Source organism: Miscanthus floridulus, chromosome 7, assembly GCF_019320115.1.
Source record: "Miscanthus floridulus cultivar M001 chromosome 7, ASM1932011v1, whole genome shotgun sequence".
Lineage (NCBI taxonomy): Eukaryota > Viridiplantae > Streptophyta > Magnoliopsida > Poales > Poaceae > Miscanthus > Miscanthus floridulus.
In genome coordinates, this window is record NC_089586.1 from 84,232,478 (window position 1) to 84,304,566 (window position 72,089).

The 72,089-nt window shown below is 47.8% G+C and overlaps 3 protein-coding genes and 1 long non-coding RNA gene across 5 annotated transcripts; 2 read left to right on the top strand and 2 right to left on the bottom strand.

The window, feature by feature from the left end:
- Nucleotides 1-1,764: 1,764 nt before the first annotated feature.
- Nucleotides 1,765-7,868, bottom strand: LOC136463634 (uncharacterized). 2 transcript variants are annotated; one of them, XR_010761048.1, is made up of 4 exons: nucleotides 7,212-7,868; nucleotides 6,576-6,680; nucleotides 5,350-5,452; nucleotides 1,765-2,420 (listed from the first exon to the last, which is right to left on the bottom strand). It is a non-coding gene; the product is annotated as an uncharacterized lncRNA (long non-coding RNA). The 2 variants fall into 2 exon arrangements; XR_010761049.1 differs by having other exon boundaries at nucleotides 5,292-5,452.
- Nucleotides 7,869-7,998: 130 nt separating this feature from the next.
- LOC136465772 (putative pentatricopeptide repeat-containing protein At5g52630) lies at nucleotides 7,999-8,667 on the top strand. The gene has a single exon (XM_066464379.1). The coding sequence runs from the start codon at nucleotides 7,999-8,001 to the stop codon at nucleotides 8,665-8,667; it is 669 nt and encodes a 222-aa protein (XP_066320476.1).
- A 19,382-nt stretch (nucleotides 8,668-28,049) lies between these two features.
- On the bottom strand, nucleotides 28,050-28,868 carry LOC136465773 (uncharacterized). The gene has a single exon (XM_066464380.1). It carries the CDS (start codon nucleotides 28,866-28,868, stop codon nucleotides 28,050-28,052), a length of 819 nt encoding a protein of 272 aa, XP_066320477.1.
- Nucleotides 28,869-34,517: 5,649 nt separating this feature from the next.
- On the top strand, nucleotides 34,518-38,056 carry LOC136463635 (F-box/kelch-repeat protein At1g22040-like). Its single transcript, XM_066462609.1, has 2 exons — nucleotides 34,518-34,884; nucleotides 35,614-38,056. Exon 2 carries the CDS (start codon nucleotides 35,679-35,681, stop codon nucleotides 37,059-37,061), a length of 1,383 nt encoding a protein of 460 aa, XP_066318706.1. The 5' UTR covers nucleotides 34,518-34,884; nucleotides 35,614-35,678; the 3' UTR covers nucleotides 37,062-38,056.
- The last annotated feature ends 34,033 nt before the right edge of the window (nucleotides 38,057-72,089 follow it).

Sequence of the window (72,089 nt, forward strand, 5' to 3'; positions counted from 1 at the left end):
AAAAATAACTAATTACACAGTTTGATTGTAAATTACGAGACGAATCTTTTGAGCCTAGTTAGGCCATGATTGGACAATAATTATCAAATACAAACAAAAGTGCTACAGTGCCAAATATTGATTCCTAACCTCAATCTAAACAAGGCCTTGATGGATCACATGATAGCCTGAAATTGTTCTACTCTCTCGGTCCAAATTATAATTTGTTTGACTTTTCTGACTCTAAGTTCGATCATTCGTCTTATTCAAAAAATTGGTGTAAACATAGTCAAATTTAAGTCATTCTTAAAGAACGTTTGTTAATAAAGCAAGCCACAATAAAAGAAGTGATATTTTGCATAAATTTTTGAATAAGACAAGTGGTCAAATTTGGGATAAAAAAATCAAACAAACTATAATTTGAAACGGATTTAGTATTTTCTAATGTGCTGTTTTTTTTAACATGGAAGAAAACTCCATTACTCATAAGACGGCGCCAAATCTTTGACGACCAGGACCTGATTACAAGAGGGCATAATATCCCAAACCGAGGTCGGGCTAGGTCCCATACCAGCCCCTAAACTAGCAAGACCATGTGCTACAGAATTACAAAGTCGAGGATCATGAGAGATCGTACTGGATACAAAATTAGAAAATAAAAGATTTTTTTATAAGGGAGAAAAGTGTTTTTTAATATATTAGGTAGTGTGTTCGTGCGTTGCTACAGGACAATTAAACTTTTATACTAAAACCACACGGATCGCACGATAAGATAATAAAAATTAAATACCAATATTAAAGTGACATTTAATCTAAAAGGCAAAGTTCGTGAAATTAACACGGCCATGGTGAGCACGACGTCGCAGGCTCACCAACTCTATACAGACATTTCCATGCGTTGCAGCGAGAACAAATAATGCCCTCATAATTTAAGCATGAACGTGTTGTATTATTAAAAAACAATAATGAGATAGGTAACATTAAACAACAAAGTAACCATAACTTAATAGGTAATTAACAATAGGTGATGGTGACTCAGATAATTAACAAATAGGCAATGCACTGCCGCATTTTTGTTGACTAAGCACTATGTTTTTTTAAAAAAACATGTGATGGAGAGACATCGTTGGTTTTTAACTTTCTTTTACATCATCACTAATCCAATTGAAGAGAGAGGACCACAATCCAAAAACCAGTACAGTAATGGAGCCATTCAGCAACTGCCCCCCCCCCCCCCCCCCCCCCCCCAATGGAATCGCTGTTCAGAGTGTTGCGCCGACAATGCCTTTCCATCCTTTTCTTATCTCGCTTTGCCTGCGCTTGCTCAGCCATCATATTTGATACCCTTCTACGTTCATTTTTTTTTGCTTCAATCTGCTCCAGAGTTCGGCAATTGTGCATTTTTTTTTGACGTGCACGTTTAGCCTCTTTGCTCAGGTGTCATACATGCATAGCGCTCTCTTTCCCTGGCACACTTAGCTTTACGCTGCTTGTTTGTTAAGTTCATCGTACATGAATTCTTGGATGAGGGTGTTGTGACGGCACAATCACCAACTAATGTGGTATTTGCTGAATCAAGGCTAATTTCGGCTAGCATTTCCTCATATACAAATCAAAGGAGGTTTCTGTAAATATTTATGTATATTTGGTCATATTATATTCACTTGGAGGTGCTAGCTAAATCAAACATGCTTCGGTGTATATCAATAGAGATTACTCCCAATCAATTAAACAGAATTGAAATAGATGTCAATGAAGCTGAATTGAAATACATGACTTGTAGAAATGAAATTCAATAGTATTACAACAAATGTAGCATATCCACTTTATGAAATAGCATATGTATAAAATGATATTCACTGGACAATTGTACGCGGTACCCAACACTTGAAGGGAGGTCTTTGTTGCATGTGGCATGTTGTATGAATCATTTCTGTGCAACCAATCAGCATTCTCATCTGGAACCATATTTTCTACTCTTGAGGTGTCGCACTGCTCAACATTACTGAGGATGCCTGTAGACATAATATGCCTTAAAAAGTCTAGTAACCTTCAGCAAGGAGTGGGATTGTGGATTGTGAATCTTCATTTGTAAGGAGAGCTTGAGCTTTCCTTCGATGATAATCTTCTCGATGTTTTTTTAGTAACCTCTCCTTTCGATCTTGAGGCATGTTCGCATACGCGTCCCTTGCCCTTTGCCTCTTGCGTTCTTTTGGGTCTGTGTCATCTGGTTGCAAATTGGATGTCGTTGGTCCACTTTCATTGTTGGTGTTGGATATATCTATGAATGGGATGCGACACGTCGCGTGCCCTTAAATCCGGCTTGATCCGCTTCTTTTTTCATCCAGAACAGTGTTTTTCTCTCACAAATTCCTCCAGCATTCCTCCAAACCATCCGAATTCCTCCAAACGAACAGGCTCGTGTGTTCTGAAGATGCCATCTGCATGAAAGAATTTGAGTGTCACACAAACTTAATGTTGCAAACTAAAATCACCACATTTGAATCAATATGAAAGGGAATGATTATCAATCAGGGAACGAAAGTGAGATGCGACATAATATCCCTATATGAGATGCGACAGCTGCAACAAACTAACTCAAGAATATACTCTGTTTATCAAAATCTACAGGTTCTATTTGGCTAATCCACACCGGACACTTTTTTCTCGACTTCCAAATCTTTCTCGATGAAAAAAGAATCAAAGAATATATGTGGGGGTATGGCCTCCGGTATCCACAAGACAAGACATGGGCCGCACCATAAGAGGTGGTCCAGCCCACAAGATCAAGGCATGCACAGCGCTGCTCGGCGTGCACCGCAAACTATTGTATAGTACCAAATAAGATACTTTTCTTATAACCCTACCCCTCCAGAGTATATAAGGAGAGGCAGGGGTCCCATAGTGGACAGATTCATACATTTCAATGCAATACATCAGAACACATGATGTAGGTATTACGTCATACCGACGGCCGAACCTGTCTAAATCTTGTGTCTTGATGCATGTATTACTATCTCGCTCCTGATCTCGCTCACCTCTACGACAAATCTACCATCGTGGGATACCCCTCGGTGGACTGCCGAGCATCTTTTGTCGACAGTTGGCGCGCTAGGTAGGGGGTGTGCGCTTAATCCATGGCGAGTCAGATGGACCTCAAATCAACAGCGCGTTCTCGTCATCAATCTCGTGGAGATCCATGCCGGTCCACGACGAAGATTCATCGCTGGCTACACCAGTCCTCGCGACAGCAGATCTGATCTCGGAACCACCTCCGAGGTTGTCTTCACCAACAACTCACCGCCCGCCAGAAGCTCGTCGTCAATGCCGACCAGATAACGACATACGTCACCGACCAGACTTTTTGTCTAAAGCTAAGTCACGCTTTAATATCTTCCTAAATATTCTTCAATCTCCATATATCGCCATGATGTTTCTCCGAGTTGTTTTCTCCATGTTTGCTCTTCAAATGATTTTTCGAACCCCTGAACAGTCATGTTGATGCTCGGACGCCTCCAGAGACGGCCATGTCTCCGGCTTCTCCCTACACGTGCACGAGCGTCTGTCCTCTACGTTATGGGTGGTCGGCAGCGGCTCCTTACCGACATCTGTTCCTCCTACACGTGCACGGGCTCCGCGTTCGACGTCATGGACTATGGGCTAGCTAGGGCTGGAGACTCAGCTACACACTAACTGACCGAGCGGTTTATATTAAATATAAATACATCTTCGCTCCAACTGATCGCCGAGCTACATACGCTATTTTTTTCTCCGAAGTTCATATATTTTTACATCATGTACTACCCGTTCTACATGTTTGTACTACAGGATCATCGTCTAGGTGATCGGACCACCTGGTGCTCGGGCTTCTCCCCCGATCAACTGGTCGGACCGCTTGGTTCATGGACTCCATCGCCGACCAGTTGATCGGACTATTCGCCGGTCGCTTCTACTCAATGCTCAATTCGCCGCCGACCAGTTGACCAGACTGTTTGTCACTCGTGCTTCATCGCCAGCTACGTCGGGGACTCCTCGGCGCTCGGTTTCTTCGTGCTCGAGGACTAAGAGGGCACACTTCATCGCACGGACATCGCCAGCTACGTCGGTGCTCGGACCTCACCAGCTTCGCCGGGAACTCCTAGGTGCTCGGACATCGCCAGCGACGCCGGAGATTCCTCGCTCCTCGGTGCTCGGACATCGCCAGCGACGCCGGGGACTTCTCGCTCCTCGGTGCTCGGACATCGCCAGCGACGCCGGGGACTCCTCGCTCCTCGGTGCTCGGTCATCGCTAGCGACGCCGGGGACTCCTCGCTCCTCGGTGCTCGGTCATCGCCAGCGACGCCGGGGACTCCTCGCTCCTTGGTGCTCGGACATCGCCAGCGACGCCGGGGACTCCTCGCTCCTCGGTGCTCGGTCATCGCCAGCGATGCCGGGGACTCCTCGCTCCTCGGTGCTTGGTCATCGCCAGCGACGCCGGCGACTCCTCGCTCCTCGGTGCCGCCGGGGACTCCTCGCTCCTCGGTGCTTGGACATCGCCAGCGACGCTGGGGACTCCTCGCTCCTCGGTGCTCGGACATCGCCAGCGACGCCGGGGACTCCTCGCTCCTCGGTGCTCGGACATCGCCAGCGACGCCGAGGACTCCTCGGTCTTCGGTGCTCGAACATCACCAACGACACCAGGGACTCCTCAGTGCTCCCTTGGTGGTCGAATCTTGCTACGTCTCATCGGTGTGCTATCAAGCTGCTCTATGCTGTTCGAATCAGAGTGCTGATCTTAGGCATCACGTCTGGGGTCTTGATGCGCGCATGTCGGATGAAGTCGGCAAAGCTTTCAGATTTCTTTTTCTTTGACCCTGCTACAAGATTTATTTTTTATCTTCCAGCAGGTTCGGGGACTAAGTGGGCACACTTCACCTTGCGGTGAATGTGCTTGTTCTCATCTCGAGGCTATGCCCGGGGACTGGCTGCTTGCACAGCTGGTCTTCTACTTTCTGACTCTAGCACCACGTGACTACGTCACCTACTGTCAGGCTTAGGGACTAGCTGTGGGGATATAACCCCCGGTATCCACAAGACAAGACATGAGCCGCACCATCAGAGGTGGCCCAGCCCACAAGATCAAGACGTGCACGGCGCTGCTCGACGTGCACCGCAAACTATTGTATAGTACCAAATATGATACTTTCCTTGTAACCCTACCCCTCCAGAGTATATAAGGAGAGGCAGAGATCCCCTAGTGGACAGATCCATACATCTCAATGCAATACATAAGAACACAGGATGTAGGTATTACGTCATACTGACGGCCGAACCTATCTAAATCTTGTGTCTTGGTGCTTGTATTACCATCTCACTCCTGATCTCGCTCACCTCTACGACAAATCTACATCGTGGGATACCCCGGTGGACTGCCGAGCATCTTTTGTCGATAATATATCATTTCATGAGGATCTACCAAGTAGAAGTCTTCATCCTGACCATTGAAAAAAACACGTAGGTTACAAATTATTTTTTGAGGGAAAAAAGAATTTAAAGCCTTATCTTTTAAATCACTGCCCATATGAAGTGCTGACACCAATCGAAGACAGGGGAATGGCGAAATTATACAGTTAGAGATATAAACTAATAAAAATATTACAGTCTAAGTGGGCTGGGTAAAACAATATATTTGACAATTTATTTACCAACAATATCAGAATTGCAGACTTTCAGACAACAGATATTCAGAGGATGGGAGCTTCTCAAAAATTATATAACCATGTTCTTCTATTTGGGCATACCATTCATATCAAAATCAATTTTAAGATTCAACTCTCAAATCTGATATAAATCCTGCTGGCCTTATCCTCAGTCACTCACTCAATCAGCACAATGCTCATGGCATTGTTGTCAGCACAATACTCATGGGCAGTGAACAGAGTTGTAGAGAATTGTTGCAGGCTCGAGGAACCCAATCAATTGATGAAGGAGATGGAACTGATGATGATGATGAGATTATTCCTGGAGCAGCTAGGGAAGCAGGGGAGGGAGGTGGATGGGAAGCAGGGGACGGTGGGAGGGAGATGAACAATAGGGACAAGTTGGCTAAAATGCAAAATTACTAAATTTCTCTGAACCACTGAAGTACCGATGAATTTCTAGTAATAATCAATGAAACTCTAGTACTAATCCTTAAAGATGGAAAATATTAGTGTTACAACATGCAAAGCAACACATAATGCGACCTATTTTTAGTTAATGATGAATAGGTTTGCCCACAATAATAATTTCTCCCTGCGGTTACCAGAAGCAAGCAAACAGCTAACAGCAAGGAATATTCAGCTATATCTCATCTCAGCTAACCAAATCCAAGGCAAATATTTTAGTACAAGAAAGCATCGTTGAACATTTAGAAGAAGGAAGTTAACATCACACCTCAATTTACCTTCCTGCCTCATTATTGAATTGGATTAGACAAACAAATAAATTTCACAATTTGCAGAGGCAACGAACAAAAAAAAAACACTGTAACACAACCCACAACCAAGGACCCTTACGCAAACACCAAATATTTTATAATTTAGAATGAAGTGTAACATGACACACATACTACATACCTAGCCAAAGTGTGTGCATTGGGCAGCGATGGTGAGCAGCACAATGAGGAAGAGCACGACGACCTTGGTGCCAAGGAAGACTTCCTGCAGGTTGGCGAAGACAGTCTGGAGCAGGGCAATTGTTTGAATGTTAACTCTGAACTTATCTGTTTTTTTAATGTTATGCTAAACGTGATGAAAAGGTATTAACTGACGTGAAGAAAGACTTCAAATTGAGTAGGAGGGATGCTAAGTTAAGTCAGTGTCCTGCTTTCTCTGAACTGGTTGATGTACTTGCATTCAACAACATGCAAATGAAAAGAACCAAAAGAACAAAGACTGTCAGGGCTACGAAGCTGACCTTTTCTGATTCCAAACGTGTTCCTGAACCAGCTAAAAGAATGAAACTACAAAATTCAATATATTTCGCCAATCCATAACAATGAATCTTAATTCTGAAACATACGCAAGGATTATGCACAAGCAGGAAATAAACGCCCAGAAATCTCATGTACCAAACAATTGAACGCATTGCAATCGAGTCATGGCCAAAATCGATATCCCGTTCCTCCCAACGTAGCTAACATCAATTGGAACAAACAACAATATATATAGAACCATTAATTAAGGAGGGTAGGGCAGAGAGAGTTTACGTACATTCAGACGTTGAGGGTCTCGTTGTGGATGGAGAAGGCGGAGAGCAGCACTTGCGGGAGCGGCCACTCGCAGCGGTAGTTTGCAGTGGATGCCCTCGTTGTCCCGCAGGTAGGCCGGCAGCGTTGAACGTGTGGACGCACTGGGGCGGCACACGCGTGGACTCGCCGTCCTCGAACTCCGCCAGGCAGATGGCGCACTATGCGCTGTCGCCGCCTCCGTCAACTCCGCATCCCCTTCACTGCGGCGGGGATCCGGCGGCGACAGGGCCTGATGATGGCGCGGGCGGGCGATGGTCGGGGCCGGCCGTGGAGAGGCTGCAGTATAGCACGACCGTGATGGATCTGGCCGGGGTGGCCGGGCGGGATCGGGTGCTGCGTGATTGGATGCGGGATCGTCGCCCGGGCAAGCGAGCGATCCTGCGACGCCATCTATCACGGGATCGTCGTGCGGGGGAGGGCAGACCGCGTGAGACCGGGCCCACCGCGCGAGCGGGGAAGCGCGCGGAGATGGAAACGCATGGAGGCACAACGACGGCCCCCAAGTTCGATTGTCGCACGAAAATATGTCCACTCTCTAGCGTTTTTAGCTGTGAGACATGAGAGATGAGAAATGAGAGAAGAAGGGAATAAAAAATGTGGACCAGCTGTGATGGCCGACAATTGGAGTCTCTTCTTGTGCCAAAACACTCAGATTGGTCTTCAATTTATCCCGGATCCGGAAGGCCCGGGCAAGACCGCAACGCAAAGCCCAGCATCCCTATCCTCAGTCTTAACGCTGTAGTGCATACATGATCCTGCGAAGGGTAGTGTCTCTCATCCTCCACGGCGCCAGCACCAGCTCACGCGCCCATGCCACCACAGCGGCGCACGCGGCCGCCACCAAAGCCGGCCATGCGGCGGACGTCTTCCTCTCGAACCACCTCATCGTCACGTACGCGAGGTCCGGCCTCCTCGAGGCCGCGCGGAGGGTGTTCGGTGAAATGCCGCGCCGGAACCTCGTCTCCTGGTCAGCGCTCATCTCCGGTTGCGCTCAGGCAGGGAGGCCGGATCTGGCGCTGGAGCTCTTCGCGCGGATGGGAGACGTGCGGCCGAACGAGCACGTATACGCCAGCGTGGCGCGCTCCTGCGCCGCCCTGCAGGCGCTCGCGGCGGGCGCGCAGGTGCACGCGGACGCCGTCAAGAGCGGCTTCCTAGGCGCGTCCTTCGTGGCCAACTCGGTCGTGTCCATGTACATGAAGTGCGGCTGCTCCGAGGCATGGTACGACGTCTTCAGGACGCTCTCGGAGCCCAATCTCGTATCGCACAACGCCCTGATCTCATGTCTGGCGGCGAGCTCCCAACCGGAGATGGGTTGGATGTATAGTTTTCCAAACGGGTGGCACTGGCACTGCACGGCACTAGCACTACACGGCACGGCACTATCAGGCATGGTGTCACTGCCGTGCCATGCCGTGTAGTGCCACCGTGTCCAGACTCTGGCCCAGGCACGGTAGCCCAGCGGACTAGTGTCGTGTCTTGACACTAAAACCACATCACCGGTCATCCCCAGCGACATCGTCCTCGTCATCTTCGGTCATCCCGCAGAGGCGCAGCTCGTCGTTGATGGTCATGGAGAGACCGATGTCCTCCTCGTTCGACATCTCGTCGTCGCCGGCCTCCGGTCCCTCAACGCCAACGCCTACCAAAACCAAGAACAACAAGAACACCTAGGATTAATAGAAGATCATGAAGAAATCAAGAAGAAGAACAAAAACGAACAGATCTCGGGTTATGGCTCACCTCTCTTGACGGAGCACCAGAGACAACGGCGATGACGACGTCGCGGAGACCCGACACCCTGGTACCTTAACGCATCAGAGCGGAGCCCCAATGATGCCGGACTCCGACGAGGTCGATGAGAGCGACGAGACAGAGACGAAGACAAACGGTGGTGGATCTCGACGAGAAAGCTACATCGACGGTCAGGGAGAAGGAAGAGTGGTGTAGAAGGTCGTGCCGTGTGCCCGTGCCAGCAACCGACGCCTTAACCAGCCACCGGACGGCGGGAAGAAGAGAGGAGAGCAACTAGAGTTTCAGTCGATGGGAGAGCTCGATGCGGCCATGCGGCTAGAATGGGGACAGAATGAGCTAGGGTTTGGAAAGGTGGGGAGCCAGGAGCAGCGGCTGGCTTATAAAGTTGTCCCACCCGACCCCTAGATCAACGGTCAACAGGCGGGGGGGCTCCATCCAACGGCTCGAGGCTATGCCGCCCCCGTGCCGGCCGTTGAAGCGGGCCATGCCCGTGCCGTGCTTGGCACGGGCACGGTAACTGCCAGGCCAGGTCGTTTTCATACCAGGCCAATTTGTACCGTGCTCGTCTCGGCCCAGCGGGCTTGGCCCGTTTGGAAAACTTTAGTTGGATGTGCTCAGGCTTATGAAGTTGCGTGGGCTGCATCCTGATAGGTTCTCGTACGCTGCCGCTCTTGTGATCTGCAGCAATTTGGAGAATTCTGGCATTGCAGCAGCCTTGCATTGTGACACTGTCAAGATTGGGCTGGACGTGACAGCTTTTGTGGGCAATGTCATCTTGGGCATGTACTCGAAACATGGTACGATCGCCGAGGCAGAGCAGGTGTTCTTGTCTCTGGAAGAGAAGGATGTTGTTGCTAGTTACATAGGATCGGTTAGGTGTAGATCAACCGGATCTAACTAATATTTAGGATAAATAGTAAATCCTATAACATATACTAGTAATAGAAAAACAGAGAGAGATAGAGAAAGGGGTGCGGAGATATAAACCATCGGCCACCTTTGACGAAGACGAGTTGGTCATCGCAAGTGCGGTGGTGACTCGGTGAAGGCGCGACTGTGACGTGGTGAAGGCGCAGTCGCATGGCGGTGGTGCAGAGGCGGGGTGAAGCCGATGGCGGTGCTTCCCATCGCTGACAGCGCCCCCTCTCTAGATCGGTTAGGGTTTAGGATGTAGGTGGGGTGTCTGGCAGCTCAGGTGAACCTCGTGCCTTGTGCCTCGGCCCCCACCTCTTTTTTTATGGCGCTATGCGACGGGGGCCCACCAACCATAGTTAGGGTTGGGTACCCCCGATCAGGGCACGGATCAAGACCTAATTGGCCGTTAGGTCAAACTGGTGGGATCAATCTAACATTCTACCTCTCGATCTCACCTTATGATTTAAACTTAACTTACTTTATCTTGTTCCCATTCCACCACAGATCAGAGCATAGAGCGTGCCTCATCGTCATGGTCTGTTGCTATTAGATTAAACAGCTACAATGCATCTCTCTGTTTTGAAACAGATTCTCAACTAAGCCCTCATTGTCTAGGAATCATAGGTGTTTCCTTAAATCCATGACGGCTAAGTGTTCTTTGAACACGCTGGGTGGTAAGCCTTTTGTAAGCGGATCCACAGGCATCTTTTCTGTTCTTATATGCTCAAGACCAATTATATGACCTCAGACTTTGTCTTTCACAACATAATATTTTATGTCAATATGTTTGGCAGCACCACTTGACTTATTGTTGTGAGCACAACATACTGCTGAATTATTATCGCAGTATAACTTGAGTGGTTTATGTATGTCGTCTACCACTTTCAACCCGGGCATAAATTTCTTCAGCCAATTCACCTGTACTGTGGCCTATAACAGGCTACAAACTCAGCATACATTGTGAACGATGTAGTGATGGTTTGCTTTGAGCTTTTTTATGATATAGCTTCTCCTGCGAGAGTGAATATGTATCCTGACGTGGACTTTCTATCATCTCCCGCATAATCAGAATCTGTATACCCCTCTATGTGCAGGGAATCAGATCTTCTGTACGTTAGCATGAGACCCTTCGTACCTTGCAGGTAACGCAAAACTTTCTTTACTAATTTCCAATGTTTTATTCCTGGATTACTTTGATATCTGCCAAGTAACTCGGTAACAAATGCTAAGTCAGGGCGAGTACACACTTGAGCATACTGTAAACTTCCGACAGCTGAACTATATGGAACCGTTTTCATATAATCGATCTCATATTGGTTCCTAGGACATTGAAATTCTCCATATCTATCGCCCTTGACTATGGGAGCAAGTAAAGACTTACAATTTTGCATACTGTATTTCTTTAGAACTTTTTGTAAGTATGCCTTTTGTGATAATCATAAAACCCATTTTCTCTATCTCAGTGAATCTCTATTTCTAGGACGAACGAAGCTTCACCGAGATTCTTCGTATCAAACTTCGCAGACAAGAACTTCTTTGTTTCTAGTAGTAGATTAACATCACTACTAGCGAGCAAGATGTCATCCACATACAAGACTAGGAAAATGTATTTTCCATTCTTGAACTTTGCATAAACGCAATTATCGGGTTCATAAACCCGGGGTCCCTCGGGGACCAGCTTCCGCGCCAAGCCTCGGCCCAAGAGTCTAAATACAACAGGCCGGAAGGACGGCCCAGTCGCCGACCAGAAGGTCTAGACCAAAAGGAGCGACGCCCGCTCATCGACCCCTTTGGCCCACCACTCCGATCGAAACACTCGCTTTGGCCTCCAGACGCCTCCGACGCCCTCTCCGATCGTAAGGCCTGGCCTAAAGCGATACTTTCGACTCCAACCCCGCGTCCCTCCGATCGAGGCTCATGGGAACCCTGCACACCGCTCTTCTCTGACCGGTGCACTCAGAGCCGACTAGAGTCATCCGACCGAAGACGCCTGCTCGGTAGGAACCAGGAGATGTGCGGAGAAAAGCAAGGCAAGGCTCACAAGTCAAAACTACTGTACCAGGGACCATACCCTGCACGGAACAGTACTCTGTAGCCACCCTGACACAAACAGTATTGTAGGCGCCAACATCTCCCTCTACAGTATTGTAGGCGCCGCTAGAAACTCCCATACGGTAAGACCCCCCCACGTGCCTCTAAGCATCGATAGCGTTATGGGCACCGGGATTTACCGTACCGGGTGAACGTGGTGAGACTCCTCACATGCCTCTAGGCATCAAATAGTATTTGCAGGTACCAACGTCTACCATCCCTGAAGAAGGCAGCACGACCTCCCCTATGCATCTGACATTCTACAGTAACACCAACAGTGTTGTAGGCGCCTACCATTATCTTGTACCCGCCGGTGTGGGCAACAAGGCTCGGTAGGCGTGAGCAACAAGGCTCGGTAAAATGCGCACTCTTTCCCTCTCACTTGTAAAGCCGTCCCCTTCATCTATAAAAGGGGGTGCGCTTCCTCCAACAAAGGAGACCAATTCCAGTTGGCCAGAGTTCCTTATATCGATAGCTCACAACCACAGAACCGCCAGGTTCGGACCTCATGCACCCGCTTGAACACTTAGCTCATAGCGAAGTTCCTGTCACTCTTGGCCCTTCCGACCGGAGCCGACCGGACCTCTTGTACACCCTATCTTTCTCCTTCTTATTTGTAACCCCACTACAAACTTCGAGCACCTAGGCTCTGGAATAAAGTCACCGACCGACCCCGACTGGACGTAGGGCACGTTGCCTGAACCAATATAAATCCTGTGTCATTGAGTGCTAGGCCACCTCCGATCACAACATACAGCAAAACTATAAATATTCACTAGTTGGTCACTTTCTGCACCGATAGTTGGCGCCGTCCGTGGGGAGGACGCTGTATGTTCAACACTTTTTGGTCATTGGATGGCCCACTTTTCCGCCACCCTCACCGTGGCGGGCTCGGGCGATACGATTCGCTTCGGCTCGCTGGAGTTTCCTACACTCTCACTCGCTGGGATGCGAGTTCCACCCATCTTCAAGCCATCCCAGGCCTTCCTCTTTGGAAGCCTGAACTTTATCGCCGACCGGCTCGGCGTGCTACACCTCCGCGAGGAGGCTCACGTCCCGGCACCCGTTGGAGGGGTGCCCTCCATCGACTCTGGGACGCACAGCTTTGACGACGTAGCATCCGCGCTTCTTTCCGAGCAAACTCTCTGCTCAAACCCCACTGTGAGTAATATACACGCTGTTATTTACTTACTATTTTCTATCTTGCGCCGATTACTCGACGAAACCCCATTGTCCCCAATGCAACCGCCATACAACTAGTTCCCCTACGGCCTCACGTCTTCCGCGGACGCATACGCCCGGGGGCTCCGAACGATGCCTGCGTCGCCCCCTCTCGCATCCAAATTCGTGGGAATGGAGAGCTATGCTCCCACCTGTTTCCTCGACCTCATGGATGATGATGGCGAGAGTGACGGCTCCAGCATCGGCGACATGGCACCCAGCCACCGTCCGTCCTAAGAGTGCGCCATGGTAGACCCTCTAGAACACCCACCAGCGGAAGCGGAGTCCTCATGGACTCACACCTCTCCGGACCCTCACGCGGAGACCCCCAAGCTCACACTTGAGCACGGGGAGGAACTACGACAACGGTGGCTGCATCAGCCACCAACTGCGCTGGCACGCCCGACGCACCACAATACGCCTCACGCGCATAGGCTGGCGAACGGTGCCTAGGGGCGCACCCGTCAGGTCTAGCACAACACCATGGACAGGGGGAACGATCCCTCGCACTTCGCTCGAGCAAACCAGAACATCGCCGCCGTGGCAATGCTTCTGCGTGGCTTGTCCGAGCCGAACGACCCTCATGAATAGGTGATCCACCAAAACCTCCGGACACTAGAGGAAACCATCACCGTTCAACAAGTGGAGTACTCCATATCGCGACACCAACACGTGTCCTCGTTCTTCGCTAGGGGAATAAGAACACGGCAGATGGGTCGCTCCACCCGATCACCGCTACAATCGCTAAGTGCGGCATAGGAGGACGCACTGGCACCTCGTCTTGACTCAGTGACCGCTCCGCACCAACTGCGAATATTCACGAGGCTCGGACCAAACCGAGACACGCGTAGCAGCGATCGGAGTCCTAGCCCTGATGACCTGGGACCACGGACCTTTGTCCAAAACCCCCAACAAACGCCGCTCCCATCGCGCTCCGACGGAGGCCAGGGCAAAGGCAAGGCCAAGTGCCAGGATCAGGACGAAGGCCCCTCCATGCAGAAGGGGAAAAAGAATAGAAAGAATCGCCGCCGACCGACCAACTCCGCGTTGGTCGCCACGGCTGATCATGCGGGCACGTAGCCCTAGCAGGGCCCTTCCGACCACTTCCACAAAGCTCATGGAGAGCCCATGCACCAACCACGACTACCCTATAAACCACCTCTACAAGGACTGCTAGCTCCTCAAGCACCTTCTACGGTAGGACGGCAGGCCGAAGGAAGAAAAAGGCAAGGAAGCAGCAACCAAGAAAGGGAGCGTAGCGGGCTAGGATCCGATCGGACGTGTACCGACCGAAGGACGACAACAACGCTCATCTCTCCAAACTACTGGAACAGCTATGTCATTTTTCCTAAGCTTCAATCTTACCATTGTTTACTTAGTATATGCTCCTGCAAAAGCACCCCGACCCGAACACTTTTCGGCCTAGGGCGCTCGGGGGCTCCACTAGAGTACACTACTATCATTATGCTTAATGACTACCTCCCTATTTTGTTTACATATGGTGAAATTCCTTACAACCCAACCAACGGGATAGTTTGTTCCTTAGTTTTCCTTTACATAGCTTTGCTTTAAAAATATTCCAACCGATCGCACCCCGCCTTTCCCTACGGTTACGAGCAGCCGAGACTCGCGGGCCACGCCCCAGGCTCCCAAGGTCATGGCCTACGGGACAAATGGGCAGGTATGAGAAAGAAAGAATAAAAAACAAAATTATGCTAAGGAAAAACTAAGGAACGAAAGGGAACAGGCTCCCCCGAACGGAGCAATTCCATCACAGAAAACAAAATCGACGGTAGTCATTCAGCACATAGTAATATTTACACTGGGGCTCCCCCACAAACTTAAACTTCTACCTTCACTAAATTACTTATATTTTGCAAGCTATTGGACCGGCCCGACGACATCTGCTGATGATACGACCGACGAGGGCGCGGGCTGCTCACTCCCCGGCGGCACGACGTTCGGCTCGGTCGGGGTCGGGGCAACGTTCACCTTTGACCTAGGCTCCGCGCAGTCTGCAGGCTAGGCAGCGTCTTCCCCACGCATGCTTCTGGCCATATCTTCATGGCGGACGCCCATCACCCATTGCGCAGAGACTTGCTCCGCCACCAACCTTGCATGCGGTAGCAAGCCCTCCCCGATCGACTGGATGTCCTCCATGCTCCAGCCTTCAGCATACCTGCTGCAGATGGCAGCGAAGTCTAGGTTCGGATGATGCGTCGCCACCGAAGTCAGCACCCCCGACGCCCCATAGAACAGTCCGCTCCTAATAAGGTCCCGAACCACATCTGGGACCTCCGCCAGCTGGACCACGGGTGCGCTAGTTCTAGGGGCCGACCCAAAGACGTCCGAGACGACAAGCTGGGCAATGTTGAGGATCTGGTCAAGATCCCCCTTGAGAGCATGTCGCTCTTCATGGGACTTGACCAGTTCCTCCGCATTCTGGCTGAGGGTCGCCTTGATCGTCTTCAGATCCTGCTCTAGCGTCTTTACCTTTTCACCCAGCTCTGAGAGAAGAGCGACAAGCTCAGAAACAGGCTGAAGAAAAAAAACCAACAGTGAAGAACAGAAAAAGCACGTACCAACATGGAAGTTCTTAAGGATGGAGAGATCCTCCGCCTACCGGGCTGCCTGCTCACGTAGCTGGGCACTCGCGTCCTCTGTCCCCATCACCCGGCCCCAGAGCACGAGCACCTCCTGGTCTGCCTTCGACCGAGCCCTCCGCTTCGCCTCCAAGGCCTTCTGTGTCGACTCCAGGGTGGCCTGCTCCGACGCCAAAGCGCTCTGCTCTGGCTCAAGGGCTGCCAAGGCCTCCAAAAGTGCCGCCTCGGTGTTCGCCAAGGATGCCCACGACCCCGCCTCAGTCTCTGCCTAGCAGGCCTTCACCGCCTCAAGCCTTTGCTTGGTGGCAGTCACCCGCTCTGCTACACGCTGCCCCTCTGCCCGCACCGTGGCCGCCTCGGCCGCTCGGTCCTAGGACTCGCGGCAGGCGGACTCCACCCGGCGTTCGAGCTCGGCCATCTGGGCATGTTCCATCCGGAGGAAGCGAGACTTGTGGGACAACATCTCCTTTAGACTCTACAAAAAACAGGCACGCTAAAGCAACCAACAAAAGGTTCAAAGGTCAAGGACAAAGTACGGAAAACTCACCACCGCGGCAAGCTACAGGTTGACCTCCACCAACTACTGAGCAAACCTAACCTACCTCTAGGTGTTTCCAAGCTTCTCGGATAGGTTGGTGAGCTTGGACACCGTGCATGCCCTTGCTCCCCTAGGATGTCCCAGAGCTGATGCTCCCGGGAATCCCAAAGGACAAACCGCACCTCCGCTTGGTCCTCAGGGCAGGCCCACTCTAGGTCACCCTCTGGTAGCCCACCGAAGGGCCCAGCCTCGGATTGGACCACCGCCAGCTCCTGCAGCGACACTAGCAGCCCCGCCGTGATATCCGCCTCATCATCATACGGAATGTCCACCACTTCATTCACGTGGACCGCCAACGGGCATCCTGACTCCATCCCGGTAGCACTTTCCTTCGGTGCCTTCGGCCCTGGCGGCAAGGATGAGCCAGGTGGCCCTCCGCCCGGTGAGGCCAAGAGCTCGGTCTCCCTCTCCTCTTTCGCCATGACCGGTGGAGGAGGGGCCATGAGGGTTACTTCCAACACAGCCCCCGTCATCAGCACCAGAATCGCCGCCATCGCAACAATCACCCCAAAAGGGAAGGGCTCGCCGCCACCACCCTGCTCCCCCCGTCGCTTGCCGTAGCATGCTACAGGGTGGGCCTCTAGGTCTCCTACATGGGAGTCGAGGCGATGCTCAGCCCCATCATCCCTCGGCCACTAACAGAAATTACAGGTAAGTCACACTCTAAAAAGACTCAACCAACAAAAGATCGAAGAGCAACAAAGGGAAACACACCGAGAGATGAGCGGCATGACTCTGAAGGCAGGCCCCGATGATGACGAACCTGCAGGACGAGGACCGCTCCTAGGCTGCAACCCGCACCCCCTCGCTTTAGACAGGGGTGGAGTCATCCCGACCGGCTCCTGCCCGGCCTCCGGGTCGCTACGAGCTCTGGCTCGAGACTCCCCGACCGAAGCAACGGGCGGAGCATCTGTTGGCTGCAAGTCATGCGACGTATAGGCACCAGTCTGCTCCCCAGACCGCCTGGCTTGCTCAACCGCATCTGCCATAGGCGATGACGGGTAGGCGACACCACCAAGGGGCACGGTGACCACGTCCATTTCGCCACTCGTCCACCAACGGCATCCACGCTCGCCGCACACCGCGCGGCCTCATGCTCCTCACCAACAGATGTTGCCGTAGGGTCGCAACGCTTCGCCAAGGTCACAACAACCTCCTGACTCTTCTCCTCGTCAGAAAAGACCATGTTGTCCACATCTGTAGGATCATCCGATGCAAGTTCTGACTTGACGTCGCTCCTACGTTCCCCGGCCTTCACGCGTCGGGTGACCTCCCGCTCCTTCTCCTGCTTCCGCCGAACCTCCCTTGTTCTCTTCTTCTTCCTAACATCTGTCGCCTCCTTCTAGGCGGCCTGCCGGGCCGTACCCTCCGGTCCCTTAGGAAGGTGCGGCCGAGACTTGTACTTTTCAAGCCCCTACGGAATGGATGACCCGAAATTAAGAAATAGGAAAAGTAGAGGAAGAGACATGAACGAAAAAGAAGGGATCATACCAGTCTGGATACGACCGAGGCATTGAACGGTATGGTTTCCCCACAACCATCTCCTTGGGCCTCAGCTGCAGCACCTGGCCCAGGCAACTCCAGACCTTGTCGTCTGGTAGGTCCTCCAGTGACACACGGTCCAGGTCTGACTAGCCGCTGTACCTCCACATCGGCCGCGTCCTCTCCACCAACGGCGCAACCCGGCGGCGGTAGAGGGTGTGGAACACCTACACCCCATCAAGGCCCCGCTTTACGAGCTCTTGGAGCTCCACCTCGATGACTCCCACCTTGTGCTTCTCTGTGCGGGCGCAACCCCATGACCAGCTATCCCGGTTCTCTGGCCTCCCACCGGTGAACGTCGGGAATGTCGCCGCCGCCGGATTCCTGATGTAAAACCACTCCCCGTGCCACCCTCGGTTGGAGTCATAGGGGGTGTACGTGGGGTATGAACCTCCCGTGCTCGGCTTCCTTTGCAAGGCAAAACCTCCCACTAGCATGGTTTCGGCCGAGTTCCCCGCCGTCAGGGTCCTCCCGGAGAATAGCCACCGGAAGAAATCCGCGTGTGGCTCCATCCCGAGGAAAGCCTCGTAGACGGTGACGAAGCTGGCGATGTGCAGCACCCCCATCGGATTAAGGTGATGTAGCTCTAGACCCCACTTATTGAGGAGTCCGCACAAGAACTAGTGCACGGGGTATCCCAACCCGCGCTCATGGAAGGTGAGGAAGGACACCACCTCGTCAGGCCAAGGCTATGGAAGCTCCTCCCCCCCGGGAACCCTCTAGTGCGCCACCTCCTGCGCACGGCAGAAACCCCTTCTTGACAAAGGCCTCCAACACCGACTTCCTCACGGTGGATGACCTCCAGTTCGACATTTTGCTCCAGGATCGCAAGAGGATTGGTGAGTTCTTCTCTTCCCCCTCGTTCTCTCCACTTTCTTTCCTAGAAACCTCCGCGGCTCTCAGGAACGCTCATGGCAAGAAGGAAGAAGGAAGGCGGCGGTAGACGAGGAACAACCAAAAGAATGGAGCGAAAAAGCCCTCTCCCTTCTCCTACTTAAGGAAAGGGAAACAGCAGTCAGGGAAGGGCGCGCCGATCGAGGAAGACGGAACGGCGGAGCGAGGAATTCTCTCTCTCTCTTTCCCATTTAATGCTGATAAGACATGCCCTAACCGATGAGACATGCCCTGCACGATGGAATGGCTCCTGATCAGAAGGGACATGGCCTAGCCATGGCCCACCACTACCGCACGATGGGCACAGGAACCGAAGCACCACCACACACGGACGGCTCCCCACTTCCCCAGGCTAGACCTAGAGGAACCCAAAGCGAAATCTTCCGCTGGAAGAAACCATCCGACCCCCTGAGTCGATCGAATCACTCAGGATAGATACCAAGTGACAGGTAAGGAAGCGAAGGGGCGCCCCATGTAGGCCATGCTGACTCTGTCACAAACGACGAGCACGGGTCCTGGTCGGATATTTCTGACTGAAAGCTCTCTGAACCCCATCACTTAGGTCATCAAGGTGAGCATGTGTTCATTAATACAAAAAACTATTCACACAAGGGCTCACCCACGATTGACGAGCGCAGGTCCCGACCGGACATTTCTGATGGAAGCTCTCCGAACCCCATCACTTAAGCCATCACGGTGAGCACTACCAACCCCCTCTATTTCCTTACAATCATTTCATACATCCATACGCGCATTCATTCCATACGCCCGTGCCTCCCAGACGATTTGGGCCCTGAACCACCTGGGGGCTCGAGAACTAAGCATCGCACATGCAGCGAAATGCATCACAACGCTCTGTGTTGCGTCATGAAGCGGCGGTTGCCTCATTCGACATGAGCAACCAACATAGCGAGGGGAGAAAACCGTAGATGAGCCCCGTGCGGCCCTCGCCCGGTCTGGTAGACCAGGTCATCTCAACCTTCTCGTTCGATCCTAAACCTCTCGCCAAGCCCATAGAATCTCCATCGAGGGGAGGCCGTTAGGCCACCCGGGTCGGTCTCTGAAATGACCCAGGCATCTGCCGGTTTGTAGGTAAAGGAGTAGTGGAATGTCACAAGAGGGCTATACCGACCCCATCATGAATGATGGACCTGGATTCCACTCGATCATACCCGTTAGCGAACTCACCGAGCGACGTCGTTCGAGCCCGAGCGATTGGGACAGGCAACAAGACTCAGCCCCTCTGGTTGTGAGGAACCAAGGATGGGGTAACGCACACAACTCACATCGACCCCTATGAAGGCCCAACAGGGCTCGGGGGCTCAAGACAAGCGCCAAGGACTGCGACCCTAGACTCGCTAGGATCCATAACTTCGACTCGCCTGGTACCACAACGCGCACCGACGCCAGGATCCACGAGCACCGCCTCGTCCAATCTATAAACTAACCAACTAACTATGCTTCTGGCTGCGCTCCAAAAAAACCAAGGACCGCGACTCTGAACTCGCATCAACTCCGAACTCATGTCATCCGGCTACACTTCCGACTGCGCTCCAAAAAACCAGGGACCGCGACTCCGAACTCGCGTCGAAAACCAGGGACCGCGACTCCGAACTCACGTTGAAAACCAGGGACCGCGACTCCAAACTCGCGTGATCAGGATCCACGAGCACAGCCTAGTCGCCTCGTCTGATACCAAAAAACTAACTACCTCGGCCACCCATGCTACGCCGAGGCCAGGATCCATGACTTTGACCCGCCCGGTCCCACGGCACGCACCGACACCAGGACCCACGGTCTCGGTCTCGTCCGACCCCTAAATTAACTATTTCAAAACCATGGCACGCACCGATGCTAGGGTTTGTCCGAACTAACTCCCTCACCCGATCCCACGGCGCGCATCGACGCCAGGATCAGTGAGCTCTCTCACGCCTGAACTAACTCCCTCACCCGATTCCACGGCGCGCATCGACACCAAGATCTATGAGCTCTCTCACGCCCGAACTAACTTCCTCGCCCAATCCCACGGCATGCATCGATGCAGGGTCAGTGAGCTCTGTCTTGTCCAAAAACCTTGGCTAACTCCCTCGCTTGATCCCACGGCGTGCACCGACACCAGGATCCACAAGCTCCCTCTCACCCAATCTCTCAAAAAACAAACTAAAAATCACCTTGGCTACACAACGATGCCTCGGGCAACAAAATTCTGCCGACAAAATAGAAAACCTCCACATAGAAAACCCCCCAGGCGGTTCCACCCGAACCGCCCGAGGGCTCAGGGCCTACACCCACGGGTGCGCTCGTGCGCACCCGTCGGCAAGACAAAAATCCCCCGAACGATTCGACCCGAATCGCCCAAGGGCTTGGGGGCTCCTGTTGGGTTCATAAACCCGGGGTCCCTCGGGGACTGGATTCCACGCCAAGGCTCGGCCCAAGAGTCTAAGTACAACAGGCTAGAAGGATGGACCAGTCGTCGACCAGAAGGTCTAGACCAAAAGGAGCGGCGCCCGCTCGTCGACCCCTTTAGCCCACCACTCCGATCAGAGCACTCGCTTCGGCCTCTAGATGCCTCCGAACGCCCTCTCCGATCGGAAGGCCTGGCCCAAAGCGATACTTCCGACTCCGACCCCGTGTCCCTCCAATCGGGGCTCATGGGAACAGTGCTCACCGCTCTTCTCTGGCCGGCGCACTCAGAGCCGACTGGAGCCATCCGACCAGGGACGCCCGCTCGGTAGGAACCATGAGACGTGCAGAGAAATGCAAGGCAAGGCTCACAAGTCAAAACCACTATACTAGGGACCATACCCTACACTGAACAGTACTCTGCAGTCACCCTGACATAAATAGTGTTGTAGGCGCCGACATCTCCCTCTATAGTATTGTAGGCGCCGCTAAAAACTCCCATATGGTAAGACCCCCCACGTGCCTCTGAGCATCGATAGCGTTATGGGCACCGAGATTTACCGTACCGGGTGAACGTGGTGAGACTCCTCACATGCCTCTAGGCATCAAACAGTATTAGCAGGTACCAACGTCTACCGTCCCTGAAGAAGACAGCACGACCTCCTCCATGCATCTGGCATTCTACAGTAACATCAACAGTATTGTAGGCGCCTACCATTATCTTGTACCAACCGGTGTGGACAACAAGACTCGGTAGGCGTGCGCAACAAGGCTCGGTAAAATACGCACCCTTTCCCTCTCACTTGTAAAGCCGTCCCCTTCATCTATAAAATGGGGTGCGCTTCCTCCAACAAAGGAGACCAATTCTAGTTGGCTAGAGTTCCTTAGATCAATAGCTCACAACCATAGAACCGTCAGGTTCGGACCTCAAGCACCCGCTTGAACACTTAGCTCATAGTGAAGTTCCTGTCACTCTCGGCCCTTTCGACCAGAGCCGACCGGACCTCGTGTGCACCCCATCTTTCTCCTTCTTGTTTGCAACCTCACTGTAAACTTTGAGCACCTAGGCTCAGGAATAAAGTCACCGACCGACCCCGACTGGACATAGGGCACGTTGCCTAAACCAATATAAATCTTGTGTTATTGAGTGCTAGGCCACCTCCGATCACAATGTACAACAAAACTACAAATATTCACTAGTTGGTCACTTTCTGCACCGACAGCAATTGTCCCCTATATTTTTTTAAAACCTAAACTTTCTTATTGTACTATCAAACTTCAAATACCACTGTCTTGACGCTTGTTTTAATCCATAAATGGATTTCTTCAGGTGGCATCCCATACGTTCTTTTCCTTCCACAACAAAACCTTTCGGTTGTGCCATGTAAATATTTTTCTCTAGATCCCCGTTTAGGAACGTCGTCTTTACATCCATCTGATGTAATTCTAAATCGTAATGTGCTACAAACACCATTATGATTCTAAAAGAATCCTTACATGAGACTGGAGAAAATGTCTCATTATAATCTATACCTTCTCTTTGCGTGAAGCCTTTCGCCACAAGTCACGCTTTGAATCTTTCTATATTCCCTTTGGAGTTATGTTTGGTTTTGTAGACCCATTTACAGCCTACTATCTTGGTTCCTTTAGGAATTGTTTCTAAGTCCCAAACACCATTGGTTTTCATTGATTTCATTTCATCTTCCATGGCTTCAAGCCACTTTGATGAGTGAGCGCTTCTCATGGCTTCATCAAATGAGGTGTGTCGACAGAATATCGTCGGTAGACCACCAAGGGGTATCCCACGATGTTAGATTGATCGATGGAGGTGCACGTGATCAGGAACCAGATGGTGACACAAGGCACAGAGACAGCGATTTAGACAGGTTCGGGCCGTCTGATCGACGTAATACCCTATGTCCTGTGTCTTTGGTATTTTGTATTGATCTAGACGACCAAGTAGCTTGATATAGCCTATCAGCTAGGGGACCCCTACCTCTCCTTATATAGTCTGGAGGGACAGGGTTACAAGTAAAGTATCATATTTGGTACTATACAATGTCTTGCGGTGCACATCGAGTAGTGCCATGCACGCTTTGATCTTATGGGCTGGGCCACCTCTGATGGTGCGGCCCATGTCTTGGGGGCCATACCCCCACAGCTAGTCCCTGAGCCTGACAGTAGGTGACGCAGTCATGTGGTGCCATGGTCATAAAGTAGAAGACTAGCCGAGCAGGCAGCCAGTCCCCGAGCATAGCCTCGAGATGAGAACAAGCACATTCACCGCAAGGTGAAGTGTGCCCACTTAGTCCCTGAGCCTACTAGAAGATGAAGAATGAATCTTGTAGCAGGGTCAAAGAAGTCTAAAAGCATGCTAACGTCATCTGACATGCGCGTATCAAGACCCCAGACGTGCTGCCTAAGATTAGCACCCTGATCCGAACAGCATGGAGCAGCTTGATAGCACATCGATGAGATGTAGCAAGATTCGACCACCAAGGGAGCACCGAGGAGTCCCCGATGTCGCTGGCGATGACCGAGCATCGAGGAGTGAGGAGTCCCCAGCATCACTGGCGATGACCGAGAGCATCGCTGGTGATGTCCGAGCATCGAGGAGCGAGGAGTCCCCAGCATCGCTGGCGATGTCCTAGCACCGAGGAGTGAGGAGTTCCCGGCGTAGGTGGCGATGACCGAGCACCGAGGAGCGAGGAGTCCTCGGCGTCGCTGGCGATGACCGAGCACCGAGGAGTGAGGAGCGAGGAGTCCCCGGCGTAGGCGGCGATGACCGAGCACCGAGGAGCGAGGAGTCCCCAGCGTCGCTGGCGATGACCGAGCATCGAGGAGTCCCTGGCGTAGGCGGCGATGTCCGAGCACCGAGGAGCGAGGAATCCCTGGCGTCACTGGCGATGACCAAGCATCGAGGAGCGAGGAGTCCCTGGCGTAGGTGGCGAAGACCGAGCATCGAGGAGCGAGGAGTGCCCGGTGTCGCTGGCGATGATCGAGCACCGAGGAGCAAGGAGTCCCTAACGTAGGCGGTGATGTTAGAGCACTGAGGAGCGAGGAGCGAGGAGTCCCCGGCGTAGGCGGCGATGACTGAGCACCGAGGAGCGAGGAGTCATCGGTGTCGCTGGCGATGACCGAGAACCGAGGAGTGAGGAACGAGGAGACCCCGGTGTAGGCAGCGATGAACGAGCACCGAGGAGCGAGGAGTCCCGGCGTAGGCGGCAATGACCGAGCACTGAGGAGCGAGGAGTCCCCGATGTCGCTGGCGATGACCGAGCACCGAGGAGTCCCCAGCGTAGGCGACGATGTCCGAGCACCGAGGAGTGAGGAGCGAGGAGTCCCTAGCATAGGCGGCGATGACCGAGCACCGAGGATCAAGAAGCGATTCCCCAGCATAGGTGGCGATGACCGAGCACCAAGAAGCGAGGAGTCCCCGGCATCGCTGGCAATGACAGAGCACCGAGGAGCGAGGAGTCCCCAGCATCGCTGGCGATGACCGAGCACTGAGGAGTCCCCGGCGTAGGCGGCGATGTTCGAGCACCGAGGAGTCCTCGGCATAGGCGGTGAGGTCCAAGCATCGACGTAGCTAACGACGTCCGTGCGGTGAAGTATGCCCACTTAGTCCTCGAGCACGAAGAATCCAAGCACTGAGGAGTAACCGGCGTAGCTGGCGAAGAAGCACGAGCGACGAACAGTCTGGTCAACTAGTCGGCGGCAAAGTGAGCATTGAGTAGAAGCGACCGATGAACAGTCTGATCAACTGGTCGGTGATGGAGTCCATGAACCAAGTGGTCCGACTAGTTGATCGATGGAGAAGCCCAAGCACCAGGTGATCCAATCACCTGGACGACGATCCTGCAATACAAATAAATAGAACGGGTAGTACATGATGCAGAAATAAATAAACTCTAGAGAAAAATTAGCAATGGTGATGAAACGGCGTATACAGTTCGGCGATCAGTTGGCGTGAAAATATATTTATGTTTAATATAAACCGCCTGAACAGTTAGTGTGTAGCTGAGTCTCCAGCCCTAGCTAGCCCATAGTCCATAACGTCGAGCGCGGAGCTCATGCACGTGTAGGAGGAACAGGCGTGACCAAGGAGCCGCTGCTGACCACCCATAACGCAGAGCGCAGAGCCCGTAGCACATGTAGGGAGGAGCCGGAGACAGGGCCATCTCTGGAGGCATCCGAGCATCAATAGGACTGTTTGGGGGTTCGAAAAATCATTTGGAGAGCAAACATGGAGAAAACAGTTCAGAGAAACATTGCGGTGATATATGGAGACTGGAGAATATTTAGAAGAATATTAAAGCGTGACTTAGCTTTAGACGAAGTGTCTGGTCGATGACATATGGCGTTATCTGGTTGGCGTTGACGGCGAACACCTAGCAGGTGGTGAGTTGTTGGTGAAGGCGACCTCGGAGGTGGTTCCAAGATTGGATCTACTGTCGCAGGGGCTGGCGTAGCCAGCGATGAATTGTCGTCGTCGTCGTGGACCGACATGTATTTCCATGAGATTGATGACGAGAACGTGCTGTTGATTTGAGGTCCATCTGGCTCGCCATGGATCAAGCACACACCCCTACCTAGCGCGCCAACTGTCGATAGAATATCGTCGGCAGTCCACCAAGGGGTATCCCACGATGGTAGATTGATCGGTGGAGGTGCACGTGATCAGGAACCGGATGGTGACACAAGGCGCAGAGACAACGATTTAGACAGGTTTGGGCCGTCTGATCGACGTAATACCCTACGTCCCGTGTCTTTGGTATATTGTATTGATCTGGACGACCAAGTAGCTTGATGTAGCCTATCCTCTAGGAGACCCCTACCTCTCCTTATATAGTCTAGAGGGACAGGGTTACAAGTAAAGTATCCTATTTGGTACTATACAATGTCTTGTGGTGCATGCCGAGCAGCGCCGTGCATGCCTTGATCTTGTGGGCTAGGCCACCTCCAATGGTGCGGCCCATGTCTTGGGGGCCATACCCCCACAAGGTGGGATCACCCTCCATTTGAAATCCCTCACATTCATAAACTTCATAATCTTCAGGAATGGCTGATCTCCTGACTCTTTGAGACCTTCTAGAGGCCTCGTTAGATGATGCTTGTTCTATATGAGGTTGTTGTTGCTCTTCCTCATGTGTGACAATGGGTTCTATGGGATCCTGAACGACAGGTTCCTCATGTTCATTTATTGTTGTAACAGGAGAACAAACAACATGTGTTGTTACTACAGTGTCTTGCACTGTTGGTACAGCAACAACAGGTAGCGTGAATAATGGTTCCTAAACCATCGGAGTGGGCACGTATACCCGCTTCTCTTAAAAATTAATTTCTCACGCTACCATGCTCCCTCTGATCATATTATCCTCCAAGAACACATCATGTCTTGTTTCTACAAACTTCATTTGTCTGTCAGGACAATAGAAGCGGTAACCTTTTGACTTTTCTGGATAGCCAATGAAATGGCAACTGACTGTCTTGGAGTCTAGCTTCCCTATGTTTGGGTTAAAGACTTTTGCCTCAGCTGGACAACCCCACACACGTAAATAGTTAAGTGAGGGTTCCTTTCCTATCCACAACTCATACGGTGTTTTGGGCACCGACTTGCTTGGCACTCGATTAAGAATATGAATGGTGGTTTTTAACGCCTCCATCCATAAACTTATCGGTAGGGTAGAGTAACTTATCATGTTTCTCACCATATCCATTAAGGTATGGTTGCGCCTTTCAGCTACTCCATTCTACTTAGGCTCGTCTGGTGTAGAATACTGGGCAACTATGCCATTTTCCTATAAAAACCTTACAAAGGGTCTAGGAACTTAGCCATATGGAGCGTGTCGACCGTAGTATTCTCCCCCATGGTCGGACATTACTACCTTAATCTTTAAGTTGTGCTGATTTTTTACTTTAGCCTTGAATATCTTAAATTTATCCAATGCTTCCGATCTTTCCTTAATTGGATAAATATAGTCAAAATGAGAATAATCATCTGTGAATATTATAAATGAATCATAATCATCCACACTCTTCACAGGAAAAGGATCATAGATGTCTGTGTGAATTATATCTAAAATTCCTACAATTTGTTTGGCATCTTTCTTTATTTTCTTAACGTATTTTTCTTTTATGCAATCAATGCATTGTTCTAAATCTGAAAATTCTAAAGGCAGAAGAATTGATTTCTTAATCAATCGCTCTATTTTCTCCCTCAAAATATGGCCTAAACGACGGTGCCATAATTTCAAAGATACATCATACACTCTCTTCTGCTTACTTGTTGTATTCATAGACAAGGAAGCATTCTCACTCTCAGTGCTCGCATCATTCATATTCTTAGAAAGTGAGAATAAATAAAGCTTGTCTTATCAGAAGGCAAGACCAACACACTTATTATTAATCACAATCCAACATTTGCCATTACCAAAATGGCAATCATATCCATCGTCATCTAATCTTGAAACACTTATCAAGTTTCTATGCAAAGAGGGTAGATAAAGAATATTTGAAAGCTGAAGTCTAAAACCATCATCTAATTCTAGAGAAAGATCTCCAATGGCTTCAGCTTCAACTTCAACTCCAATTGCAACTTTAATTCTTCTTTCTCCTCTTTGTAGGGTCCTCCTCGTATGGAATCCCTGTAATGAATTTGCAACATGAACAATTGCTCCTGAATTAATCCACCAAGTAGATTTTGCATAACTTAAAAACAAGGATTCATCTATGAATGTAATGATATCCTCACCTCTCTTTAGAAGGCTCTTTAGGAAGTCTAAACAGTCCCTCTGGTAATGTCCATGCTTCTTGCACTATTTGCACTGATCTTTTTCAACTTGGGCATTGTTGTTCTTCTGATGGTGCTCAGTCTGAGGGGTTTCCCATGAGGTTTGGTATTCTTATTGAAATTCTTCTTCTTGTTGTCCTTCACAAGGTTAGTAGAGTCACCCTGTGAGCTTTTCAGCCTCTCCTCTTCTTGAACACACATTGCAATGAGCTTCTCTATATCCCATTTATCGAGCTGCATGTTATAATTCACAACAAAAGTTTCATATTCTTTGGTCAAGGAAGCAAAAACCAAATGAATCAGGAACTCATCCTTGAGCCCCAAATCCATTGACTTTAGCTTTGAAGCCATGTTGCTCATCTTCAATATGTGCTCTCTGATACCGCCACTAGTGTATTTCTCATTGAATAATTTCTTGATCAAAGTACTGGCATAAGCCTTTGAAGAGCAAGTGAAATGACTCTCCACTTTATTAAGATACTCTGTGGCAGCATCATAATCTGGGATAGATCCCCTTATAGCATATGAAATTATGGACTTAGCCACCATCAAGCACTTGCGGTTTGAAATGTCCCATTTCTTATGTTCGAGATCATATTTCATCCGCACTTCTGCATGATTTCGCTGTCGAGCAGTGAAATCAGCATCAGTCTCATTTTCTTCCCTTACCGGGTCCACTGGCTCAGTAAAACATGGGGAGGTAAGCGCTAGGTCATTTTCAGACAGCGTAAGTGCTAGTTCATACTTCTCTCGCCATACCCTATAGTTGCCCTCTTTAAGAGGTGGTATTTGCGAGATAAATGTCATTGTGTTGAGTCCTGAAAAACACCGTCAGAGATAGTGAGAAAATATGACATAATAATTGCATGCTTTAATTTAACGTTGGTCAAAATTAAAACATACAACATTCTTATACACTAATTCTACATCACCGTTGGGCAGAAATAGAATTAATGTATAGAAAACTTATGAATAAACATTATAATATTGTTATTATCAACGTTGATCAGAAAAATAACAACATCATAATTTACTAAATAAAATTTAACTGCTCTTCAAATTAAATTCTCTCGTTGATTCGAATTTAATTAGAAGATAATAAACTTTAACCTTTGCAGCGGAAACATGAAAAATTTGTTAGCTACTTTTCAGAAGCATTTTACTGTACTCATATACTCTCTGAAAAAAATTATCCCGTTGGTTCAAATTTTGACAGAGATTTAAACTAGACAAAAAAATCATCAAAAGTTGCTTCTGAAAATAAATAAAACAATAACATATTTTCTACTGTTCATTTGGTCTAGCCCGTTAAAATAGTGCTCGGCCCAGCGGCAAAATGCCTCCCGCGCTCGCGGCTCAGCAGCGGCCCAACACAGCGCGTGCCCGGTCCCCCACGCCCAGGGTGCAACCTGGGCTTGGGCCGGGAATCTTTGATCCCGCCTGGGCCTCTTTTGGCCTGATGCGGTCTGAACCGTTGATCTTCATCCGACGGTCATCCGCGCGTTTTGCGAGATCAAAAACTGGCGTCCGTGGCCTCATCCGAAACCCTAGTTCATTCTTCACTTCATTTTCTCTCTCTCTCTCTTCTACACGGCGCCGGCTCTCCCTTCCACTCTCACCTCGAACCGGATGGCCGGAGAGAAGCATGGTGGCGCCGCCATGGCGGCCTTCGCCGGTGCATGCGTGCGGCTGGATCTGCGCGGCGCCATTGAGCGGCACCGTGGTGGTGCTCTTTGCGCCCCCACACGCGCTGTGATGGAGTTGCCCTAAACCCTAGATCCCTCCAACGCCACCGCAGGTCCCCTCATCGGAGCACGCGCTCCTTAGTGGGTGAGCGCGCCACCGTCGAGCGGTCCTGTGACGGTGTCCTCGGCCGAGGCTCGCGCGCACGACGATGAGCGTGGCTCGGCTTCTCCCCGCGTGTCGGTGAGGCAGCGGCGGGCGCATCTTCCCGCGCATGGGGGTGGCGATGGTGGCGAGAAACCGGGTAGGTCTTCCCCTTCTCCGTCCATCCATCTAGGGTTAGGGTTAGGGTTTTGGGTGGGGTTTCCATCCGATTCGAATTGAGTCCCCTCCTTCTGTTTTCTTCATGATTTCTACCACAAAGATTAGATCTACATTTAGACCAGGCTTTGATACCATTGATAGATACATAGGATTGGCTAGGTGTAGATCAGCCAGGTCTAACTGACATTTGGGATAAATAGTGAACCATAGAACATATACTAGTAATGGGAAAACAGAGAGAGATAGAGAGAGGGGTGTGGAGACGTAAACCATCGGCCGCCTTCGACGAAGACGAGCTGGCCATCGCTGGTGCACGGTGGAGATGCGGTGGTGACTCGGTGAAGGTGAAGGCGCAGTCGCAGTGTGGCGGTGCAGAGGCGGGGTGAAGCCGGTGGCGGTGCTTCCCGTCGCTTGCTCTTTGCGCCCCCACACGCGCTGCGGTGGAGTTGCCCTAAACCCTAGATCCCTCTGGTGCTGCCGTGGGTCCCCTCGTCGGAGCGCACGCTCCCTAGTGGGTGAGCGCGCTGCCGTCGAGCGGTCCTGTGACGGTGTCCTCAGCCGGGGCTCGTGCGCACGGCGACAAGCGCGCCTCGGCTTCTCCCCGCGTGTCGGCGAGGCAGCGCGCGGGCGCATCTTCCCGCACATGGCAGTGGCGACGGCGGCGAGAAATCGGGTAGGTCTTCCCCCTTCTCCGTCCATCCATCTAGGGTTAGGGTTTTAGGTGGGGTTTCAATCCGATTCGAATCGAGTCCCCTCCTTCTGTTTTCTTCGTGATTTCTACCACAAAGACTAGATCTACATCTAGACCAGGCTTTGATACCATTGATAGATACATAGGATCGGCTAGGTGTAGATCAGCCGCGTTTAACTGACATTTGGGATAAATAGTAAACCATAGAACATATACTAGTAATGGGAAAACAGAGAGAGATAGAGAGAGGGGTGCGGAGACGCAAACCATCGGCCGCCTTCGACGAAGACGAGCTGGCCATCGCTGGTGTGCGGTGGAGGTGCGGTGGTTACTCGGTGAAGGCGTAGTCGCAGGGCGGCGGTGCAGAGGCAGGGGTGAAGCCGGTGGCGGTGCTTCCCGTCGTTTGCTCTTTGCGCCCCCACACGCGCTGCGGTGGAGTTGCCCTAAACCCTAGATCCCTCCGGCACCGCTACGGGTCCCCTCGCCAGAGCGTGCGCTCCCCAGTGGGTGAGCGCGCCGCCGTCGAGCGGTCCTATGACGGTGTCCTCGGTCGGGGCTCGCGCGCACGACGACGAGCGCGGCTCGGCTTCCCCCCGCGTGTCGGCGAGGCAGCGGCGGGCGCATCTTCCCGCGCACGGCGGTGGCGATGGCGGCGCGAAACCGGGTAGGTCTTCCCCCTTCTCCGTCCATCCATCTAGGGCTAGGGTTAGGGTTTCGGGTGGGGTTTCAATCCGATTCGAATGAGTCCCCTCCTTATGTTTTCTTCGTGATTTCTACCACAAAGACTAGATCTACATCCAGACCAGGCTTTGATACTATTGATAGATACATAGGATCAGCTAGGTGTAGATCAGTCGGGTCTAACTGACATTTGGGATAAATAGTGAACCTTAGAACATATACTAGTAATGGGAAAACAGAGATAGAGAGAGGGGTGTGGAGACGCAAACCATCGGTCGCCTTCGACGAAGACGAGCTGGCCATCACTGGTGCGCGGTGGAGGTGCGGTGGTGACTCAGTGAAGGCACAGTCGCAGGGCTGCGGTGCAGAGGCGGGGTGAAGCCGATGGCGGTGCTTCCCGTCGCTCGCAGCGTCCCCTCTCTAGATCGGTTAGGGTTTAGAATGTAGATGGGGTGTCTGGTGGCTCAGGTGAACCTCGTGCCTTGTGCCCCGACCTCCACCTTTCTTTTTACGGCGCTGTGCGACATGAGGGGTCATCAACCATAGTTAGGGTTGGGCGCCCTGATCAGGGTGCGGATCAAGACCCAATTGACCATTGGGCCAACTCGTAGGATCAATCTAACAGCTGTCACTTGGAACACCTACATCGCTGCACACTCCCAGCGTGGTGCCCACACGGAAGCTCTCAAGCTTTTCAAGGACATGGTGGATGCAAGCGTTTGCCCTGACAACTTCACGTTCGCCAGCGCGCTAGCTGCTTGTGGGGAGCTCTCTCTGTTCCGGCATGGCAGTGAAGTTCATGGCCACCTCATCAGAAGCAGGGATGATGTTGATGTCGCTGCGAGCAATGCGATCATGAGCATGTACGCAAGGTGTGGTCAGATGGTGTTTGCGGCTCGCGTGTTTGATCGATCGCCAGATCACAACTTGCTTTCTTGGAACACACTGATCTCTGGGTTCAGCAAACAAGGCCATGCCACGGAAGCCATCAACGCCTTTGATCGGATGAAGGAAACTGGGATGGCTCCGGACTCGATCACATTCACTGGCCTTCTAGCTGTGCAACCATGCCGGACTGGTCAGCCCAGGCATGGAGTATTTCTACTCCATGGGCCAAACACACGGCGTCTCACCGAGAGCTGAGGGACATGTCCAGGCATCGGCGTTCCGCGACGACCCCGTAGTCCTGGGCAGCCTGCTCTCCGCCTGCAGGGTCCATGGAGACACGGACGTCGACGGGAGGGTTGCCGAGAGATTGCTGGCGCTTGGTCCGGCGACAAGCTCGCCGTACGTGCTGCTGTCGCACCTGTACGCGTCGGGCGGGAGGTGGGATGGTGTTGCCGAGGCTTGGCGGATGCTCGAGGACGGCGCGGCAAAGAAGAAAGACGCCGGATGTAGCGCGGTTGGTTTCAGATAAGTGATGATGGTGCCCTGCCCCCGTGTTGGACAATCGGAGAAGCTGAGCACTGAAGCGTTTCATGCGTTCTGCTGATTGCTGAAGAGCTATCTCCTGTTGCTGATGCCGGCAGCTGGCAGGGATGTGACGGCCACGGACGACCGATTGCGCGAAGCTAACGGCCCGTGGCAAGACAATCGTGTTGGCGCTGGCCGATGCCCCGCCCCGGTCTCCGGCTCTGGAGGTTCTGGTGCATTCAGACAGACAGAGGCTTTTGACCGTGAACCGTTTTTGGCCCCTAATTGCTATCCACTCCAGACCTCCAGTACTCCACTCTCCACCAAGCCGGCGGACCGAACGCAATCAGGACGGTCTCGGTGCTAGAAGGGGAACCTCTGGAACACCGTTGGGACATTGGTTGTTCACAAGTACACTTTGGTTTTTAGGAGCAAACATATGCCATATCTTGTTGCGCAGTCACCTATACAACTTGTAGTCTTGTAGTTTGGAGATCGATGTGTACAATGATCGTGTTAATTATTGTAATACATTTTAAAATCAAACTTTGTATTGTGACTAGACACTCATCGTACTAAACGTGATCTTGTGTTGAATTGGATTGCGCTGGTTTTGAATCGAAAACGTGACCTCATGTTAGGTATGGATTTGAAAAATGTGGAAAACAAGAGAGATGTGGGAGAGTATCAAAGGAATAAGTTGGTTGGCTTTCATTGCGGCGATCTCAATCTTCTTCTTTTGGTCTGTTCTACAGCCAGGTCCCACATCTTCAACACGTTGTTATGATGGTGAAGGATTGTAAGCCTGCGTCCTTTGAAAGTTTTCTCCCGCCGATGTTCTTTTAGTGTGTACTAGACTTCGTCTTTAGCGGTGAGTGACTTTTTCGGTCTTCAAAGTCTTGTTTGACGAGGGTGTTTGTATGCGTCCCTTTTCTTTGCTGTCTTCACAGTGCGATCTTCAAACTCCGGCAGGTAGTGGAGGTCCGAAGGAGGAAGACGACCGATTTGCTATCTGATGTACTCTTATTTTTTATAGGTCGTTTTTTCTGTCTTATTGTCCATCTTTTATACTAGCCCTTGTTTTCCTTGCAATATATTTGACGTGACACTCGTTTGAGTGTATTTATCAAAATAAAAATGCGGGTGAGAAGATTTTCTTCTTTAAATATTAGATAGATATTGAAATTGATATGCTTTCCTTCCGTGTTATTAAAATATTTTTTTTAATATAAGCAGCTTAGGGGAGAGTGTCCCCACCTGGATATATTCCGAACCGGTCCTGTTAGTCATTGGCGGATCCAGGGGGGCCCCGTGAGCCTTAAATCCTCGTTAAATTACTGTAGCATCAAGCATAAATCATCATTAAATCTTCATTATCAATCAACATGTCCATTACTTAGCCCCCTCCTTGATCCCATCCTGAATCCGCCACTGCTGTTAGTCCAGCAAAGGATTACATGGTTATTACATCATGTTGGACGGAGTCATTAAAGTAGTGACATGTTAGCAAGGAAACATTTTTTTTTTTTTTGAGAATCAGCAAGGTAACAAATGGTGCCGGCAGAGAGACCAGCAGCGTTGTGAACTCCCTCACGGAGCGGAAGCCAAGTCCAGACGCCAAAACTGGGCCGCCGATAGCGCCACAGCGGGCCAGGCCACCGACCCCGAACCGTCCGGTCCAGGAAGTCCACGTGGTTCCACTCCGAGTAGCGTACACGAGTACGGCGAGGCGCCGTTCGCACGCGAAGTCCGCCTCTGGCTCTGATCCCTCCTCCCCTCCCGGATTCCACCAACCCGTGTCCACCCACCCCGCCGCGCCGGCTCGCCCCTCTCTGTGCCGTCCTCAGCATTCGCCCTCTCTACCTTGCGTGCCTGCCTCTACTGCCTGCTGACACGGCGGCGCGGGTCGTGCTCGCTCGACGCCACGGGCTCTACGCCTCTACCTCTACCTGGGATCATCTGCTGCTGTCTGCTCGCCCTCTCCTCTGCTCCTTCAGCCCCATCGGAGATCCGCCCTGGCGTTTCCTCCCGGTAAGCCCGGACACGGTCAACCTCCAATTCTCGTCTGATTCATGGAAAACCATTCTGGGTCCCGCGCAGATCATCTTTAATTTCTAATTTCTTCTGGGATCGATGAATTAGCCGCCTTGTTTAGGTTTGGCAGAACACGTACCGTGCTCTGTCAAATTCGAGCCTTTTGCTATTATTAGATATTTAGATGGGTCATGAATTTTAGGACCGTGGGCGTTTTTTTTTCTTTGGGGGAGATGGGGATTTTGAAGTTAAATTTATGCTCCTGCTTGAGATTTTTTTTTGGGTTTGAGTCCCTACATAGGGGTAGAAATAGTCGATAAAATGAAATATATATGCTATTGATATTTTTTCTTATTTCAATGTTGCCCAAGCCAACATTCCATATGGTTACAATCACTTTCTTGTTTATTGGTGTATGTGGGGATTTGCCCCTCATTGTCTCAGTAATGACCTGTGGAGTTGGAGCCTAGGGCCACATGCCATGATGCGACTGGCAAACCTGTGAACACACATTGTGTGGCAGTGATGTTGACTTTCTCAAAAACTTGGATTTGCAGGATGTGTTCATTTTCAAGTATTTGCTCGCTTTGTTGGAAATCCTTTTTATGATGCTTTTTAAATGTTTGTGGCATATTAATCACATTTTTAGACTTGAGCTTTGCTACTATATTTATCTCAGACTTATATTGAAGCTCATAGAGCTCCTATTTTCAAACCCTGTTTCAGCAACTATTGATGGATTAGAGATGTAAGACTGCTTCAACTATTTGGTTTGAAGAAAACAAGTTCAGATGGGCTCCATTCTAAGTGCGCCAAGTACTACGGCTAAGTCTATGGATCAGCATGAGACATCTGGGACATATCCTAATAAGAGGGTGAAGGTATCTACTTATGAGGATGGGTCCAACCCAAGGATAATTCCAACTCTTCCTGATGAGCTCTCACTCCAGATTCTGGCAAGGTTACCGCGGATCCATTACCTTAACTTGAAGATGGTTTGCCGAGCTTGGAAGGCAGCAATCATAGGTTCTGAACTTTCCCAGCTGAGGAAAGAGCTTGGCGTAAGTGAAGAATGGTTGTATGTACTGACCAAGGTTGAGGGAAAAAAGCTCCATTGGTATGCCCTCGATCCAGTGTTTCAAAAATGGCAAAGGTTGGCACCGATGCCTTCTTTCGTCAATGAGGAGGAATCCAATAGGACGGCATCTTCTGGGTTCCGGATGTGGAATGTCATGGGATCAAGCATTAGGATTGCTGATTTCGTGAGGAGCTTGTTTTGGCGCAGGAACAGTTTGGATCAGATGCCCTTTTGTGGTTGTTCAGTTGGTGTTGCTGATGGTTTCTTGTATGTCATTGGGGGGTTTTCCAAAGCTGTTGCCCTGAACTGCGTTTGGAGATACGACCCTTTTCTCAATTTGTGGCAGGAAGTGAGCCCAATGATCACAGGACGGGCTTTCTGCAAGACAACATTTTTGAATGGCAAGTTATATGTAGTTGGTGGAGTCAGTAGGGGTCGGAATGGCTTGCTTCCTCTGCGTTCAGCTGAGGCGTTTGATCCCAAAACTAGACTGTGGAGTGAGCTACCAGAAATGCCTTTCGCAAAAGCACAGGTACTCCCCACAGCTTTCTTGATCGATGTGCTTAAGCCTATCGCCACAGGAATGGCACCCTACAAGGGAAAGTTGTATGTTCCTCAGAGCTTGTACTCATGGCCCTTCTTTTTTGACATCGGAGGTGAGATCTATGACCCAGATCTTAATGCTTGGTCAACAATGCCTGATGGTCTCGGCGACGGATGGCCAGCAAGACAGGCAGGCACAAAATTGGGTATTGTGATCAATGACAAACTTTACACCCTGGAGCCTTCCAGCTCTTTGGACAGTGGTCAGATAAAAAGATACAACTCCGAAGAGGACACATGGGTAACTATCTCGCCACAAGTTCCAGTTAATGATTTCACTGACGCAGAGGCCCCTTATTTACTCGCCGGTCTCCGTGGAAGGCTCCATGTTATAACAAAGGCCGCGAACAACACTCTTCAAGTTATGCAGGCTGTAGTGCAGAATAACTCAGATAACGCAGTATCTGAAGAAAATGTGGTATGGACCACTGTGGCTTCTAAGAACTTTGGGACGGCTGTGTTAGGATCGCAGGATTGGTACCTCTGTGTTTAACCCGTAGATCCGCCGTGGACAATAGCTTCGTGACCTCGCGGACACCGATGTCGAGGCAGCTCCGGCTCGGTGGCGAGGTACAGTGGTGGTCCAGAGGGGCCGGTGTAGACCTGCAGGGGCGACGGCAGTGGTGGGGCACATCCTGTCGCTGGCAGCACGGTCTTTAGATCGGATTAGGGTTACTGTAGGTGGGAGTGGCGGCTCACGGCGAACCTCGTAGTCCGAGCTCTCACCCCCCACCTTTTTTTTATGTGTGCTGTGCGACAGGGGCCCACCAACCGGATTAGGGTTGGGCTCCCCCGATCAGGGAGCAGAGATAAGGGCCCAATAGGCCGTTGGGCCTATTGGTAGAGATCAACTAACATTCTCTCCCTTGATCTCATTCTATCTTTTACTTTCATATCATTTACTTTTGTTCATTCCATTACAGATTAGCTCATAGAGCATGTCTCATCGTCACGGTCCATTGTCGATAGACTTAACAGCTACAACTCACTACTCTGTTCTGAAATAGATACTTATCTTTGGGCCTTCTTTTGTCCAGGAATATTTTAGGCTTTCCCTTAAACCCAAGCTAGCTACATGTTCTCTGAATATCATGTCCTCTGAACATGTTGGGTGGTAAGCCTTTTGTAAGCGGATCCGCGAGCATCCTTTCTGTTCTTATATGCTCAAGACTTATGACTTGATCCCGGACTTTATCTTTTACAACATAATACTCTATGTCAATGTGTTTGGCAGCACCACTTGACTTATGTTGTGAGCATCCTGTACTGTCAGATTATAATCGCAGTATTACTTTAGTGGTTTATAGATGTCGTCAACCACCTTCAAACTAGGTATGAACTTCTTTAGTCAGTTCACCTGCCCGTTGTCTCATATCACGCTACAAACTATCATACATTGTGGACGATGTAGTGACGGTTTGCTTTGAGCTTTTCCATGAAATAGCTCTCCTTTGCGAGATGATAGAAAATCCACGTCTGGATATGCATTCACTCTCGCATAATCAGAATCTGAATATCCCACCATGTGGAGTGAATCAGATCTTCTATATGTCATCATGAGGTCTTTCGTTCCTTGCAAATAATGCAAGACTTTCTTTACTAATTTCAGTGTTCTATTCCAGAATTGCTCTGGAATCTGCCAAGTAAAACTCGGTAACAAATGCAAAGTCGGGGCGCGTACATACTTGAGCATGTTGCAAGCTTCCGACAGCTGAAGCATATGGAACCACTTTCACTTTGTCGATTGAGCTCATATTGGTTCCTGGGGCATTGAAAATCCCTATATCTGTCGCCCTTGATTATAGGAGCAGGTGAGGGACTACATTTGTGCATACTGAATTTCTTTAAGATCTTTTCCATGTATGCCTTTTGTGACAGTTCTTATACCCTTTTTCTTCTATCTTGGTGAATCTCGATCCCTAGAACGAACGAGGCTTCGCCACCCTGTCGCACAGCACACATAAAAGGAAGGTGGGGGGTGAGACCTCGGACTACGAGGTTCACCCAGTATAGAATACTGGGCTACTATGCTATTCTTTTAGGGTATGCCGACCGTAGTACTCCTCCACGGTCAGACCTGACTATCTTAATCTTTAATATCTTAAATTTATCCAATATATCTTTTCTTTCTTTGATTGGATAAATATAGCCATAATGGGAGTAATCATCTGTGAATGTTATGAACGAATCATAACCATCCACACTCTTTACAGGAAAGCTGATCACAGATGTCTGTGTGAATAATTTATAAAATTCCTGCGCTTCTTTTGTCATCTTTCTTAATCTTCTTTACATACTTTTTCTTTTATGCATTCTCTGCATTGTTCTAAATCTGAGAGCTCTAATGGAGGAAGAATATCATTCTTAGCTTGTCTTTCTATTCTCCCCCTCGAAATATGGCCTAAACGACAGGGCCATAATTTCGACAACGCATCGTGAGCTCTCTTATGCCACTATTTCCAGAGTAACACTCTGTCACTAGCTGCTTTATCAGCTGGGTAGCATATGTCTTTGAAGTGCCAGTGAACTGACTCTTTATTCTATCGAGGTACTCGATGACCGTGTCACACTCTGAGATTGAGCTCACAATTGCAAGCTCAATCATGTTCTTTATCATAGCTAAACTTTTTCTTGTTGGTAGTGTTCATTTCCTATGCCCAAGGAGTCATAGGATATCTTTTGGGATTTAAAATCCCTCTCTTTAGTTGCCCAAGTGGCACACTACCCAGTCCACCTCAAACAAGATGAAAACCAGGTCAAAACTTTTCTTTGGCTCCAGTAGTAGACTGACATCACTACTAGCAAGTAAGATATCATCTACATACAGGACAAGGAAGATAAACTTCCCATTCTTAAACTTTGCATAGACTCAATTGTTCTCTACATTCTCTTTTAAAACCCAAAATTCTTTATTGACTGATCAAACTTCAAGTACCACCATCTTGAAGCTTGCTTTAATCTATAAATGGATTTCTTTAGGCGGCATCCCATTCGTTCTTTTCCTTCCATGACAAAACCTTTCGGTTGTGCCATGTAAACATTTTCCTCCAAGTCTTCGTTGAGAAATGCCGTCTTTACATCAATCTGATGTAATTTTCAATCGTAATGTGCCACTAATGTCATTATGATTCTGAAGGAAACTTTACATGAGACTGGAGAAAAGGTCTCATTGTAATCAATCCCTTCTTTTTGCATATAGCCTTTTGCCACAAGTCGCGCTTTATATTTCTCTATATTCCTTTGAGAGCCAAGTTTTGTTCTGTAGACCCATTTATAGCCTACTGTTTTGACTCCTTTAGGAATTATTTTCAAAACCCAAACTTTATTGACATTCATCGATTTTATTTCATCTTCCATGGCCTCAAGCCACTTTGATGAATGATCACTTCTCATGGCTTCTTTAAATGAGGTGGGATCATCCTCCATTTGAAATTACTTAGTGTTATACACTTCATAATCAGCAGAAATAGCTGATTTTCTAACTCTTTGAGACCTTCTAGGGGCCTCCACATTTGGCACAACTTTTGTTTGAGGCTGTTGTTGCTCCCCCTCATGTGTGGCAATAGGTTCTATAGGATCCTGAGGAACAGGTTCCTCATCGTCATTCATTGTTGCCACAGGTGGGATAACAACAGGTGCTGGCACCACAGTATCTAGCACTGTCGGTGCAGCTATAGCAGGTAGTGAGAAAAATGGCTCATGAATCATTGGAGTGGACGCATACACCCGCTCCACTTCAAGGACAATTTCTCGAGCTACCATGCTCCCCCTCATCTTTTCATCCTCTAGGAAAACAGTGTGTCTCGTTTCCACAAACTTTGTATGTCTCTCTAGACAGTGGAAAACGAAAACCTTTTGACTTTTCTGTGTTGCCAATGAAATGGCACCTTACTGTTTTGGGATCTAACTTCTCAATGTTTGGGTTAAATACTTTAGCCTCAGCAGGGCTCCCCCACACACGCAAGTGGTTTAGTGAGGGTACATTTTCTGTCCACAACTCATACGGTGTTTTGGGCACCGATTTACTTGATACTCTTTTGAGAATATGAATGAGGTTTTTAACGCCTCCATCCACAGGCTCAACTGTAAGGTGGAGTAACTTATCATACTGCCCACCATATCCATCAGGGTACGATTGATTCTTTTAGCTACTCTATTCTACTGAGGTTCACCCGGTATAGAATACTGGGCTACTATGCTATTCTTTTAGGGTATGCCGATCGTAGTACTCCTCCACGGTCAGACCTGACTATCTTAATCTTTAATATCTTAAATTTATTCAATATATCTTTTCTTTCTTTGATTGGATAAATATAGCCATAATGGGAGTAATCATCTGTGAATGTTATGAACAAACCATAACCATCCACACTCTTTATAGGAAAGCTGATCACAGATGTCTGTTCGAATAATCTATAAAATTCCTGCGCTTCTTTTGTCATCTTTCTTAATCTTCTTTACATACTTTTTCTTTTATGCATTCTCTGCATTGTTCTAAATCTGAGAGCTCTAATAGAGGAAGAATATCATTCTTAGCTTGTCTTTCTATTCTCCCCCTCGAAATATGGCCTAAACGACAGGGTCATAATTTCGACAACGCATCATGAGCTCTCTTATGCCACCATTTCCAGAGTAACACTCTGTCACTAGCTACTTTATCAGCTGGGTAGCATATGTCTTTGAAGTGCCAGTGAACTGACTCTTTATTCTATCGAGGTACTCGGTGACCGTGTCACACTCTGAGATTGAGCCCACAATTGCAAGCTCAATCATGTTCTTTATCATAGCTAAACTTTTTCTTGTTGGTAGTGTTCATTTCCTATGCCCAAGGAGTCATAGGATATCTTTTGGGATTCAAAATCCCTCTCTTTAGTTGCCCAAGTGGCACACTACCCAGTCCACCTCAAACAAGATGAAAACCAGGTCAAAACTTTTCTTAACATAAAAATAACATCATTTGCATGCCTTGATTCCAACGTTGGTCAAAATCAAAACATACAATTATTCTTATACACTAATTCTACATCACCGTTGGGCAGAAATAGAATTAATGCATAAATCTTTAACTTTCACAACTGTTCTTACACACTAATTCTACATCACCGTTGGGCAGAAGTAGAATTAATGCATAAATCATTAACTGTTATCAACTTTTCTTATACACTAATTCTACATCACCGTTGGGCAGAAGTAGAATTAATGCATAAATCATTAACTTTTATAACTGTTCTCATGCACTAATTCTACATCACCATTGGGCAGAAGTAGAATTAATGCATAAATTATTACAATTATGATATTGTTATTAACAACGTTGGTCAGAAAATAACAACATCATAATCATATCAAAACTCTTTTTCTCCAATACGACATTGGTTCAAAATAACTGGAGAATCAATAATTTCTTTAGCAGCGGAAAACCTTTCTTTTTCTCCAATTAAATACCGCATTGGTTCAAAATAACTGGAGAATAAACAACTTTTCTTTAGCTGTGGAAAAATTCTCTTTTCCTTGAATTTTACCCACAGGAAAAATTATATTTTCTATTTCCTTTAATCCATTAATCAATTTCCAGGAAATAAAGATTTACTGGAAAACTTTTCTTTTCTCCAGTTAAATATCATGTAGGTTTCAAAATCATTGGAGAATATACTTTTCTTTAGCAGCGGAAAAAACTTTCAATCAATTTCTTGAATTTTACCCACAGGTAAAATACCTTTTTCTATTTTTCTTTTGAGCCAATTTGTATTTTCAATTTTCCAGGAAAAAGAAAAAACCGAAACTGGGCTCTTGCTTTTCCTGTGTCGGCCCAAAATGGCAAGGCGGCCCACGGCCCACGCCCGCGTGGGCGCTTCCCACGCTCTCCCCCGCGCCCAGGCCGCAACCTGGGCCTAGGCCGGGAATTCGGCCTGGCGCGCGCAGCCGCCTGGGCTGAAAGCCAGCCCGCTCGATCTGAGCCGTCCGATGGGGATCGACGGCTGCGCGTCGATTTCGCGCAGTTAAAAACCCCGACGCCGCGCGCCCGAGGAAAACCCTAGCTTCATTCGCCCCTTGCCCTTCTCTCTCTTCGCTCGCCGCTCTCTCTTCTCTCTTCCTCAGCGCAGCCGCAGCCACCGAGAGGACACCGAGCGGGAGTGAGCAGCGAGCCACGGCGCCGTCGCCGGCCCCCTCGCCGGCGCGCGTGCTCCCCGACGGGTGAGCACGCCGCCGTCGAGTGGCCTGGCCGCGGCGCCCCCTTGACCGAGCCCGGCGAGCAACTGCCCCCGCTCGGCACTTCTTCTCCCGCGCCAACATGTGGCAGCAGAATCACCCTGTGACTTCCGGTTCCAGCTTACAACTACCACCCATTTCAATATAAACATCAGCATAAGCCATGGAACAGTATTTTTCTCTTACAACATTTTTCTCTTACAACATTTCAACATAAACATCAGCATAAACCAAATTTCAGCATAAGCGAACAGGGCCACCGGATCTGCCGACCCGTTGTCCGGCAGGCATGAGAGAGCATGGTGTGCAGATCCGGATCTGCCAGCAAGCATGGCGACTTTGGCGAGTGCCCTTTTTCTTTCATTCTCTGAACAAGCAAGCCGCGTCAGCTGCCTCAACCTGCGTGCCAAATGCAACGGACGGACGGACGGCACTTGTCGTTTGTTGACTCTGGTTGGTGCAATGGAAGTCCAAGCGCACGCCGCGTCAGCAGAAATGGGGGGCGAATTGCGCTCGGTTGCCGGCGTTATGGGACGACCACACGTCTCGATGACGTCCACAACTTTTGTTACTCGCTTCAAACGCCGCCGGTCGAATGTCATGCGTGACGATTGGAGCGATGCCTCTAGGTGTATGTGCCGCAATGCGTGAGAGGGATGGTCTTCTATTGATCTGTTCACTTGGGCATGCTTCGACCATGGGAACCGTGTAGAAATTTTACATGAATCAATTCTATTTAATAGAAAAACATAGGTTTCATGCTCCCATTGGTCGGCATAAAATTGGAAGCTTTTGTAGAGGTCAAACTGCGCGTTTCCGGAAGCTGGCCGTGTCCTGTTGATCTCAAGCCAGCGACTAGACGATGTTTCATTTCTGTATTTCAACTTGAGAAGATTAGGTGTTTATATTCAGTAATTAGAACAATAAAGAGTCATGATAATGACGAGTATAAAGAGTATGTAATATACAGATAGGCAATCTCTATCTCTATCTATTCTATCTATACAACTAAAACATTTTTAAGAGAATCGTCCCGGCGTGTGAAAATAAATAGCATTTCGTCCGCCGCGCCGTCTCAAAACCACTGACTGTCGGGCGATCATAGAGCGGAACATTCAAGAAGAGGCTCCATGACCGGTCTCCATGGCCGCTGACGAAGCGGCGGTTTTGGGATGCACCTGCTTCTCCATGACCGGTCCCGTTCGGCTTGCTGAATCTTGGCTGAAATTGACTGAAAAACGTTGTTCTGGCTGAATTGTTGTGAGAGAAAAATACTGTTCCAACTGAAAAAATAAGCCAAACAAACCGGTTTCTGGGTAAGCCGAACGGAGCTAGCCTGAACAGCCCTCCTCCTCCCCTGCTGCTGCTGCTGCTGTCGCCGCCGCTCGCGGCCTCCTTCTCGGCGGAGCCCTGCTGCTTGCTCAGTTGCTCTTCTTCTCCTCGGCGGCCTCCAAGCGCCGGAGCTTCTCCTTGTACGCGTTCTTGAGCACGTACGCCTCCATGAAGTCTCCTCCCATCATGGACGCCATTGCAAATGACCTGCTCCTCTCCTAATTGAAATTTCCTCTTCGCAACTGAACTGGGTCGATTAAGCTGACAGAAGTAGCTCAGCTGCGCGCTCCTGTGTAAGGGGTCGTTTGATTCTATAGACTAAAGTTTAGTCTCTGTCGTGTCGAACGTTTAGATGCTAATTAAGATGACTAAATATGAGTTAATTATAAAACTAATTACACATATAGACACTAATTTACGAGATGAATCTATTAAGCCTAATTAAGTCATCGTTAGCATATATTTAATGTAGCACCACATTATCAAATCATAAACTAATTAGGTTTAATAGATTCGTCTCACAAATTAGTTTTAATCTACGCAGTTAGTTTTATAATTAATCTATATTTAATACTCTACATCAGTAAACATCCGATGTGATCCTAGTTGGCGGGGAAGGAGTTGAGGCGCGTGCCCGCTCTTTTATAGGCTCCAGTTGAGAAGAGCCGGGCGTAGACTTGGCACGCAAGCAGAAGCGAGAGGAAACTGACAAGGGGGCGAAGAATCTTGGTTGCTTGGGCCGCGCGGAAGCCGCCTTTGCCGCGAGGAACGCGAAGAGGGCTGCGCATGTCACGCGTGACGCACCGGGCGAGGCCGCGCTCGCGCAGAAGCCTCCCGTGCAAGCAACGCCGTCCCCTGTGTGTACTCTGTAGAGCTCCGTCTCCACCCGCACAACCGGGACGCGCGGAAACGGAAAAGGCGGCAGCGGCCAGCAGAGTGGGTGGATGGTGGTCGGTGGATCATGGACCCCGCGCTGCCTCACCGAGTCCGTTCCGTCCCGTTGGCGTTGGGTCGTTTGTTGCGGTGCAAGAGAAACGCGGTGGAAGGCGCTTCACGTTCTCGGTCCTTGGGCACAGGTGCATAAAAATGGCCTACGGCTAATGTATTCACACGTGCAGATTTGATTACTACGTATTTTAGCTATAATGATGATTAGGACTTAATTCACAGCCATCGGATTGATCCCACGGCTTACGACTTTTGTCGACTAAATGTGTTCGGCAGTCCACCGAGAGGTATACCCGCGATGTTAGATTTGTCGTAGAGGTGAGCGAGATCAGGAGCGGGATGGTGACTAAGACACAAGATTTAGACAGGTTCAAACCGTCGGCTCGATGTAATCCCCTAATCCTGTGTCCCGTCAGTTTGTATTGGCTATCATATATGATTGCGTGTGTTTTGAGGGGCCCCCTACCCGACTTATATAGCCCAGGGGTAGGATTACATGCCAATCAGGTCTATAACTAATCGGGTAACAAATAAGATATACATGAAATATTACATTCGGCATATCCTAACAGATTCTACGCGATCTTCAGGATGTCGTCGAGGTGTCTTGCGTTGTGCGCTGAGTTGTGCCGTAAGCCGCAGGCCATCATTTTGTGGGCTGGACCACCCCTTGCGGTGTGGCCCATGTAGTCTGCCGTAGGTACCTAGGGTTAGATCCCCCATAGTTAGTCCACGAGCGCCTTGTATCGGCTTGGTGACGCCGTCTTGATCAAGTCCGAGCAATTTGACATAAAACCGATCAGATTGATTAATGATCCGAGCAGTGAAAATGATAGTGGATCTCGAACTTAGCCAAGTGAGGCTCGCCAATAGGATGTAAGGAGCTCAACAGAAAAATTTGAGAAATCTCGGTCGGTGAAGCGTACACACATAAGTGCCAATTGCGAAGGCTCTGACAATGTGATCATCAGAACTGAAGCGGAGGCATTAAGAGACAGGATCGACGAAGTCAAAATACCGTGAAGAAAAAACAGTACGTGCACCGCGAGGTGCATTGTACACAATGTAGTCCTCGAGCCTGCTGGAAGATGAGGAATGAATCTTGTAGCAGGGTCAAAGAAAAAACATATAGTCCCCAGCGTGGCCAAGAAAGCAACCAGTCCCCGGCGTTGCCGAAGAATCGAGTGATGCTGGATGGAACGCCGAATATGCACTTGGTAGGATTCAACTTCCACCGGTACTTCTTGAGGGCCTTAAATGTTTGCTTGAGGTCGGCGATGAGCTTATCGGCGGTCTGGAACATAACAACTACGTCATCGATGTAGGCCTCAGCGTTGTGCCCTATATGATCTTTAAGGCAACACTGAATGGCCCTATGATATATCGCACCAGTATTTTTGAGCCCAAAGGACATGGTGGTGTAACAGTAGGCGTTGAATGGTGTAATGAAGGACGTTTTGATCTGGTCCTCCTCTTTGAGAGAGATCTGGTGATAACTAGAATAGCAGTCTAAAAAACAAAGTAATTCACAACCAGCAGTAGAATCAACGACCTCGTCGATGCGAGGGAGACCGAAGAGGTCTTTAGGGCAGTGTTTGTTGAGATCGGTGTAATCAACGCACATTCTCGATTCTTTATTCTTTTTTTGAACGAGCACTGGGTTAGCTAGCTAATCAAGATAATAAATCCGGCTGCTAAAAGCCAGTTTAATTCTACCCTAATAGCCTCCTTCTTGTCTTGCGTGAATAGTTAGAGTTTTTGCTTGATCGGCTTGGCGGTCGACGAGACATGTAAGGAGTGCTCGATCAGCTCCCTTGGTACCCCAGGCATGTCTGTAGGTTTCCATGTAAACACGTCTGCATTGGTACGTAGGAAGCTGGCGAGCGCGCCTTCCTATTTGGCGTCCAGATGGGCCCCGATCTTCACGGTCTTGGATGGGTCGGTGAGGCCAAGGCTCACCTCCTTGGTTTCCTTGGCCTTGGTAGCTTCACGAGGCGCTGCCATCATCGGGGTCTCCTGTTCTTCTGGGGGCACCTTCTTTGACTCGGTGAGGTAGGCGTCCATGCGAAGGGAGAGGTCGACTGCCTCAGCGAGAGCAAGACTCGACTCTCCTTCTCGTAGGTGTAGGCAACGGCGAGGTTAGCCTGCAAGGTAAGGACTCTTCCGGGGGCTGGCATCTTGAGCACCATGTAAGGATAGTGCGGTATGGCCATGAACTTGGTCAACACCGGGCGCCCGAGGATGGCGTGGTAGGCGGTGTCGAAATCAGCCACCAAGAAGCTGATGTACTCGATGCGGAACATCTCGATGGTGCCATACTGCACAGGTAGAGTGATCTCGCAAGGGCTGGCAAGCCTTTCCCAAGATGACCCCCTAGAAAGGAGAATTGACGGGGGTGAGATCTTCCCTAAAGAGGCCTAGTTCAGACAAGGCGCTAGCGAAGAGGATATTGAGGGCACTGCCACCATCGATGAGGACCTTTGTGAAACACACCATGCAGATGATGGTGTCCAACACGAGGGGGAAACATCCTATGTATGGGATCTCCGCCCACTGGTCAGCCCTACTAAAGGTGATGGGCTGCTTCGACTAGGGGAGGTATCTAGGGTCGGCGATGGTGTTGATGCCCCTGACGAATAAGACTCGTTGGGAGGTGAGCTTCTTGTCGCTAGGATCTTGAAAGGCACCATCCGCATTAGGGGGTTTGCGATCCTTGCCACCGTTGTTGTCTTCTGCACGTTTCTTATCCACCTATTCTTGGAAGATATTTGCTAGACCCATGCACTCCCTCATGGCATGCTTTGCACCCTTGTAAATGGGGCACGGGCCGTCGAGGAGCTTGTCGAACTGTGTGATGTAGTTATGCTTCGCATGAGGCTGCTTGACGGAAGTGATGAAGTTCTCTGGTCAGCGGTGTCGGACCTGCCCTGCCCTCAAGGTCTCCTACCCATCACAACGGTCACGGCTATCGAAGCAACGCTCGCATTCGGCGTAGCGGTGGTCTCGATCATCGCTGTGCCATTCATCACGACGTTCATCATTGCGACATGGTGGATGATCGGGCTAGGGAACCTGGGTGATATCTTCACGGTGACGTAGGTCAGCCTCCTCAGTGTCAGCATATTGTTTGGCGGTTGTGAACATCTCGCCGATCAACGCTGGTGGCTTCCTATTGAATTTTCTACGGAGCTCATCATGATGGTAAAGTCCTTGGATAAAGGCAGCGATGACCTCGAACTCTAGGATGTTTGAGATACGATTCCTGACCTCAGAGAAATGCTTGATGTAACTCCGAAGGAGCTTGCTAGGCTTCTGATACACTCTGGCCAGGTCATGCTTCGTCCCTGGCTTCTCACATGTAGCCTTATAATTCTCAATGAACAACCTCTTGAGGTCCTCCCATGAGTCGATGATGTCTGATTGGAGGTTTGTGAGCCAATTCATCGCGGCGGGCTTAAGCATGACGTGCAAGTAGTTTGCCATGACATTGGTGTTGCCGCCGCTGGCTCATACGGCGATGCCGTAGCTCATGAGCCATTGCTTCGGGTTGGCATGACCGTCGTACCGCTCGACACCGAAGATCTTGAAGTTAGGAGGCCACTGTATAGGCCGTAGCTTTGTGGTGAATGCTCGCAGACCATCGACATTACCGGCGACGGCAACGTCACCAGCGGCTGGTGGAACAGCAGCACCGGCAGCTGGTCGGGCAGCGTTACCGGCGGCGACCTGGGTGACGTTGGTGGAGTGAGCCTGCTAGATCGGCTCAAACGCCACGTTGGGGTTGCCCTATGCTTCTTCGTATTGCTGGCGATGAAGAATCTCCTCCGCGTGGCGCGAGTTGCACCGATTATCGATATGGCGACAAATGTCATGATGATTATTAAGATGCTGACGCAAGTCACTAGCAGGCTGTTCAACCCAGTGGCGAAGCTAGAGCATATCTGAGGGAGGTGCACTTGCCTTGTGGGTGCATATACATGTGTTGTAGGGGTGCATATATTGTGAATTTTTAATCAAATCTACTATTTTTAAAAGTTTTGGGGGTGCATTTGGTACCCCCTAAGATGAACATAGCTTCGCCCCTGGTTCAACCTCCTAGCTGGCGTTGGGATTGGCATACTGCGTCTGTTCCTTGGGATTTATAATGTAATTACCTCTCGATCCCCCTTGGAGATAAGGGACGCATGCCTAGAGGCGACTTCCACCAGGTCGTTGGGATTGGGCCCTGCGTGGCCCAGTGGATCGGTTTGAAGAGGTGGAGTGGGATGGCGCCTGATTTTGGCGATTTTTGTTGACCTGAACCGCAGTTGCTTTGAGCATGGTGGTGGCTTTGGCGAGCTCTGGTGACGGCGCGAGCCTGCCCAGCTCGTTCATGGCGACGACGAGGTTGGCGCTCGGTGTCGGTAGGACCTCATGCCCATCAACTTGGATGAATTCGTCATTGAGGTTGTGGACTACACAGTGCCCCCAGGTTATGGGCAGCGCCGCCACCGTCGACCGCGCTAGGATTGGCGTTTGCTGCGGTTGTAGCGGTGTCTGCTTCTCCGCGGTGCCGAGCGCGATTGGCATTTCTTCCTTCTCGTGCGGCGCATTGAGCGCCAGTCTCCCCATCGCGAGTAGCACTGTCGGCGCTGATCATGAAGATATCCCTAGGAAAGCATCTATGAAGGGATGGAGAGCTGGCGATGAGGTCGGTGATAGTCTCGGTGACAGTTTTGGTGGGGCCTTCCGATTCTGCCCCTAGATCTGCCTCCAAGATCGGGAGCAAAGAGTCGTCATCGAGTTGACAAATTTGCACCATGTTGGTGGCTGGTGCAAACTGATCGGTGCTCGGCAAAACGAGCTCAGCGAGCGGGTGAATGTTGCCGATCTGGTCGGCGTAGAGATCATGCAGGGGCCCTTGATATAAAGCGAACGCATTGGCCAGTGTAACACCCCTGGTGTTACGAACTTGTTTAGCACCGCGATTTAGACCTAAGGAAAAATTTTCAAAAACGAACTCTTGGGTTTTTAATTTAAAACGTACTTGAAGCGATAAGCGAATCTTGTGTGACTTAGTTTCGCGGACTCGAATCAACGTCCAAGTTAAATTACGCAGTGCGTAAAGATGTTTAGGAACGTCGAACGACAATTCTGGCCAATCGATAGCGAATGGCTTGTTCTATTAGATTAAGCATGAAAAGTAACTTTTATAAATAAAAATAGAATCCATTAATAAATAAAACGATATACATACATATATATATAGCTCTTGAATCAAATTTAAATTCGCGCTTTGCTGGAAATTTTCACGTTACAAATAAACCATATATATATATGTATGTATATATATATATATATATATATATATATATATGCTGTGGAAGCACATGCCTATTTAATGGCTCCACAGAGCGATGTGGCAACGTCATCAATGAGAAAATGGGACATGGCTCTGAGCATCAACTTTGCGTGGTGAATTGTCGTCTTTTCCCCATCCCTACTAACTTGAGCAGCAATATTCGTACCGGGTAGTGCGCCTGCCTGTGCACTCTCTCCTCTCTCTATCTGTCCTCTCCCTGCACTGCACATGAACTTGTTGTACTAGTGTGACATGACGCTGCTCACTGTGGCACACAGCGCACAGGGTCGCCCCGGCAGCCCATGCCCTGCCCGCGTCCTTGCTGTCTGCTGCCCTCGTCATCTCCTTTCACCTTCTATTCGCACGCAGTCGCATAGCTGAAGCCCACGCTACGCCCAGTAGCCACTGCCCCTTGTCCATAAAAATTATGATCTTGTCAAGATGTCGCCGTCTGCCCCCACGTGTTTCTGCTCCCCTTTTTTTCTCCCTTCCAAAGCTTAGCTCCAAAGCATCGCGGCGCCCGCCGTTGCTTTTCTTTTCCCCTTTGCGAGCGTTGTTTCTCCTCTCCGAGTCTCCATGGCCGCGCTCCCATCGCTCGACCACCGCAGCGCCTCGTGTACATCTGTACCATGCTCATGGCCGCCCTAGCTGTCCGACCAGGCAACTCACCCCCACCTCCACGCGAGCTCCATGCCGCCGTACAGTAGCCCCTCCATCGACGCCGTTCCCCTCTGCTTGCGTTGCGCGAGCACGCCCCTTCGCCTCGCTCCGCGCCGGAGCCACCGTGCCGCAGTCCTCGGATGCCGCCAGTCGCTCTAGCGCCGGTGCCCTCCTCTTCCTTCTGCCTCACCTCCATGCTGTGCCCTCCTCGTCGTGTCTGGAGTCCAGGAGCGCCGTCGCGCGCCATCACGCGCGAGCGCACGCGACCACCATGGCTCCATGCCGCAGTACTACCCTCTCTGCTCCATCTCCATCGCGCCAATCCACCATCACCAACCACTACCACGGAGGTGCGCCCGTGCCTCACCGTCGCGATGTCCTACGCGTTGGCACCCCGCCGTTCCCCCCCGGGCGCCCGCAGCCGGTAGACCACCGCCACGGCTCACGCGAGCGGGCTACCGAGGGCCGGTTTGGCTCTTGCCGCGGCTCGCCTAAGGCCGCGCAGGTCCTGGTGCGGCTTGCCGGCGGGTGGTCCGCCGCCAACATGCTGTTCCCCGACCCCGTCGCGCCGTTGCCGTCGCCGATTGGGCCGGCGATTTGGTTCCCTGCGCCGTGCTCTGTTTTGGGAGGAAGGAGAGAAGGTGAGGAACGGGAATAGAAGTTTTCTTTGGATCCAAACGCGAAACGCAAGACTCTGATGAATAGGGTTTACTGGACGACGAAGTGGTTTCGTAGAACTGCGGGGTCATTTCTGCAAAAATGCGTGCTGCTTGGCCGGCCACTTCCGCTCTGCTGGGCCATGCCGCTCAGCTGGGCCGTGCGCCCTGTCCCCGCGCCTGGGTCGCGGTCTGCTCGCTGGGCCGCTGCCGCGCGCCCACTGGCCGATCGCGTGCCGCACTGCCGGGCCCGGTCGCTTTCGGATTGCTGGGTCGGCCGGAAGCCTGCGCGCTGGGCCGCGCGCGTCCTGCCCCCTCTGGGCCGGTCCCGTGCTCGCCTGTAACACCCCGGGTGTTTAAATATTAAAAACATGACATGTCATCATATGCAGTGCAATGCATTTGGTCATATTGTAAACTTTGATATGCATTCACTAAAACAAGTTTACATTTGTGTTATGAGTGTTGAGTTGAATTGTTTGAATCAAGTCAAAATTTGGTTTGGATTTGAATTTTCCAGAAAACCCTGATTTTCAGTATTTAAACCCTACCCTAAAAATCCATTTCAAAATTGAAGCACATTTTGGGGTTGAGCCTTAAAGCAAAAGTGTAGAGCTTGACAAGTTATACAAAGTTTGTTTTTGGAGTTTTTCAAGTTGTTTAGTAAAATTTGAAGTTATTTGAAAAGGCAAAATTCCTTAAATGTCCCCTATTTGAATTCAAAACGTTCATTTCAAAATGTAGACCGAATTAGGAGTTGGTTATAAAAGCAAAGTTGTAGAACTTTTGATTTTGAACAACTTTTGTTTTTGGAAATTTTTGAGTTGTTATGAAAATTTGAGAGTAATTTGTGAATTTTGGTGAATTGCAATTTTGTAATTTCTATGAACAGTGTTCACCGCCTAAGCTACATTGCCGGCGATCCTTCGGCTTGCTTCCAGTCGCGTGCGTGGCCGTCTGGGCGTTGCGCTGGTGAGGGAAATGGCTTCGCCGTGGCTTCCTTGCGCTTCCTGGCCAGCCTTTATAACCTGAGTCGCCGTCGTCATTGCCGTTTTCTCCTCCTCTATTTTCCCGTCGCCTTGCTCATCCCCGGTGAGCTCCCACCGTCGAACCAGCGCCTGTGCCGTTGCAGCGTAGCATTCAATAGCTCCGCCTTATCCTTGCGCGCCCAGCCAACCCACCAATTTAGTTTGATTTTGCCGGGAAACTACTGTGCGCGCTCTTCTTCCTCGTGGCCGACAGCGTCCCCGTCGCGAGCACTTCATCGTGGCCAGAGCTCCATGGTGCGCCTCTGCCCCTGTTGAGTCTTGATTCAGCTTCGCCACGATGCTATGGTACTCTATGACCCATTGATTTCTTGTTTTGACCACCACAGCCACTGGAGCATCGCCACCGACGACGATCTGCTCCGCCGTGCTTGCTCGGAACGTCGACCCACCTCTCCTTTGATCCTCCGACCTTGTGCTCTACTCAGTCGCGTTTGGGGTGAGCTGCTGATGCTTCCTGGGCCATCTGTTTAAGCTTTATAGGTCTCACGTCGCCAGCGTAGCGTAGCCACGCTGTCGTGGCCGCCATGGCCGGCGTAGTGCTCGGTCCAGTTCGTAGCTAGTCTAGCTTGTGCCCTAGAATGATGCGCCTAGTCGAGGGGAGTGTTTTGGTGCTTTGGCCATCACCGTTGGTCTCGCCGTCGATGAGATATCGTCGGTCAGCGCAGTCGCCGGTGTGGTCAAACGCGCGAGGTTAGGGATGACAGGTGGGGTCGGGATGTCAGTGACTGCGTAGTTCAAAATGAATTTCTGTTTTTCAGATTTGAATGAATAGTGTCTATTTTTGTTATTTTTGTGTAGATTTATTTAGAGCTCCAAAAATTATGAAAATTTTTGTGTGACTCCTCTATGATGCATATTATTTAAGAAAAATATGAAATATTGTTTTTCAGCACTTTTTGAATGTGATAAAAATTGCTCAATTGATTAATAAATGGATTTCCATGATTTTTCTAGGCTTATTTAATTGTCCAAAAATTATAAAATTTGTTTTGCCACTTACTTATCATGTAATGAACATTTACTAAAATTTTGAGCTCAATTAGAATAAGTTGATTTATTTCATAATTTTGAATTAAATAATTAATTCATAAAAGCAAATAGTAACCTTTAATGATTTAGGTTTTGTTTGAAATTTTGGATTAAGTGATGACCTTGGGTCATTTGTTGATAATGATCCTTGGCAATTGATGTATGTGTTACGAAAAAGATTTAGTTTGTTTGACTTGCAACTGTACCGCGAAGGAAAGTTGTATTCAAATTGTTAATTTTTACATCCATCATCGAGCATCATGTTAAACATGGCATTGTTACTACATGTAGTGAATGAAGGTGAACACGTGGTAGTTAATCAAGTTGTTGAGGAGGTTAATCTGTCTGTTGAGGTCGGATCGAATACTTGTGAAACGTCGCAGGAACCGGACTTTTCCGTCAACGAAGGCAAGCCCCGGATGCATACAACCCTACCTTGTATTTTACAAATTAATTTCGCTTTTGCTTGTTTTTACTGCATTAAGTGATTAGGAGTCAAGTACAAACCAAATTGGTACATTACCACCCTTGTTATTCCATATTTATCATATTACTAGTTTTAAATTCGTATATGCCTAGTTTTGCTTAGCTATGCTTAGAACGATGAAAGTCGGGTGATTACCTGCCACTTGCAAGTTTTAAATGGAACTTTGGTTACTTATGTTATCATGTGATATGAGAATGTGGAGTAATAAATCTAGACCGGGCGGACTCGGTGTGTGTGAGCCACAAGACATGGAGGTCTTGTGAGCGGGTTCTTTCCGCCTGTGTCGATTAAGGCACGTCCGTTGTTGAATTGCATGAGGTGAGAATTTGTAGTACTAACCACATACTCCGGTAAGCCTTAACTTGGCGATTCTAGTACGAGAATGGCTACTCGCGCACTGGGAGTGGAGAGATGGCAGGAATAGCGTGTACCCATGTGGCCATGGGCTGGAATGGTGGAGTACTGTATTCTCAGGTGGCGCAGACCTGTTCTTGTTTAGAGGATCCAAGGGTAGGTTGGTATATGTAGGTCGGGGACCTGCATATGTCATGTGGTCTGGAATTCCCAACTGGGTTTAATCGGTTCGAATCGTCGTTGCTCCTCGGTTATGGAGACTCAACTCACTGTTCATCATCGTATTATTAATAACTAGAACTTGAGGCTGGTTGAGAAAGTGTTGGATATGAAGTTTCATGATCTCCATACGGATCATGTTAGCTTTGTATATGATTTTATGAAGTTACAAATGTCAAATTAAAAAATTTTTATTAAAAAGCTTTTACACAAAATAACTTTGATTATTGCTAAAGCTATACCTTGAATCCCTGAGCCTACATTCCTAAGTTTATCAGTTAATATTTCGATTAAGTCTTGTTGAGTACTTTTTGTACTCAGGGTTCGTTGACCCTTGTTGCAGGTGAGCCTCATGAGTAGATCTGTTTTGGATCGTGCTGCATCACTATCATTCGTTCTGACGATGAGAAGTAAATGTGTGATCCTTGGGCAGGACGTTTATTTTGTGTGTTATGTATATGTTAATTATGCCACTCCACTACTACTATGGTTTGTAATAATTATCGAACTTAGTTGTGAGGTTTGAAACTACTGTTTTGTAAATTATGTTATTGTAAGACTTCCGTTGTTTTTACTCTAGTATAGATATTTGAATAAATGTTGTAATACTGTAATGACTCTGTAACATGATCCTGCTCAGAAATCATGGATGATTCGGGGTTCCCTGAGGACACCCGACAGTCTTCTTAAGTTACCGGAAATATATGCACAGATGTCAAAGGTCATCGGATAGTGATAGGTGCATGTGGGCCCTATAATTTAGGAGGTTCTGCCACAAAATGGTATCGAAGCGATCGTTACAAAGTTTTTGTGGTATTGTTTTACAAAAACTTCAAAATGATTTGGGATGACTAAATTTAACTTGATAATTTGGTCCAAATTGCTTCTGACTTATTTATTTCTTCCTCACCATTCCTTATTTGATTAAAAAGGTTTTGTGTGGTGGAGTAGTAATCTTACTATGCCCTATATAAAAATAAATGTTGTTTATGTGCATTATAAACTTTGATGTTTTTGTTCGTAAGAACGATTCATGCATCATGATTAATTCACTCGTTACTTCCTTCACCTTTGAGTCTAGAGTTAAGTAGTGAGTTTGGTTTGAGTAATGTAATCCATCATAAGCTGCTCTTTAGACTTTGATCAAATGGTCTTACTTGGATTAAATTGGCTTCCTACAGTATGGCCCGTACCAAGATGACGCCTCGTAAGTCCACTGGACCCAAAGGAGTTCCTTGTCACCAACTTGCCCCTAGGAATGACGGTGCTAGCAGTAGCAGCTCTAGGCCTGATCCCCAGGCAGAGATACAGAGGATTTCTGCAGAGTTAGCACAAGCTACTACATATAGGGCTTTGGACGCTATACAGGTAGGAGAATTATAGGATCAATTGAGGCATCACACCACCGCGCATAGGAACTGTGAAAGCATGTTAGTTCGTATGGTGGAGGGAAGGAATGAAGCTTGGCATAGGGAAAATGTAGCTAGGGCTAGAACTCATGAGCTAGAATTCTATGTAGAAGATTTAGAAGAACATAATACTTATCTGCATGAGGAAGTTCATAGGCTTAGCAATCTACTAAATCCAAATCATGAAGCCCCAAGCTGATGCAATGGACCCTAGTGTCATCCTTGCCGATGATAACGAAGCGGAAGAAGAAGAAGATCCTGAAGAATTAGTAATGATCAATGAAAGTGATGAGGAAGGCGGTAATAATTCCGGAATGGATACCGAGCCTGAAGTTTGAAGTAATCACGGAAAGGAGTAGAGTTGTATAATAGTTAGTTATAGTTAAGTTATGTAGTCTTGTTTTGGTACTTATAGGTTCTGGTGTTTATATTAGTAAACCCTATGTAATGTGTCTGGAGTAAGCTTTTGTGCAATTCAATAAAGGCTTGTGAATAAAGTTTGGTTTGTTATGAGCAGATGCGTCGTACGCGGGGTTCGTATATTCCTGGAACTTCACAAGATGAGGATGGTATTCTAGATCCGCCACCAGTTCCAACAAATCTGGCTGATGCTATAACCGCACTTGTCAATGTGATGGCCGAAAATTCTCGTTTGCTTCATGAGATAGCTCAGAGTAATCAGAATCAGATGCACGGAAACCGTGGTCGCCACCATAACAGACAGGAGGCTACATATGTTGATTTTACAGATATAAGACCACCGGTGTTCACCAAGGCAGATGAACCATTGGAGGCTGATGACTGGCTTCAAACCATGGAGCAGAAATTTGATCTTATTCCATGCACGGAGTATCAGAAACCTACGTTTGCCGCCCAGCAACTTAGAGGAGCAGCAAGTGCTTGGTGGGCAAACTTAGTGGCTATGCAACCAGCTGGCATTCCAATAACTTGGGCTGAGTTCCGTACTGCCTTCAGAGCCCATTATATCCCTAAAGGAGTGATGGCTATGAAGCTAGATGAATTCCTTGCTTTGAAGCAAGGAGATCAAACCGTGATGCAGTATGTGGGAAGATTTAATCACCTGTCACAATATGCATCAGAACATGTCAATACTGATGCAAAGAAGAAGAGGTGGTTTATAAGAGGTTTGAATACCAAGCTACAAACAATGATGACAACTTGCACCAATGTCACTTATCATGAGGCCGTAAATATTGCAATTGCTTCAGAGTCAAAGTATCGGCAGCATAAGGAGCTCAAAAAGAAAAAGAGTATGCCATCCAGATCTTTTGGGGGAAATTAGAAGAGACAGAGGGTGATTTATCGTCCAGTACATCATAATCGTCCTCCTTACCGTCCGCCACAGTCTCAAGCCAAGCAACAGTCGAATGTCCATCCTGCTATAACTTACCCGAGTTCATAGTCGACCAATGCTCCTGGTGGCAATGCTCCAACGTCCCAGGGTCACAACTATCCATGTTACAATTGTGGAAGGACTGGTCATTTCTCCAGGGAATGTCTATATCCCAGGCAGGCTAATCAAAATTATCAGAAGGCCCCTACCAATCAACAATAGGGTCAGGCACCAAACAAGAACCCCAATCAGAATGCTCAGAAGGGCAAAGATGATAGGAAGACAGGACGGGTGTTCTATATTCAAGCTGGAGAAATTCCGGAAGGGGAGCCAGTGATGATGGGTATGTTTCCTATTGCCAATCACCCTACAGTTATACTTTTTTATTCTAGCGCATCGCATTCATTCATCAATAGAACATTTGTCGTGAAGTATGAAATTTCAATTGGGGCAACAAAGGAAAGTTTCTTTATACAGTCACCCGGGGGACGTCTGTGTACTAAGGAAATGGTATACCAGGTACCCGTAAACCTAGGTGGGCATATTTTTCCCACTACCATGATTATCCTTAAGGATCAGGATATAGATGTAATCTTGGGAATGAATTGGATGTATCAGCATAAGGCTGTTATAGATGCTTTGAATAGGACATTAAGGGTAAGTTTGCCTGATAGTAATTCTCAACTTCTCATCCAACTTCCAACCCTAAGAAGATCAGTGGGCAAGGTTTGTGCAACTGCTGTCAAAGAGATTAGAGATATTCCGGTAGTGTGTGAATTTCTGGATGTGTTTCCTGAAGATTTACCCGGTCTACCACCTGATAGGGATGTATAGTTTAACATAGAGTTGCAACCTGGAATAGCTCCGATTTCTTGGAGAGCTTATAGGATGCCACCTAAGGAATTGGCCGAGTTGAAGACTCAGTTGCAAGAATTGATTGAGAAGGGGTTTATCCAACCTAGTTCATCACCTTGGGGATGTCCGACAATTTTTGTGAAAAAGAAAGATGAGACCCTGAGGTTATGTGTCGACTATCGTCCGTTGAATGAAGTGACCATCAAGAATAAGTATCCATTACCTCGGATAGATTTACTTTTTGATCAATTGGCCAGAGCCAAAGTTTTCTCCAAGATAGATTTGAGGTCAGGATATCACCAAATCAAGATAAAGCCTGAAGATATTCCCAAAACGGCATTTACCACAAGATATGGATTATATGAATACTTGGTAATGTCTTTTGGTTTGACAAATGCTCCAGCTCATTTTATGTATCTGATGAACTCAGTATTCATGCCTAAGCTAGACAAGTTTGTAGTGGTGTTTATTGATGACATTTTAGTATATTCCAAGAATAAGAAAGAACATGAGGAACATCTCAGAATTGTTCTGACCCGCTTGAGAGAACATCAACTATATGCCAAGTTCAGCAAGTGTGATTTTTGGCTTAAGGAAGTGCAATTTCTTGGACATGTCTTGTCAGCTGAAGGATGTTGCAGTTGATCCTAGCAAAGTGAAGGATGTGCTTGATTGGAAACCGCCAACCACAGTTCATCAAGTTTGGAGTTTTCTGGGTTTGGCAGGGTATTACCGTCGGTTTATTCCAGATTTCTCTAAAATATCAAAGTCCATAACTGAATTGTTGAAGAACCAAGTCAAGTTTGTCTGGTCATCTGATTGTGAAAAGGCTTTTCAGACTTTGAAAAGACTGTTGACTACTGCACCAGTGCTAGCCCAACCTGATATCGAAAAGCCGTTTGATGTTTATTATGATGCTTCAGGTATTGGTATTGGATGTGTGTTGATGCAAGAAGGCCGAGTCATTGCCTATGCATCCTAGGCAACTTAAGCAGCATGAAGAACACTATCCGACTCATGATCTAGAGTTAGCAGCTGTGGTTCATGCTCTGAAGATTTGGCGGCATTACCTGCTTGGTAATACGTGCCATATGTATACAGACCACAAGAGCTTAAAGTATATCTTTACTCAGTTAGAGCTGAACATGCGACAAAGAAGATGGTTAGAACTGATTAAAGATTATGACTTGGAAGTACATTATCACCCCGGTAAAGCAAACGTGGTTGCAGATGCCCTCAGTCGCAAAAGTTATTGCAATTGTCTGACAGTGAGAACAATGGGTTTGACTCTATGTCAAGAAATGGAGAAGTTGAATGTAGAATTAATTCAACAAGGAAGTTTGACCAACATAACTATTGAAGCCACTATTCGAGACCAGATTATCGCTGCTCAGAAGGAAAACAAGGGTATAGCCCATATCAAGGAAAGAGTCAAGAATGGAAAAGCGGAATGCTTTAGCATAAATGATGAAGATGTGTTATGGTTCAAGGATCGCCTGGTGGTACCAAAAGTTCCTGAGTTGCGGCAGTCAATTCTAGATGAGGCACATGCTACTAGGTTATCTATCCATCCAGGAAGCAACAAGATGTACCATGACTTGAAGCAAAGATTCTGGTGGACTAAAATGAAAATAGAGATTGCTAGATATATAGCAAAGTGTGATACTTGTCAAAAGGTGAAAGCTATACATTTGAGGTCTGCTGGTGAATTACAACCATTACCTATTCCATCTTGGAAGTGGGAGGACATAAGTATGGACTTTATTGTTGGTCTACCCAAGACATCAAAGGGATTTGACTCAGTATGGGTTATTGTAGATCGACTCACTAAGTCAGCACATTTTCTTCCTGTCAAGACAATATATCCTACGATCCAATATGCCAAGATGTATTTAGCAAGAATCATGAGTCTCCATGGAGTACCCAAGACTATTGTGTTAGATAGGGGTACACAGTTTGTTTCTAACTTTTGGAAACAATTGCATTCTTCATTGGGTACCAAACTTCTATATAGTACAGCTTATCATTCCGTAGACTGATGGACAGACTGAAAGAGTCAATCAAGTACTTGAAGATATGTTAAGGTCTTGTGTTCCTTAACTATTCCAATAAGTGGGATGAGTGCTTACCTTTGGCCGAGTTCTCATACAACAATAGTTATCAGGAAAGCATTAGAATGGCTCCATTTGAAGCACTCTATGGTTGTAGATGCAGAACATCATTGAGTTGGTCTGAGCCTGGAGAAAGAAGATTCTTTGGAGTTGACCGTTGTGAAAGAAACAGAAGACAAGGTTAGGCAAATACAGAGTAATTTGAAGATAGCTCAGTCCCGCCAAAAGAGTTATGCGGATAGAAGACGGAGACCATTGGATATTTAACAAAGGAGATTTTGTATATATGAAAGTATCACCAATGAAGGGAGTTACCCTGTTTTGGTGTTAAAGGAAAGTTGGCACCTCGATATATTGGACCATATCAAATTTTGGAAAGGTATGGAAAAGTGGCATATCGCTTGAAATTACCTGAACATCTCGCAGCTGTACATGATGTGTTCCATGTTTCTCAATTGAAGAAGTGTCTCCGAGTGCCTGAACAGAATGTTGAAGTTGAAGGAGTGGAACTTGAACCGGATTTGACCTTATTCGAATATCCTATCCGAGTGTTGGATCAGAAAGATCGTGTTACTCGAAGACAGGACAATCAAGTTCTATAAAATACAATGGAATCAACATTCAGAAGAGGAAGCTACTTGGGAATCAGAAGATTACTTGTTAGAAAAGTTTCCAGAGTTTCTAGCGTCAATATAGAATAGAGTAATGTTAGTTGAGCTCGGTTGCTACAAATTGTGTTTTGTAAAGGAACCTCAGCTGTTTTATGGACAAGTTTTGGATGTTTTTAGACTGACACATTTCCTTTTCCATTACTTACTCTATGGCTTTGAATCTCGGGGCGAGATTTCTTTTAGGGGGGAAGGATTGTAACACCCCGGGTGTTTAAATATTAAAAACATGACATGTCATCATATGCAGTGCAAGGCATTTGGTCATATTGCAAACTTTGATATGCATTCACTAAAACAAGTTTACATTTGTGTTATGAGTGTTGAATTGAATTGTTTGAATCAAGTCAAAATTTGGTTTGGATTTGAATTTTCCAGAAAACCCTGATTTTCAGTATTTAAACCCTACCCTGAAAATCCATTTCAAAATCGAAGCACATTTTGGGGTTGAGCCTTAAAGCAAAAGTGTAGAGCTTGACAAGTTATACAAAGTTTGTTTTTGGAGTTTTTCAAGTTGTTTAGTAAAATTTGAAGTTATTTGAAAAGGCAAAATTCCTTAAATGTCCCCTATTTGAATTCAAAAAGTTCATTTCAAAATGTAGACCGAATTAGGAGTTGGTTATAAAAGCAAAGTTGTAGAACTTTTGATTTTGAACAACTTTTGTTTTTGTAAATTTTTGAGTTGTTATGAAAATTTGAGAGTAATTTGTGAATTTTGCGAATGGCAATTTTGTAATTCTGTGAACAGTGTTCACCGCCTAAGCTACATTGCCGGCGATCCTTCGGCTTGCTTCCAGTCGCACGTGGCCATCTGGGCGTCGCTGGTGAGGGAAATGGCTTCGCCGTGGCTTCCTTGCGCTTCCTGCCATCCTTTATAACCTGAGTCGCCGTCGTCATTGCCGTTTTCTCCTCCTCTGTTTTCCCGTCGCCTTGCTCATCTCCGGCGAGCTCCCACCGTCGAACCAGCGCCTGTGCCGTCGCAGCGTAGAGTTCAATAGCTCCGCCTTATCCTTGCGCACCCAGCCAACCCAAATTTAGTTTGATTTCGCTGGGAAACTGCTATGCGCGCTCTTCTTCCTCGTGGCCGCAACGTCCCCGTCACGAGCACTTCGTCGTGGCCAGAGCTCCACGGTGCGCCTCTGCCCCTACTGAGTCTTGATTCAGCTTCGCCACGATGCTGTGGTACTCTATGACCCATTGATTTCTCATTTTGACCACCACAGCCACTAGAGCATCGCCACCGACGATGATCTGCTCCGCCGTGCTTGCTCGGAACGTCGACCCACCTCTCCGTTGATCCTCCGACCTTGTGCTCTACTCAGTCGCGTTTGGGGTGAGCTGCTGATGCTTCCTGGGCCATCTGTTTAAGCTTTACAGGTCTCACATCGCCAGCATAGCATAGCCGCGCCGTCGTGGCCGCCATGGCCGACGTAGTGCTCGGTCCAGTGCGTAGCTAGTCCAGCTTGTGCCCTAGAATGATGCGCCTAGTCGAGGGGAGTGTTTTGGTGCTTTGGCCGTCACCATTGGTCTCGTCGTCGACGAGATATCGTCGGTCAGCGTAGTCGCTGGTGTGGTCAAACGCACGAGGTTAGGGATGACAGGTGGGGTCGGGATGTCAGTGACTGCGTAGTTCAAAATGAATTTCTGTTTTTTAGATTTGAATGAATAGTGTCTATTTTTGTTATTTTTGTGTAGATTTATTTAGAGCTCCAAAAATTATGAAAATTTTTGTGTGACTCCTCTGTGATGCATATTATTTAAGAAAAATATGAAATATTGTTTTTCAGCAATTTTTGAATGTGATAAAAATTGCTCAATTTATTAATAAATGGATTTCCATGATTTTTCTAGGCTTATTTAATTGTCCAAAAATTATGAAATTTGTTTTGCCACTTACTTATCATGTAATGAACATTTACTAAAATTTTGAGCTCAATTAGAATAAGTTGATTTATTTCATAATTTTGAATTAAATAATTAATTCATAAAAGCAAATAGTAACCTTTAATGATTTAGGTTTTGTTTGAAATTTTGGATTGAGTGATGACCTTGGGTCATTTGTTGATAATGATCCTTGGCAATTGATGTATGTGTTACGAAAAAGATTTAGTTTGTTTGACTTGCAACTATACCGCGAAGGAAAGTTGTATTCAAATTGTTAATTTTTGCATCCATCATCGAGCATCATGTTTCGTATTCGCATCATGTTAAACATGGCATTGTTATTACGTGTAGTGAACGAAGGTGAACATGTGGTAGTTAATCAAGTTGTTGAGGAGGTTAATCCGTCTGTTGAGGTCGGATCGAATACTTGTGAAACGTCGCAGGAACCGGACTTTTCCGTCAACGAAGGCAAGCCCCGGATGCATACAACCCTACCTTGTATTTTACAAATTAATTTCGCTTTTGCTTCTCTTTACTGCATTAAGTGATTAGGAGTCAAGTAAAAACCAAATTGGTAGCATTACCACCCTTGTTATTCCATATTTACCATATTACCAGTTTTAAATTCGTATATGCCTAGTTTTGCTTAGCTATGCTTAGAACGATGAAAGTCGGGTGATTACCTGCCACCTGCAAGTTTTAAATGGAACTTTGGTTACTTATGTTATCATGTGATATGGGAATGTGGAGTAATAAATCTAGACCAGGCGGACTCGGTGTGTGTGAGCCACAAGACATGGAGGTCTTGTGAGCGGGTTCTTTCCGCCTGTGTCGATTAAGGCACGTCCGTTGTTGAATTGCATGAGGTGAGAATTTGTAGTACTAACCACATACTCTGGTAAGCCTTAACTTGGCGATTCTAGTACGAGAATGGCTACTCGCGCACTGGGAGTGGAGAGATGGCGGGAATAGCGTGTACCCACGTGGCCATGGGCTGGAATGGTGGAGTACTGTATTCTCGGGTGGCGTGGACCTGTTCTTGTTTAGAGGATCCGAGGGTAGGTTGGTATATGTAGGTCGGGGACCTGCATATGTCGTGTGGTCTAGAATTCCTAGCTGGGTTTAATCGGTTCGAATCGTCGTTGCTCCTCGGTTATAGAGACTCAACTCACTGTTCATCATCATAGTATTAATAACTGGAACTTGAGGCTGGTTGAGAAAGTGTTGGATATGAAGTTTCATGATCTCCATACGGATCATGTCAGCTTTGTATATGATTTTATGAAGTTACAAATGTCGAATTAAAGAATTTTTATTAAAAGCTTTTACGCAAAATAACTTTGATTATTGCTAAAGCTATACCTTGAATCCCTGAGCCTGCATTCCTAAGTTTATCAGTTAATATTTTGGTTAAGTCTTGTTGAGTACTTTTTATACTCAGGGTTCGTTGACCCTTGTTGCAGGTGAGCCTCATGAGCAGATCTGTTTTGGATCATGCTGCATGACTATCGTTCGTTCTGACGATGAGAAGTAAATGTGTGATCCTTGGGCAGGACGTTTATTTTGTGTGTTATGTATATGTTAATTATGCCACTCCACTACTACTATGGTTTGTAATAATTATCGAACTTAGTTGTGAGGTTTGAAACTACTGTTTTGTAAATTATGTTATTGTAAGACTTCTGCTGTTTTTACTCTGGTGTAGATATTTGAATAAATGTTGTAATACTGCAATGACTCTGTAATGTGATCCTGCTCGGAAATCATGGATGATTCGGGGTTCCCCGAGGACACCCGACAGTCTTCTTAAGTTACCGGAAACATATGCACAGATGTCAAAGGTCGTCGGACAGTGATAGGTGCATGTGGGCCCTATAATTTAGGAGGTTCTGCCACAGAATGGTATCAGAGCGATCGTTACAAGGTTTTTGTTGTATTGTTTTACAAAAACTTCAAAATGATTTGGGATGACTAAATTTAACTTGATAATTTGGTCCAAATTGCTTCTGACTTATCTTATTTCTTTCTCACCATTCCTTATTTGATTAAAAAGGTTTTGTGTGGTGGAGTAGTAATCTTACTATGCCCTATATAAAAATAAATGTTGTTTATGTGCATTATAAACTTTGATGTTTTTGTTCGTAAGAACGATTCATGCATCATGATTAATTCACTCGTTACTTCCTTCACCTCTTAGTCTGGAGTTGAGTAGTGAGTCTGGTTTGAGTAATGTAATCCATCATAGCTGCTCTTTAGACTTTGATCAAATGGTCTTACTTGGATTAAATTGGCTTCCTACAGTATGGCTCGTGCCAAGATGACGCCCCGTAAGTCCACTGGACCCAAAGGAGTTCCTCGTCACCAACTTGCCCCTAGGAAATGACGGTGCTAGCAGTAGCAGCTCTAGGCCTGATCCCCAGGCAGAGATACAGAGGATTTCTGCAGAGTTAGCACAAGCTACTAGAGATAGGGCTTTGGATGCTATACAGGTAGGAGAATTACAGGATCAATTGAGGCGTCTCACCACCACGCACAAGGAACTACGAAAGCATGTTAGTTCGTACGGTGGAGGGAAGGAATGAAGCTTGGCATAGGGAAAATGTAGCTAGAGCTAGAACTCATGAGCTAGAATTCTATGTAGAAGATTTAGAAGAACATAATACTTATCTGCATGAGGAAGTTCATAGGCTTAGCAATCTACTAAATCCAAATCATGAGCCCCAAGCTGATGCAATGGACCCTGGTGTCATCCTTGCCGATGATAACGAATCAAAGAAGAAGAAGATCCTGAAGAATTAGTAATGATCAATGAAAGTGATGAGGAAGGCGGTAATAATTCCTGGAATGGATACCGAGCCTGAAGTTTGAAGTAATCACGGAAAGGAGTAGAGTTGTATAATAGTTAGTTATAGTTAAGTTATGTAGTCTTGTTTTGGTACTTACTAGGTTCTGGTGTTTATATTAGTAAACCCTATGTAATGTGTCTGGAGTAAGCTTTTGTGCAATTCAATAAAGGCTTGTGAATAAAGTTTGGTTTGTTATGAGCAGATGCGTCGTACGCGGGGTTCGTATATTCCTGGAACTTCACAAGATGAGGATGGTATTCCAGATCCACCACCAGTTCCAACAAATCTGGCTGATGCTATAACCGCACTTGTCAATGTGACGGCCGAAAATTCTCGTTTGCTTCATGAGATAGCTCAGAGTAATCAGAATCAGATGCACGGAAACTGTGGTCGCCACCATAACAGACAGGAGGCTACATATGTTGATTTTACAGACACAAGACCACCGGTGTTCACCAAGGCAGATGAACCATTGGAGGCTGATGACTGGCTTCGAACCATGGAGCAGAAATTTGATCTTATTCCATGCACGGAGTATCAGAAACCTACGTTTGCCGCCCAGCAACTTAGAGGAGCAGCAAGTGCTTGGTGGGCAAACTTAGTGGCTATGCAACCAGCTGGCATTCCAATAACTTGGGCTGAGTTCCGTACTGCCTTCAGAGCCCATTATATCCCTGAAGGAGTGATGGCTATGAAGCTAGATGAATTCCTTGCTTTGAAGCAAGGAGATCAAACCGTGATGCAGTATGTGGGAAGATTTAATCACCTGTCACAATATGCATCAGAACATGTCAATACTGATGCAAAGAAGAAGAGGTGGTTTATGAGAGGTTTGAATACCAAGCTGCAAACAATGATGACAACTTGCACCAATGTCACTTATCATGAGGCCAGTAAATATTGCAATTGCTTCAGAGTCAAAGTATCGGCAGCATAAGGAGCTCAAAAAGAAAAAGAGTATGCCGTCCGGATCTTTTGGGGGAAATCAGAAGAGGCAGAGGGTGATTTATCATCCAGTACATCATAATCGTCCTCCTTACCGTCCGCCACAGTCTCAAGCCGAGGCAACAGTCGAATGTCCATCCTGCTATAACCTATCCGAAGTTCATAGTCGACCAATGCTCCTGGTGGCAATGCTCCAACATCCCAGGGTCACAACTATCCGTGTTACAATTGTGGAAGGACTGGTCATTTCTCCAGGGAATGTCCATATCCTAGGCAGGCTAATCAAAATTATCAGAAGGCCCCTGCCAATCAACAACAGGGTCAGGCACCAAACAAGAACCCCAATCAGAATGCTCAGAAGGGCAAAGATGAGAGGAAGACAGGACGGGTGTTCTATATTCAAGCTGGAGAAATTCTAGAAGGGGAGCCAGTGATGATGGGTATGTTTCCTGTTGCCAATCACCCTGCAGTTATACTTTTTGATTCTGGCGCATCGCATTCATTCATCAATAGAACATTTGTCGTGAAGTATGAAATTTCAATTGGGGCAACAAAGGAAAGTTTCTTTATACAGTCGCCCAGGGGACTGTCTGTGTACTAAGGAAATGGTATACCAGGTACCCGTAAACCTAGGTGGGCATATTTTTCCCACTACCATGATTATCCTTAAGGATCAGGATATAGATGTAATCTTGGGAATGAATTGGATGTATCAGCATAAGGCTGTTATAGATGCTTTGAATAGGACATTAAGGGTAAGTTTGCCTGATAGTAATTCTCAACTTCTCATCCAACTTCCAACCCTAAGAAGATCAGTGGGCAAGGTTTGTGCAACTGCTGTCAAAGAGATTAGAGATATTCCGGTAGTGTGTGAATTTCCGGACTGTGTTTCCTGAAGATTTACCCGGTCTACCACCTGATAGGGATGTACAGTTTAACATAGAGTTACAACCTGGAACAGCTCCGATTTCTCGGAGAGCTTATAGGATGCCACCTAAGGAATTGGCCGAGTTGAAGACTCAGTTACAAGAATTGATTGAGAAGGGGTTTATCCAACCTAGTTCCTCACCTTGGGGATGTCCGGCAATTTTTGTGAAAAAGAAAGATGAGACCCTGAGGTTATGTGTTGACTATCGTCCGTTGAATGAAGTGACCATCAAGAATAAGTATCCATTACCTCGGATAGATTTGCTTTTTGATCAATTGGCCGGAGCCAAAGTTTTCTCCAAGATAGATTTGAGGATCAGGATATCACCAAATCAAGATAAAGCCTGAAGATATTCCCAAAACGGCATTTACCACAAGATATGGATTATATGAATACTTGGTAATGTCTTTTGGTTTGACAAATGCTCCAGCTCATTTCATGTATCTGATGAACTCAGTATTCATGCCTGAGCTAGACAAGTTTGTAGTGGTGTTTATTGATGACATTTTAGTATATTCCAAGAATAAGAAAGAACATGCGGAACATCTCAGAATTGTTCTGACCCGCTTGAGAGAACATCAACTATATGCCAAGTTCAGCAAGTGTGATTTTTGGCTTAAGGAAGTGCAATTTCTTGGACATGTCTTGTCAGCCGAAGGAGTTGCAGTTGATCCCAGCAAAGTGAAGGATGTGCTTGATTGGAAACCGCCAACCACAGTTCATCAAGTTCAGAGTTTTCTGGGTTTGGCAGGGTATTACCGTCGGTTTATTCTAGATTTCTCTAAAATATCAAAGTCCATAACTGAATTGTTGAAGAACCAAGTTAAGTTTGTCTGGTCATCTGATTGTGAAAAGGCTTTCCAGACTTTGAAAAGACTGTTGACTACTGCACCAGTGCTAGCCCAACCTGATATCGAAAAGCCGTTTGATGTTTATTGTGATGCTTCAGGTATTGGTATTGGATGTGTGTTGATGCAAGAAGGCCGAGTCATTGCCTATGCATCCAGGCAACTTAAGCAGCATGAAGAACACTATCCGACTCATGACCTAGGAGTTAGCAGCTGTGGTTCATGCTCTGAAGATTTGGTGGCATTACCTGCTTGGTAATACGTGCCATATGTATACAGACCACAAGAGCTTAAAGTATATCTTTACTCAGTCAGAGTTGAACATGCGACAAAGAAGATGGTTAGAACTGATTAAGGATTATGACTTGGAAGTACATTATCACCCCGGTAAAGCAAATGTGGTTGCAGATGCCCTCAGTCGCAAAAGTTATTGCAATTGTCTGACAGTGAGAACAATGGGTTTGAATTTATGTCAAGAAATGGAGAAGTTGAATGTAGAAGTAATTCAACAAGGAAGTTTGACCAACATAATTGTTGAAGCCACTATTCGAGATCAAGTTATTGCTGCTCAGAAGGAAAACAAGGGTATAGCCCATATCAAGGAAAGAGTCAAGAATGGAAAAGCGGAATGCTTTAGCATAGATGATGAAGATGTGTTATGGTTCAAGGATCGCCTGGTGGTACCAAAAGTTCCTGAGTTGCGGTAGTCAATTCTAGATGAGGCACATGCTACTAGGTTATCTATCCATCCGGGAAGCAACAAGATGTACCATGACTTGAAGCAAAGATTCTGGTGGACTAAAATGAAAATAGAGATTGCTAGATATATAGCAAAGTGTGATACTTGTCAAAAGGTGAAAGCTATACATTTGAGGTCTGCTGGTGAATTACAACCATTACCTATTCCATCTTGGAAGTGGGAGGACATAAGTATGGACTTTATTGTTGGTCTACCCAAGACATCAAAGGGATTTGACTCAGTATGGGTTATTGTAGATCGACTCACTAAGTCAGCACATTTTCTTCCTGTCAAGACAATATATCCTACGATCCAATATGCCAAGATGTATTTAGCAAGAATCATGAGTCTCCATGGAGTACCCAAGACTATTGTGTCAGATAGGGGTACACAGTTTGTCTCTAACTTTTGGAAACAATTGCATTCTTCATTGGGTACCAAACTTCTGTATAGTACAGCTTATCATCCGCAGACTGATGGACAGACTGAAAGAGTCAATCAAGTACTTGAAGATATGTTAAGGTGTTGTGTCCTTAACTATTCCAATAAGTGGGATGAAGTGCTTACCTTTGGCCGAGTTCTCATACAACAATAGTTATCAGGAAAGCATTAGAATGGCTCCATTTGAAGCACTCTATGGTCGTAGATGCAGAACATCGTTGAGTTGGTCTGAGCCTGGAGAAAGAAGATTCTTTGGAGTTGACCTTGTGAAAGAAACAGAAGACAAGGTTAGGCAAATACAGAGTAATTTGAAGATAGCTCAGTCCCGCCAAAAGAGTTATGCGGATAGAAGACGGAGACCATTGGTATTTAACAAAGGAGATTTTGTATATCTGAAAGTATCACCAATGAAGGGAGTTACCCGTTTTGGTGTTAAAGGAAAGTTGGCACCTCGATATATTGGACCATATCAAATTTTGGAAAGGTATGGAAAAGTGGCATATCGCTTGAAATTACCTGAACATCTCGCAGCTGTGCATGATGTGTTCCATGTTTCTCAATTGAAGAAGTGTCTCCGAGTGCCTGAACAGAATGTTGAAGTTGAAGGAGTGGAACTTGAACCGGATTTGACTTATTCCGAATATCCTATCCGAGTGTTGGATCAGAAAGATCGTGTTACTCGAAGACGGACAATCAAGTTCTATAAAATACAATGGAATCAACATTCAGAAGAGGAAGCTACTTGGGAATCAGAAGATTACTTGTTAGAAAAGTTTCCAGAGTTTCTAGCGTCAATATAGAATAGAGTAATGTTAGTTGAGCTCGGTTGCTACAAATTGTGTTTTGTAAAGGAACCTCAGCTATTTTATGGACAAGTTTTGGATGTTTTTGGACTGACACATTTCCTTTTCCATTACTTACTCTATGGCTTTGAATCTCGGGGCGAGATTTCTTTTAGGGGGAAGGATTGTAACACCTCGGGTGTTTAAATATTAAAAACATGACATGTCATCATATGCATTGCAAGGCATTTGGTCATATTGCAAACTTTGATATGCATTCACTAAAACAAGTTTACATTTGTGTTATGAGTGTTGAATTGAATTGTTTGAATCAAGTCAAAATTTGGTTTGGATTTGAATTTTCCAGAAAACCCTGATTTTCAGTATTTAAACCCTACCCTGAAAATCCATTTCAAAATCGAAGCACATTTTGGGGTTGAGCCTTAAAGCAAAAGTGTAGAGCTTGACAAGTTATACAAAGTTTGTTTTTGGAGTTTTCAAGTTGTTTAGTAAAATTTGGAAGTCATTTGAAAAGGACATAATTCGTTAAATGTCCCTATTCGAATTCAAAAGTTCATTTCAAAATGTAGACCGAATTAGGAGTTGGTTATAAAAGGAAAGTTGTAGAACTTTTGATTTTGAACAACTTTTGTTTTTGGAGATTTTTGAGTTGTTATGAAAATTTGAGAGTAATTTGTGAATTTTGGCGAATGGCAATTTTGTAATTTCTGTGAACAGTGTTCACCGCCTAAGCTACATTGCCGGCGATCCTTCGGCTTGCTTCCAGTCGCACGCAGTGGCCTGTCTGGGAGTCGCGCTGGTGAGGGAAATGGCTTCGCCGTGGCTTCCTTGCGCTTCCTGGCCATCCTTTATAACCTGAGTCGCCGTCGTCATTGCCGTTTTCTCCTCCTCTATTTTCCCGTCGCCTTGCTCATCTCCGGCGAGCTCCCACCGTCGAACCAGCGCCTGTGCCGTCGCAACGTAGCGTTCAATAGCTCTGCCTTATCCTTGCGTGCCCAGCCAACCCACCAATTTAGTTTGATTTCGTCGGGAAACTGCTGTGCGCGCTCTTCTTCCTCGCGGCCGGCAACGTCCCCGTTGCGAGCACTTCGTCGTGGCCAGAGCTCCACGGTGCGCCTCTGCCCCTGCTGAGTCTTGATTCAGCTTCGCCACGATGCTGTGGTACTCTATGACCCATTGATTTCTCGTTTTGACCACCACAGCCACTGGAGCATCGCCACCGACGACGATCTGCTCCGCTGTGCTTGCTCGGAACGTCGACCCACCTCTCCGTTGATCCTCCGACCTTGTGCTCTACTCAGTCGCGTTTGGGGTGAGCTGCTGATGCTTCCTGGGCCATCTGTTTAAGCTTTATAGGTCTCACGTCTCCATCGTAGCGTAGCCACCCCGTCGTGGCCACCATGGC

Excerpts from the sequence above, each read along its gene's own strand:
- LOC136463635 (XM_066462609.1), top strand. The coding sequence starts at position 35,679 with ATGGGCTCCATTCTAAGTGCGCCAAGTACTACGGCTAAGTCTATGGAT.
- LOC136465772 (XM_066464379.1), top strand. The coding sequence starts at position 7,999 with ATGATCCTGCGAAGGGTAGTGTCTCTCATCCTCCACGGCGCCAGCACC.
- LOC136465773 (XM_066464380.1), bottom strand. The coding sequence starts at position 28,868 with ATGACATTTATCTCGCAAATACCACCTCTTAAAGAGGGCAACTATAGG.